The sequence below is a fragment of the Acanthaster planci genome, linkage group LG08 (assembly GCF_054643075.1).
Source record: "Acanthaster planci isolate LZ-2023a linkage group LG08, COTS_SCS, whole genome shotgun sequence".
NCBI lineage: Eukaryota > Metazoa > Echinodermata > Asteroidea > Valvatida > Acanthasteridae > Acanthaster > Acanthaster planci.
Window position 1 is genome coordinate 9,326,147 of NC_141784.1, and position 59,726 is coordinate 9,385,872.

Here is a 59,726-nt window from a genome sequence, read left to right on the forward strand (position 1 = left end):
AGTAAGGGGCCCTTGTGGAAAGTGTTAGCACCCATGGAGGCTACTAGCTACCAGCTGGAGTCTTTCCCCGTAGAAGTGTGTTATCAGCCATGGCTTCAGGACACATTGATAAAACCTGCATCCAATACAGTCCACCATGTTTCATTCATTTGTGCATTAGGTTCCTTTGAGGCGACAAATTACACCAAATCTAAAGAAGGGTGCCTGAGAACAAACCTGACGCAGTTTCAGCTCGGTGAATTTTGCATAATTATTCTCAGGCTGCGAAAAACGATAGTTTGATTACAGATCAAAAGTTGCTGGGTCATGTTTTGAATTGCGCCTGAATTCAGCGTCTGGGACTTACGTTCAATTGAATGCAGCTCTGCGATGTCACGCGCTGGACCGACAAAGCATATATGCTGCATGCCTGTGAACATAATTGTGTCAACGCCCGCCAGCGCTTCTCATGGCCAATTTTCCAAAATGAGTCTTTAGACGCATCATCCGAAAACAACCACTTCAAAATTATAATGCTTTCTTCAAAATGACAGTTTACCAGAAAAGAATAATTTTACAGGGCGTTTAGGCCAATCATTATTAGACCAAACATGCTTTTCAGCAATAATTTTCTCAGTTACTGTTTTGATCTATTTAAATTATAGACTGTAGCTTTTACCTGCGCCTTGAAAACATTCAATTTTAAATCTAGATCCCTTTTCTCAGAAAATGCAGTGTTTACTGAGCTGAAACTTCATCACGTTAGTTGTTTGGAACCCATCTTTAGATTTTGAGCACTTATGTTGCTACAAAGGAGGATATTGCACAAATGACAAATAGTGGACTTTAACCTTTCTATGCGCATCGCACACACACTTTGAATTGTTAATTTGCTGAGTACCGTGTCAAAAAGGTGTCATCAAATTGTAGATAACTTACTGCGTCACAGACATTTTTACCAGCACTCATTGAACGCTGTTTTAGATTTCTGTAAGGCAAAAAAAAATAAATAAATAACTCGGTGTCTGGTCAGACTATTGTTCCAGAATCCATGCGGCGAAGGGAGGGGAAATGGGGTTGGCCTTTTAAGACTGGCATTGGACACGGAAATGAGTGGCATATTTAATCAAAGAGCAAAGGCTAGTAGTAGCACGTCGCGCGTCATGCCGCCATTGTTGTTGATCAGCTGGCTGCAACTTTGTAACCTACCCGTGGTCTACTGTTTGTGTTCGACATCAACATTACGCAGTCGTAATGGATCAAGAACTACCCACCAATTAGTCTGGTTCCTTGAAAAAAAAACTTGCCCTTCTGCCTTGTGGAGCTATGTGAACTTGCGGCCGGGAATCAGTCTACTCGCAAACATTCAGGCAAAGCGAAACTAGAGGGCGCTGTTTTGAACATTTTGAAAAAGAAAATGGGAAAAAAATTGACGCGCACGTTCAAAATCGATGCACGCGCTGACCAGAGACCGACTATTTTTTTGGCCTAATTCACATTGGTAATGAATGACGTTTCAGTAAAAAAAATGCGCTTCGATAATATCCTTTTAACTAGATGCTACTTGGCCCAGTCACTTGTTATAAACTAACTTACTCGGACTTAAGTGGACGATATATCTGGAAAATATTCCTGCGTTGCTCCTTCCCTGCCCATCCCTGAAATTTGAAAACAAAAATGCGCCTCTCCAACAAGGCATAACTCCATTCAAAGAACGCAAGTTGTTTTCTTGATACAAGTCTCCTGTTTGTCTCTACATTCAGAATGGCCTCCATAACGATGAAGAAATGTTCAGTTTAGATGTGGGAGGAAAACCCCGGATAAATGTTTCGGGGAAACCCACAGATCCCAATAGGGACTGAAAACCTAATCCACACGTGGACCAAGCCAGATTGCAACCCGGCACCCAGAGGTGGAAGGCAAGGAAAGAAACACTACGCCAACCCGACTCCTCTTTCAGAATTCCTCTAGGGATGATCACTTTAGATGGATTCATTCCCAAAGCTTATCCCAAAAGCTGCGGTTTATGCATCAAAACTTTTACTGAAAATGCAAGTTGAGTGAATCGGCTTAATTTGAAGTGCGTCTTATAGGTCCATGGGAGAGTTTATTCTTCTGATTTTTGAAGTGACGGTATTTATTACAGTTGTCAGTGGTGTCGTATTGAATGATCTGCATCCGTCTGCCTGCTCAGGTGAGATAATTCCCCCAGGGCCTTGAAACGGATTGATCGACACGCTTGAATGAGGCTGAAGTTCGCGTCACGGCGATCACGCACCAGACAGAATCATATCAGCTGGGCCGCGCTCATAACAGAGAACAGCTTCCTCTCTTTGAAAATGACGTAATAGCCAGCATCAATCAAATCGCAGAATCTGGTGTGTCGAGGGTTGCTTTCTACTGTAACTTCACATCTCCGAGGACAGTGCTAGCTCCCTGCACGATTGTTGCGCTTATGTAAAGGTGGCATCCAGTGACTGGAACTGGTTGAATGACAACAGTTTCCATCTTCACTTTTCAGCTAGGGTCTAACCCAGTTTAAAATCAGGTTCATGGACAGAATCAGTCACTGGCTCCTCTCTGCCAGGCTATTACGAGTGCAATATCCCTCAGGCTGAAAGCTCCTCCTACAAACTGTAAATCATACTATTTAAAACTCCCTTTGACCCATGTCAGAAGATTTATCTTTCTATTAAATTGGTTTTCACCTTCAACGGACAATTATTGGTATTATTCATCGTATTTGTTTCCTTGACATATTTAAACAAAAAAGCTGGGTTCGTTTAATCATCACGATTCATGTTTTTATTACATTTTTTTCACTTAACAATCCATAGTTCAAAACTGAAGTTGCAGCAACAGAGAACACTTTAAGAGTAAATAAAGGCGCTTATTTTACAAATCCTAATTTGCTCTGATATGCAAATGTGAATGGAAATCAATAGCAAAACCACCCATGCAGCCACGAATAATAACAGAGTTACTAAATTCAAAACCGAACAGCTGAGGATTTCTTCACTTAACTTAAACAAACAATCTGTCGCAATTCACAACAATGATGACTGACGAAATTGATACGGTTGAAAACTGGAAATAGCCACGGAGATCGGATATTTACAAGTTTTATCTTCCATGGATTAGAGGTGTGCGTATACAGAAGGGAAACAGATATACCCTTTGACGTGAAAGACAGACACCCGGAACCCCGTGGATAAAATTGAACCCCTAACAGAAAAGCGGTAAAAGGATCAGCCAACAATCCTCCAACAATTTCTAAGCTATTCTTTGGAATGAGATCAAGCATACACATTAACATATCAGCTAAATGAACACTGTGAGTCACAACAAACTCGGACAAGATATTTATCAATCAATATTACAGTCCATACCCAACTGCAAAATGACGCCAGAAGGCTGTCTGATGGAGATAGAGTTTTTTCAATACAAACACACACCTACACCCATATTAAGTTTTGCTGAGGAAATACCTAAGATGCAACAACCTATTATTTCAGTTTCGTTTTCAACTCCCTGTGTTACAGCTTTGCCCATGACGTTTATAACTGCCAAAAGGAATCCAACGGGTAAATGACTCGATCTGAGTCACTGCAAGCAACTGACTCGGCTTGACTCAACACTAGACCCTCCTCAGAAATATCGACTTGACCGAAAGCTAAAAAGACCTCGATTCTCAAAATAAAAGTATCGTACCGATCCATCATGTTCGTGTCACGTTGTCTGGGTACACAGTGCCTCGTATACCTTATGGCTCTGTGTCATGTGAAGCTACTTCGGAAAAATATTCAAACAGAAAAAAACAAAGGCTGATATCTAATTAATTAATCAGAAATAGATTTGTACAATGTAATTAGAATTTGACGTAGTCAGCGAGCAGCGCAAAAAGGTCCAAATCTGAGGCCGAATCTAAGATCTAAGATCAGTTTTACTTCCTGTTATCTGCGAGCCAGCTTGGCTGTAAAATTCCCTGTCATGGTTTTTGCAACTACACTTCTCTATTCCAGACGTTTCTGCTGTAGGATATAAGCTACGTATACACCATAGCAATGCCCCTGCCCTTCTTTCCAGGTTGACGGGTTTAGGGACCATCGTAGTGTGAAATTTAAACCCCATGAAATTCAAAATCATTGGTGGTATTGCGTATGCCTCGTTGGACAAAAATTAAAATAATCGAATGCAGATAAATTAGAGTGTTTGAGACCATGTGTAGTAAATGAGACAGATTTCAACGGTGTCCACAGTTCCTGCGACACCGCCCCCTGCCGACCTCGACAACGCGGTGATTAAGGTGCAGCAGCCACCGCGGACCCTGCAGCTTTGCACTTCACGACGACAACGCCAATGACCACGCCCCCGAGGATCACAAAGGCTGCTGCGCCGACAGCGATACCTGCAATTGCTCCCGGGGACAGGATGGTGGGCTCCACAGGTTGTGGTGTTGCTAAAAGACGAGAAAAAAACCGAACGTGCCTTGTCACTTGTGAACCCTGAAATGTGTTTTGAACAGGGGAACATTTGTATCATTGGTCTCTTCGTTTGGATGTCATCCCTACGTAGTTTCAAATTCAGACAGCACAAGTTGTACACGCAGTTTCAGAGAATGTTTGACTTGATCGTGAAATCCCCCAGGTGGGGCAGGTGCCATGAACCCCAAAGAATGGTTTTGGGTTTTTTTCTGTTGATTAGAACAAGAGAAAGAAAACTGTATTGTTGTTTTTAGGCGGATTTCTAATTTCCGTACCTCCACAAAGCGTGTAAAGAGCCCCATAAATTAGCTCTTCACCTTAACCAAAAATTGACTCCGAAAAAGTGGTTCCCGATTCAACGTAGGGAAATTCTGAGTCAAAGCAGCATACGAAAAACTCCGTGAAAAAAACACACCTGTTATTATCATTATTATTATTATTCACATCATCTTGTTATAGGAAAAACATCAACTGGTTTTGTTTTCCACTTACCAGTTGCTGTCTGCTCGGGCTCTGGAGACAAAGGGAAAGACAATTCAAGACAATAAAACAGATGCTGAAAATATAACAACTATTCAGTACAATGCTGAGAGAAACAATCACCTCAGGACAGGTCTATTCCTGTCGGAGATGTGTAGGGAAGCCGCCGGACACCTCATTTATTGTGGCGCAAATATGTGCTGGAAATTGGAGGGGATGGGGAAAGGTGATTGCCTGACCATGGAAATTTGAAAGGGGGGGATTGCGACACCATATGCGCTATATTGGGGGCGATGTTTATGATATTAAATTCATACATTAAATTCATGTAAAAACTTACATGAGAACGGCATATTTATAGTCCTTTAATTGTTTTCCCCTTTTTTATTGATATTGCAAGGGGAGTAAAATCAAATCCTTCACAATCCACCTTAGTTGTTTTTTTTTTCATCACTAAAAAAGTGAGGGATAACTCAATAGCCCATCCCCCCCACCTCAAAGGTGGGGGATATATGCCCCCATCGACGCTGATTATTTTATTGGAATCACCACTCACCTGTGACTGTTGTAGATAAATCTGTTGCATTGGCTGTCGATACATCTGTTACAGTAGCTGTCGATAAATCTGTTCCATTGGCTGTCAGTGAATCTGTTGCACTGGCCGTCGATGAAATTACCGTCGTCACATCTTCAGTGGATGTTGTACCACTGGGGGAATCGGTTGTTGATGCGCTACCTCCCGTTGCAGTATCTGAAACTGGGGTGGTGACATATTTCGACGTGACAGTGGTGGGGGTGTGGTCGGTTGGTTCACTGACGGTCGTGGTACCACTGGCTGTGGAATCTCCACCCGTAGTAGTTGTGGTAATTCCGTCCGAGCTGGATGCTGTATCTGTTGTAGTACCGACTGAGTCTGTAGTCATGTCAGTCGGAGCTGATGTCGCAGTAACTTCCGTCGCTTCTGTTGAACTAGCCACAGTTGTTGTCTGTGCAAAGATTTCTCAACACGAAATAAAGTCATTTGTTTTTAATTTTCAGTAAGTTTAAACTTTGGGGAATTGTTACAATGAAAACTTACTGTCTTGGTTGTTGGCCAATGATGTTTTCTGAACGCCTGGTAGCGGCGTAGCCAGGGTTCTCATATAGCACTGGGGCTAGTGGGGAACAGAATTTTCAGGGGGGTGCAGGTCGCAATATTTTCTTAATACAACTATGATTTTCTTTGTTTTTCACATTTCCAGCGGGGCCATGATTTTCTCATGGGAGAGGGGCATGAGCCCTAATTGATGCCTCACTGGGCTACATCACTGACATTGGTGCCCAAGTCTTTGCAGAAGGTGTGTGCATTTGTTAACCATGGGGGAGGAAGTCCGAAGGGAACAAGGGATGCTTCCCCCGTCTTCAGTGGTCAGTCTGTATTTGTCCCAGGTGGTAAGTGTCTGTGGTTATTCTGTTTGACAGTGTTAAACAGTGGGAATGAAAATATGAAATATCCTTTCCTCATTTGGGTTGTAACAAACTGAGCACAACTGTGTTCGTGAGAGTGCTCTTCCATGGTATACAGTACATGTCATTGTGTACACGTGCATATTTATCCTCGGTTACTTTGATCGGTAAAAACTACGAACAACTTGACCACAAGAATTAGGCTAAAGCTTGCCCATGTCAACTTTGTGGGAGGACAGTCAAGCTATAAACAGATATTCAGATGAAGTCCTGTTAAAAAAATATTCATTTTTAATTCCAGAGGGAAAAGGTCCTTTCCAGGAGATACCGTTCTCCTTTCAATATGTCCCCTCACCTGGCACGAGAAATGCTACAGCAGCGATAAGTAGGAGGGCGCCCTTTCCCATTGTGAAGCCAGTCTCAGACCCTTGCCTGCCTTCTTGTAGAAAGACCTGGGAAACAGAGGTAACATGGCTAAAGTGATTTCTGAACAAACATGCAAATTCTCAGAAAAAAAGTTTTAATCAAGATTTGGGCCATATCGATAAATTGGGAGAATTAATGTATAAATTATGCGATGTGCACCTAAGGGCGCTACGACCGAAATGCGCGTTACCGTTGACACTGAGTTGCGATTACTTGCCTGTTGGGAATGCGATAGGGTGCACAGTTTAAACGCTGACGGAGCAGTGGAGCACGATATGACCTAATACACACTGGCCCGACAGTACATGTGGGAGCCTACCTCTGAGCAATAGTTGCAAGGGTTGAGGCAGATCCCCCCCCCAAAAAAAAGGAAAATAAAATACCAAAGAAAACACAAAATGAAAAAAGATATGAAAGTGAATGAAACTGCGTGAGTGATGAACTGGATGACCATAGCGATTGATGGATGGAACATCCAAGCCGTGGACTAGCTCACGCAGTTGATATGTCATCGAAACAGCCGTCATATCAAAGGTGTGAGCCTCTCCACAAGTTGAGTGCCTGAAGCTGCGTTCTGGACGGGATGGGTGGTCGGTCATTCGGGCTTCATGGTAAACCGTACTGTTAGTAGAGCGACTCCTCTTTGGTTGTTGTCAAGAGATTTGTCTCCACTGCCGCACCTATTGGTAAAGGGGTTCTGTATCCGCCATTTTGCATCTTGCCACGATATCTCGCTTCGCAGAACTCGTATGTTGTATCCTGCCTCGCGGATCTCGAATTATGCAATTTACAACTCAAATTAAATGTAATACACCAAACATAAATTGTTTATCAGAATTATTCTTTAAATATTTCGTCAATTGGAATTATATGTAAGTGATTGTTTGCCAGTTTGCAATACACAAATAGTCGGAAATCAGGAGGAAAACTGAATTACATAATAGACAAATAAACAGATATAATTCTTTTAAGCCACTTATGTTTACACTTGGTGCCTCACAGCTTTCAAATAAACCGATTTGATACAGTGTTTTACATTTAAAACGAGATTCGCGCTGCGAGATACGAGATGGCAGACAGAGAACACCATAACTGAAACCTCCAGGTTGGTGTCATTCGAGCGTTTCACAGGCAGTCAGGTGGGTAATGCACTTTCAGTTCATATTCCAGCTGTAAAGCGATGGACTTTTTTCACCTGATCATAAAGGGAGTCACGTCCATGCTGTACACAGTCTCCCATTGTCTGCAAACTACATGTAGTATTTTTAATGTTTATACGGCAAACGAAAAACTTATAATGTTGTTCGGCTTCTGCAATGAAAGTTTGGGATTTCATGGGTATTATTAGAGCAGATTTTACAATGACGCCGACATCTCTCCCGGAAGTAATGCAGTTTGAATCATGTCTTAAAATGCACTGCTTTAACATAGAGAAAAGTGCAAATTGTTACTCCGTCCTCAGCAATTTTGGGGCTTGTCGACAACTTCTTTTTTTTTCCATCTTGTTAGGTGAGAGTTGTTTCTAAACGGCAAGATCGAATCCCCGAAACATGTGCTCTTGACGTCATACTCCAGCACCCCTGACCAAGATGAAAATTGCCACTAAACTTCTGCCCAAGGTTTGGAGAATGGACAAAATGAACGTTGTTATTGCCCCGGTCCTATAGGTGCGGCTTCGTTGGGCTGGGGGGGTTCATCAATCGAAGGGCGCTATGCTTTATTATCAAGAGAATTAATACGATTTCACTAGACCATTGCGTATGATGAGGAAGCACTTCTACTTCAAACCAACGGTGCTACTTTTCCACGCAGAGTAGACGAGTATGTCTTTGAAATGACCTTTATGGAGATTTAAGTGATGATAAACTTATAACAACTCCCTCACAACGAATCTACAAATACATCAAAATCTTTAGCAATACGTCTGCCAAGAGATCGATAGGAGTTAAAATTTCCTTTTGGCAAACAAGTTTTTACCGGTTGCAATGTCAACTCCAAAACCATTCACGTCTAGGGGAATTGATCTGGGAGCAGAATAAAAACTTTTCTAAAGCTTCTGAGTATCTGCACTCTCAGAAAGAGCTCTCTGGTCGACCTTTAACGAGAAGGTCGTCACGGCTAGCATGTCAATCGCTCGCCAAAATTATGATAGTTTTCAAGGGACCCCAATAGGACAACATTCACGACTTGGCCCCCAATTAGTGCGTTTGGGCGTCCATGTTCGCACTGAAATTCCACTTCTCAGTCTTCGGTTGGAAAGTAATTATTCACATCAATATTTGAGTTAAAGAAATCACGTCTTGATGGTACTGTTATCGGTGCCTTTTTCCCAACCAGTAGAGGTACATGTATATACTGGGCTATATTCCCAATGATAATCAATATGTTCAGGCCCAACATGTGGTGCGTATGTGTACAGTATATGTTCGTATACGTCTGACACAGATCCCCAAAAGAAGAAGAATCAAATTTGCCGAGAAAAAAACTCATGACGAAACTTTTTTTGCGGCCTAGGGCAAGTAGTGAATTCTTTGTAAGCCACTGACGTCGTTGTTCATGGTTTTGACTTAATGGTGCCTTTTCGTTTTGTGCACGGAAGCAGTGCTAAAGATTTTCAGTGTCCCCTCAAAACTACCACGGACAATACAGCTGAGAACGGAGCTAAACTCAACACATTATGTTCCTGGAATGGTCTTGGATCATTAGCAAAATGTTGCACAAAAATATCACGAATGTTTGTATTAGTAAAATGCTGTATGCAGTTGACGCTAGGTGTGTGTGATTGTTCCTTTATTTCACAAGTGGTCCATTATGTTTGTCAGAACCGTTATTCATTGCCATGTGCTGACAAATACATAAATGAAGTTTGGTTTACTGCAGGTGCAATTCAATTCAAACAGTGGTGCGTGTGTTAAGCGCGAACTAATTGAAATCAAAAGCTAATGTTATGACCAAACATTATCACCAAGCACCGGTTTCTACGTCAACATGAAAACAACCAACCAACAACCAAACAGTTTTATCTTGCAGTAGAATTAGTGTGAACTGTTCTCTCCTTCCCGCTTGTTTGAAACTGGTGAGCAGGTTAATGCTCCACAACAGCGAGTTAGTGGAGTGCGCAATAAAATTTAACGCCATCCATGCTCTCTTTGTGGTCGTCCTTCGAAATTCCTTTCACTGGATAATTGTTCCTCCTGGGCTTGACCTATCTTCTAGTTTGTAAAAAAAAAGAAATTGAAAGATGGAAGCAATAAACAAATACTTAAAAGAGATTTTTTTGTACAAACATGTAATGTACTACGACAAGCTGAGTGATTGTTAACACGGCTACTTTTTCTGAGCAAACATGAAAGAAGAGTAGTCTCCATTTTTGGAGGGAAGCCTAATCCCCAACAACATATATTTCTTAACCTTAAGTTACTCGGTATTTGGATTAGAATATTTCCTTTTCTCAATTTAGTTTATCAGCTGACATTTTACTCATATGAAGAATAAGCGCAAGCTTATCTAATTTCAGTATTAAACAAGATTTTGAAATAGACAAACCACTTCCATTTCTATATTTATATAACGGGTTTTGCCTTTACCAAACGTATATATTATTATAAAGTCATCAGCTTACTCGGGTGGGTAAGGGCAAAACCCGTTATATAAATTAACATCTCCCCAACGCAAAAATACATCTTGAAGACATTTTCATTTCCTTATTTTATTGTTATTTTCCTTCCGGGACTACTATCCCCTCATCCGCGTCCTTTAGACAACCAGGTCGATAAAAATCAAGGCAAGTATAATACCTCCCTTCTGACAAAAATGTTGGAGAAAGACCAGTGATTGTCTGAAGTTTAATTTCCCTTCCATTTGGGTTTACTGTGTTAACAGTAAAACAAAGATACGGTAGCCGATTGTGTCCGCACCAGATTGCGCCCATGACATTAAAGAGCTCATTTCCCAATAGGCTTTGCCTCGGAGATGCACTTTTTTTTTTACAACTGTAGGTTTCTCCTTCACGCTTTCCAGCTGCGGTCCGAGAGTTCCAAAAACTTACAAGCCTGCTCGGGTGGGATTCGAACCCCAGGTTTTCTGCTTTCTTGCTGCAGACGTCTTCAGAGTGACCAGTGACTCTCCGCCTTTTATATGAACCTTGTCCCTGCATCACATCATTGGCTTGTGTACTGTATCAACCCGCAAACTGGCCAATCATCCATGGAAAACAAATATCAACGTTTTCTCAAACTGCAACATAGCAACTTTGCTGCAGTTTTGTGAAAAGTTAGGGAACTTATAAACTGATGTAATCGGGACATTATTACATCATACAAAGAAATCAGCAGCCATAACTTTACACCGTTGCCGTGGCAACTAATGTAGTGGCCCTGGTAAGTTAAATGTTTGTCCGAGTGCAAAGATAAGATCACTATGGTCCCCAAATCCCTGACAAAGTGTGCTACAGAAATCAAATTTTTGCATAAAAGAAAAGAAACCAACAAACATATACGTCATGAGACTTCACGGTAGGACCTAAACGTCACACGATTTTGAAAATGAAGGTCATTATCATAATTAGAATGACTTCACAATTAAGGAATATGACTATGCGTGAAAGTTATAAAGATCGAGATTATAAAGGTGGTGAGAGTGATCATCAAAAACTAATGAGTAACGAAAACTTTTGTTCGGCCCGCCGCGGCGGCTTTAAACAGTCTGAAAACTTGGTATCGAACTTTGTTTTCAAGAATGGGGTAAATCGTATTTCGTTTACATTTTTCCTATGTACAGCGACGCAGTTTCCATCACGTCACGCCCAGTTTGCCGGCTCTGATGTTCAGCTCACTGGCTCTGATGTCCAGTTCATCACATTTTGACACCCATTTCGTTAAATTAGGATGTTCTTGAAAAACGTTTAAGTTTTAAATGCAGTGTGCCACTTTTCCTTGGGGGTAACTACAGGGAAATAATCATTCTTGCGGAACAGTTTATCTGGTTAGGCTAAAACTTTATTGACACAGAGATGTCTGAAAATATACGTGTATAAGCTTTATAGCAGCACCAAAATGACGCTAGGCCTATTTTTTTTTTACCCAATGTCAAAATCAGAGCTATTCAGTCTCATTTTATTGTCGGGTAATTAGTATTCACATCGTGACATTTTAACTCATTAATTTCTTCTAAATTAAGGAAAATATCAGAATATATTGACAATTAATTTTGCAACCTGTGACAAAACATGAGGTGAGAAACGTTTATTTATGAGGGCCGTTTTCCGATTTATTTCGATCGACGAAAGTTGCTTAATTTGGGGGGGGGCAAATGTACATGCGGTTGATTTCCTGGTGTAAAAGTCAACCAAATATTGCAAATCCAGAATTTCTTTTCAAAGCATTACCCCAGAATGCAAATGTTGAAGTAAATTGGTCAAGGCAATACTTGCCAAAAGTGAATGTCTTTTGACGAAGAACTTAGGCTTGACGCAACTTCGGCGAGTGGTCAAACAGGAAAGTTTTTCCTGTTTATTTCCTCCATTGTGACCCCTCCCTTCATTTGTATATGTGCCGAAAGTCCAGCATAAAAAAAATTCGCAAAAGCTCAAATTGAGTATGATGATATTGGTGAGGGTTGCCACAGGCAGGACGTTAAAATTACGAGATGGTGACAGCTGGTATGAAGGCTAATTAAGATCATCAAGGATGAGTTTCTAAGCTGAACCATTTGGAATATTTTGGGAAATGAGTGTTCAAGTAGAAAGATCGGAGAAAATTTGTGAACGGACATTTCGAGAAGAGCTCTTTAAACTCTCTTCATCGAACAGATTTCCCGAACTAAAATTCTTGAATGAAAAGAAATTATATAAAGTTAAATAAAAAAAAGAGGCGGAAAGGAGGATAATATACAAGATTAAAAAACTTTTGGGAAGAGATATATGATGACGATAATGAAAGCAACGTCAACTGAAGTATTGAGCTCCAGGTCGTACTTACTATAGAAACTATCGGTGCACTCCTGCAAGGGGGAAATTCTCTTCTAGCAATGCTTTTAGATTCTTCAGAATCGAATGCTGCTCCTGGAAGGCTTTAGGTCTTGCCACTCCGACGTTATCACTTCTGTCGCAGGAAAAATGCTTCCACAACAAAGGCTTTGCTCTGATCCACATACCACCTCAAGTGAAAGATCTAGAGCGTATTCAGTGTATTTGTTTAGTTTTCCTTGACGACACTGTTTATCGAAAAACGGGGCATGAACTTTTGAAAGGAAGTCATATTTTGTATATAACCTAATCCAGTCTGCATAATCAAGACAAACTTTCCCCTCCTACCGCGATATTACCGCCAATTGCCATCCAATCCAGTGTGTCCATTCATATTTGACAAGTTAGCTCCGTTCTGGTTGCTGTTATGCCATGCATATTCAATTAGAGTGCAAAATACGCCATTAACACTATTCACACCTGTTTGAAAGCGGTGATCCAATGACATAATAGGTCGGCTCCTGCAGTCGATGCAAATGAATGCGAGTGCTTTTACTACAACCCGGAAGCAAGCAGGAAAAATTATGTGTGTTGTATTGATCAGTCGCGGTTTCGGCGGTACACAGCCCCGGTTGGCATATTTGGCTTGGCTGATGTTATACCATGAACAAAATTATAGTCCTATTCAGTAAGCGCATGTGAACGGAAAAAATCAGCGATTCAAGACTTCAAAGAGAGGGATGGGGAAATTTAATATTTTGGACTAAGTAATGATAATACAAAGAATGTTTTCTAAATGTACAAGAATGAGTGCAGTTGTGAAATTTCGGATTATTCGTTTCATACGTAATATGAAGCAATGGAATTTACATATAGATTGACAAATAATTTTGTAAGAAGTGGAAACGATTTTGAGAAGAAATCTTTAGTCATTTCATTGGCAATGCTCCCTTTAAAATAAACGTCTGTGGTGACCAAGAGCCAAACTACGTTAAAGATATGAAGCTTTTGTGTAAGAAAAACCCCGAACTATAAATTATAAGTCCCCAAATTCGGGATTTATAGAAATATTTCTATGATCCCTCATGATTATGGCATATCTTATTGTAAGAACACTGTGGGATCACAAAATATTAATGAGCTCGCGCACAGAAATACAACGATTTGGTGGAATGCACCCTATTAAGCACGGGGGCAGTCGGTAAGGGCGCCTGGGCGAGCCGCCATCTTGCCCGGATGGCCACCATCCTGCCGAGATCGGCCTCCCAAACCGCGCCCGTGCCACGTCTGCCCATTGGCGGCCCGGTGGCCGTATCGAATGGTCTTTGTCATTCCGCTCGTGACTTCGTCACAAAAGCGGACGCGCCACGATTGGCAGGCTCTCATTGGGCGATCGCTGAAGTTGCGCGTTAACTTCCGGTTCCATGTAAACGGTGATTACTGCGTGTAACTCAGAAAAATATGAAAGGGCTGCATGGCACTGTGATCAGAATATTTTCAAAAATATAATTTGTAATCAGTGCTCTGAATTATGTAATTGCCGAACTTTCGGTAACTGGGTAAATTCGTCAGGGCAGGCAGATTCAGTTCTGAATGAAAGTAGACAAATCCACGTTTATTCCCCCGGATGCCGCGTTCCAAGTTCGAAATTGACGCGCTGCTCTAGTTCCTTGCGCTGTACATCAGATGGCGCTTTCCGCAGGATGCAGACGCTTACGTCACAGAGAGTATGAGGCGGCACGCAAAAGTGCTGCGCAACAGTGAGACCGGGATATAGACGAAAATATAATATATAATCAGAGATGTGAACTGTAATTGCCAAGATTGCGGTAACTGGGTACTTTCGTCAGGGCAAGCAGATTCAGTTCAGCAGATTCAGACCGGGTGTTTGTTGGCGTACACTGCGCAAGTGTTCCACGAAACGGTCACCACGGCAACGCTTGGTCTCTCCGAAGTACAGTTTGCCACAGCAACAACACGTAATGCAATAAACCACATTACTAGTAATGCATGATCCCCGCGTATTCTGTAGCTGCCGCAGGGGCCGATGACCGACGGGCTGTTAACTATGTAGGGGGCAGATGTTACATCTGCGGCGCCGACAAGGGGAATTGCTGCCTGCGTGTGTTGACGGCGAGGCAGAATCTAACTGGGAACGTACATCCCCGACAGAACGATCGCGCCTAAACACGCAAATCGGGGGTTTGGTGAATCTGGAAGCTATATAGTCGCGTCATCCCCGAGTGTACGAAAAATGTTTAAGAACATTACGCACTGGGATGTTTCGAGGGTGGTATGCGAGTACTAGGGGGACACGATCACGTTGCTTGGCCCCGGTGGGTTTCAGGGCCGTTTCGCGCAGGATTGAAGATATATACGGCGTTGAAAGCACCGTCTGTGATAGCCGGAGGGCAACCGCGCTGATGAAAGAAACCTAGCATTTCCTTCCTAAGCGCAGAGAACTCAGCATCGTTGCTACAGATCCTACGCAGTCGAAGAAACTGAGAGTAAGGGATGGAGTTCTTGCACTTGAGGGGGTGAGACGATGGTACGTATTGCAGGTAGCTGTGGGAATATGTGGGTTTGTAATGCACGGTTGTGCCAAGTTTCCGCGCACAGATCTGGACGTGCACGTCGAGGAAGATAACAGAGTGCTGTGACGTATAGCGCAGTGCTGGGTGAAAAGCTAAAGCATCCGCAAACGCTAAGAAATTCTCAACGTCATCACGCGTACCGGTGATAGTACCAACTATATCATCGATGTGTCGTCGGTACATTAACGGCTGCACGCCCTAATACTGGGTCAGCATCTGCTCCTCGATGTGGCCAACAAGCAGACAGGCATAACTTGGTCCCATCCGTGTGCCCATAGCCACCCCACTGGTCTGAATGTAGTGCTCACCGTTGAACGTGAGCACCAATTCAGCCAGACAGAGCAGAGTGCTGGTGGGAGGATCCTGAGTCTTGTGGAGATCTAGATAGCGTTTGAGCGCAGCCAAACCACCCGCGTGGGGAATGGATGTGTCAAGCGATTCCACATTCATGGTAAAAAGAAAGTTGGATGAACTGGGAATTCAAATTCATCGAACAGACGTAGAGCGTGGTTAGTATCCCTGTCATAGCTGAGGAGCGTTTTGACAATGGGGGGTAAAATGGTGTCAAGGAAGTTGGATATCAATTCAGTGGGACAAACACAATGGGGTGGCCTGGATTTCCGGATTTGTGAATTTTGGGTAGCAAGTAGAAGATTGCCGTGCGTGGGTTGGTAACAACTAGTTTGGCTGCGTCGGGGGAGGTCACCAGAGTCAATGAAACTTCGGACAGTGCTAGCAACAATATCTTGATGCTTCAGCGACATACAAGTCCTTACGCCAGACCACCGTAGCGCCACCCTTGTCTGCTCTCATGATGACAATGGTATCATCGTTCGTGCTTTGCGTTCAGCCGATGAAATGTTGATTTGAAAATTCAAATTTTCGAGTTTACAATACCCTTTTTTTAACGTTTGGAAATGTAACCTACACAGACATTTTTCACCCAATTTCCTCCCAATGTCACTTATGATTAACAAGAAACATATCACAAAATGAAATCTGAAGCCTGACTCTATTTCTCTGGTATAAATTCAGCACACTTTTACACGATGCAGAAGAACAGTTTGCTGGCAGGCGTCGCCATTTCTACGAGCAACAGAAAGTGACCACGACTTTGCCAAATTTCAGCGCATGCGCACAAACTCAGTGGAAGGGGTGAACATACGTGCACTGCCACAGTGCCTGAGTACATGCCCCGCTTGGTCAGTACTAGATAATAATAATACGACAATCAACACGCAAATTTATTTTAACCCCGATTTTCACTGAGAGCTGGGTATGATTCTGGGAGGATTCTGAAGTAACGTCCAATGGATATTTTGAAAAGGGCCCACAAATTATGCCCTATTCTTCTGATCCCAGGCCTGAGTAACTGGTATCATTCCCCGATACAAGTATCGGCCAGCCACAATTTCACTTTCACCCTATGAAAATAAGAGTAATGAATATTATTACACCCTAGACGATGAACGTCAAGGTGAGCATTTATTGTAAATTATAATACAGGCAAAAATACAGGGTAATATGGAAGGGTTGTGTAGCACCGTGATCAGAATAGTGATAAGAACATAGTATAAAATCAGTGCTCTGAAACATGTATTTGCCAAAAACATGTTTCAGAGCGCTGATTTTATATTATCTTCTAGTAAAAATACAGGGTCATTGCTTGAAACGAGTATCGACGATTGATAAGGAAGACTTCAAGCTTGCAGTCGGAAACTGTTTCTAAAGTTCGGTGCCCTCTCTGCTAAAATTCTCCCCCACGTTATTGTTTAATGATACAGTTTCTAAACTGGATGCTACTTGGTCCACTTGTGATAACCTAACTTACTCACACTTAATGAGAGAATATTTTATCTGGAAAATATTCCTGCATTGCTCCTTAATTCCTTTACATCCTTAACTGAAATTTGAAAATAAAAACGCGCCAGTCCAACAAGACCTAACTCTGTTCAAAGAACGTAGGTTCGAATCCATGTCGTAGAGCTTTCCTGATTCAGGTCTCCTGTTTGTCTCTACTTTCAGGAAAGCCTCTAGGGTGGGGCAAGCGCATAGGCCTAAAATAGACGACATGGACCAAATCACGATTTGCATGCCCCTACAATCCTCTGTTATTGTTACCAGTGAACTTCATATTATTACTTCTTATTATTTATATCTATTCATCCAACAGCGCATTCAGCGCCAATTACAGGATGTTAATAAGTGAAGAAGACAATGAAGAAATGTTTAGTTATAGAGGTGGGAGGAAAACCCCGGATAGATGTTTCGGGGAAACCCACGGATTCAGGTAGCGACTGAAAACGCAATGCTCACCTAGACCAAGCGGGACTCAAACCCAGGCCCCCAGAGGTGGAATGCAAGGAAAGAAACACTATGCCATTGAACCTAATTACCCTTTAAACCGCGGCTGCACATTTACTGGGCTGCATCCGTCTGCCTGCTCAGATGAAATTATTCTCCCAGGCCCTGAAGCGGGTCAACCGACAAGCTTGAACAAGGCTAAGTTCGCGTCACGGTGACATGATCACGCACGAGACGGAATTCACATCCGCTGGGCCGCGCTCTTATAGCACCCTTTGAAAACAGTTAAACGAAAGTTGAAAACGAGGTCAACTGAGACAGAAAGGTGCCTTTTGAAGGTTAACCTGAAAACAAATTAATTGTAGCTGTTATTGAAATAAAAAGTTGCAAATTCAGATTATAGATTGAAAAAAATCCATGGATTCGACCTTGAAAATTGCCTTGGGAGTTTTGCGCTCAGAAAAAAAATAGGTGAGGGAAAAATCTAAAGGTTATGTAGTGTTGACCAAGCATTCAGGCCCACGGAGTCCTGAAATTCGCAAGGAATCGCAGTTACCGGCTTCCATATAGGACTCTTCTGGGATCTCGGGGTTCCCGGCCCACCGCACTTCCTCCCTGCCCATCCATTTAACCCCAAAAAGGGTTCTAGCGACCATGCAAGGGAGAAAACGAGTGTTCCGGACCATTATGTCCGCAGGGCCCATTATGTCCCTAAACTTTTTCAGGCCCATTATGTCCGCCCCATTGTGTCCGCAGGCCCATTATGTCCGCCCCATTGTGTCCGCAGGCCCATTATGTCCGCCCCACGTTGTTAACTCTTCATTTTTGAATGTGGAGAGCACAAATGAAGTAATAAAATGAAGTTTTATGATAAATTTCCACCCGAGTGTCTACTCTGATGAATGATTTGAAATACATGATTCAAGACATAGAATTGTACATCGCCAGATTCTGAACATTACTGAAAGGGAGGCTTGGAACGCAAGGTACGGAACTATAAAACAGTCTGGTGCCATCCTAATCGACAGTTTGCAATATATATAACAGATTTGGGGAATAAGATCAAAAATGGCCTCCACGTGAGTAGGGTCTATTATGCAATCGTACCAATGCATGTGATGTTTTGAGGGTGAGTTCGGCGCATTTGATGCTCATTTCAAGTTAGTGTAAATTCGAATCGACCAGTGCCGAAAACGGTTCGCACACTCTAACCTCCCCACACACATCAGCGGGCATACGTAAAACCAGACAATCCTGGACAAACATGTCGGGACAATTGGCAATAGCCATTGTACGCTCTCCAGCCCCCCCCCTCTTTGATCCACTCCCCCGCTCAATCTTGTCATGTCCAGCAGGAGCGCAGGCCGTGCGCATAGACCCAACGTTGTGTCTACCGTGCCGTTTGGCGTGTGTTGTCTGGCGTTGTTTGTGGAAAACAGAAATGACAGCCGAATGTTAAGTATACACAAACTTTATTTCGGGCAAATTGTACTAGCACAAGCAAGATAGTTATCCATTTTGTTTTGTGCGTGTACAGTAACAACTGTGTACGATGCGGGAGTGCATCGTACACATTGATCTGCATTACAAAGACTGGATAGGACACCGCGCATTGTTTGTGCGCAAAATGTGCGGCTGAACAGTGGCGGCGCGCTGCGTTTCAGGAAGGTAATGTGATGCTGTATGCTGTTCGTTTACCGGTACCTAGTCAAAATGGAGAGAACAATTTTCTTATGGGAGGGTGCTATGCCCCAGGCCTCTCCCTCGAATACCGGACAAAAATTCAAGAACATCATTTTCCGGAATTAACTGACCACTTTCTTCGTATTGAATAACCCACTCGCAATCCATACTACTGTTTTTGTGTATGTGTGTGTTTGTTTTTGGTCTTTATTCACTTTTCACACCTGCTGCCTACGCGGTCTTGCTTGGGAATTCTCACTTTGGGTAGGTTCAATCAAAATCTATTCATGATTTTGGTTCACTGCTTCTGCAGACTTGACAAACACAAATCGTGGCTTTCTTGGACAATTTTCCTGTGAAATCTGTGGAAAATAAAAGACAAATGAATCATCATGTTTTGAAACCACATTTGCCAATAAGTATATCAGAACTGCGACAGAGTGAAGTCTCATACACTGAGCCCGATAGGCTCGATACACTGTCATACATTTCTTACTATAACAGGCTTTACGTCTAGCATTATAAAGTACAGGGCATGTTGAAACTTTTTAAATTGAAAGTGCGGCTCACATGTCAAAAGCAGTTCCTTCTCCCAAAGTTGATTTACCGTCAATCTCCGGCAATTCGCTGCTAGTGTGCACACGTCAACCTTTACTCTTTCCAAATTTACCCTTTTCAGGTGCGGAATTCAGTTTTCCTTCGAAATCTGACGACTGAAGTACAATAACCTCGAGCAGGTTTTGAAAGACTCCGTTTGAAGTTACGCGCAAGAAAAGTCGCAACAATCGTTATTTACCCATTTAAACAGAAAAGAGGCTGGGCTTTTATAACCACTAATCTTTATTACTGTTAATTTCACTTTGCAATCCGTAGTTCAAAAGTGAAGTTGCAGCAACAGAGAACACTTTAAGAGTAAATAATGGCATAAAACTTACCAAATTAATTCACAAATCTTAATTTGCTCTGACATACAAATATTGAATGGAAAATCAACAACAGAATCACACAATACAGCCATCCAGATGAACAATAACAGAGCTACTAAATTCAAATCCGAACGCCTGAGGATTTCTTCACTCAACTGAAACTTTCACAGAGTCACTACAATGATGCCTGACGAAATAGATCGATATAAACCGAGTGAAACTGTAAATAGCCATGTACGGAGATGAGATATTTACAAGTGTTATCTTCCACTGATTAGTGGTGCGCGTTACAGAAGGAAACCAGGTATACCCTTTGACGTAAAAGACGGACACCGGGGAACCCTCATGGGAAACAATGATCAGTCAACAATCCTTGCACATCCTTATAATTTCACTTGTCACTGAATGTACGTGCCCTTTTATCAGTTCATGAGCCCCTCTTATCATACGAGCTCTATTGCCCACCTTCTCACTGTTTCACGCACATCTGGTAATTGAGTGAATGGACTGGTCCTACAAGTATATCAAGAAGTTTCCAACGCTCGTTCTTTGAAGTCCATACTATGCACACAAATAAAGGCAAGAGTTCACGCTGATGTACGCTTCAACTGTCTCTTCCCACAACTGTAATTCTATGGAACTTCAACTTGTCAAAACTCCACAGGCCTACGTACGGTATGATAAACATTTACAAAAGGTCCTTGTACAAAGGGTTACAAAGCTCCTAGTCTTACAGAGGCTTCCAAATTCTTTCCTTCAATTCCTTTCAAGAGAGAAAGATGCAGAGGTTGAAAAAACACGGTCCATTCCACTCAACTAATGAAAAAAAAAGAATGATGGCATGTGTTGACATCCCATCATTACAGCTAAAACGCCTGTGAACAATAGAGGGCGCTATCGTGCTTTGACGGAGTTGATTTTGGCACTAACACTGAATATTGATGAAACTAATTCAAACAGAAATTAATAAAGGCCAATATTTGAATAATTAGAAATAGCTTTGTACAATGAAATTAGAATTTGACGTTGTCAGCAATTCAAGCAGCGGAAAAAAGTCCAGGCCCGCGGCTGATCAAATGTAAGACCAAAGTTTCACTTCCTGTTTACGTTTCCCTGTAGTACTTTTTTTTGTAACTACATTTCTCTATTCCAGAATTTTTCTGCTATAGGATATAAACTAAGTATACAGGACACCTTGACCCAGGCCGCTGACAGACCAGTGTGGAGAAAAACTTCCGTATCGTCTGCCCTCAATTCCCCCGACAACGTAAGGGTCATGGCAATGAATGAATACTATAACCCGACAGGTTATATGGATCGACACAAGAGGATGACTTGGGACAAAGTTGTACTGTAGTTGATGTGGTTTATTCGGCTGGGTCGATGTGCGGCTCTCTGCCCAATTGCCAGAGCTCATAGGGAGTTTATACATTTGCTGGAAATTCCATTTTTCATCCATCATTCAAGTTTCCTTGCCTTATTAGGTATTAGCTACTAGTCTTTGAATATTAATACAGCGTGCATGAATATGTTTGGTTCATTTGGATTTGAGGGTAGGGTGGTCAAATTAATGAACACTGACTTTTCCTTATAAGACCGGTGGGCTGCCTCATGACCCATCCGGTCCAGCCCTGCTTTCCTCCTCATGGGCCTTGTGGTTCAACTAGTCATTCCTTAAGTGAGGCTCATTACTTGGAAAGCGGTTCTACTGTTGAAGGTCAATCCGTGCATGGAACGTAAGTAGCAATACAACATGTGCTATTGTAACATGGTGATAATTCCCTAGTGACGACCCTGCCCTTCTTTCCTTGTTGGCGGGTTTAGGGAACATCGTAGTTTGAAATTTAAACGCTGTGAAATTCGAAATCGTTGGTTGTATATATTGCGTGCACCTCGTTGGACAAAAATTAAATAATTGAGTGCAGACAAGGTAGAGTGTTTGAGACCATGTGTATAGTACATGAGACAGATTTCAACGGTGATCACATTTCCTGCGACACCCCTCCCCCTGCCGGCCTTGACACCTCAGTGATTAAGGAGCAGCATCCACCGCGGACCCTTCAGATTTACACTTCGCGACGACGACGCCAATGACCACGCCTCCGAGGATCACAAAGGCTGCCGCTCCAATCGCGATGCCTGCAATTGCTCCCGGAGACAAGGTGGTGGGCTCCCCGAGTTGTGATGTTGCTAGAAGAAGAAAAAAGAACCCGAATGCGCCTACAGCCACTTGTTAACCCTGAAATGTGTTCTGCACTAGCTGTATCGTAGGTCTCTTCTTTTTGATACCATCCCTACGTAGTTTCAAATTCACACTGCACGAGCTGAACAAGCAGTTTTGGAGAATGTTTGACTTGATCATGAATCCTTCTGCGGGGGGGTTAAGGAACGGGTACCATGAACCCCAAAGAAGGGTTCTTGGCTTGTTTTCTGTTTGTATATAATAAGAGAAAGACAATATTGTACTGTGGTTGATTGTAGGTGGGATTTCTAATTTCTGTACCTCCCCAAAGCATGTAAGGAGCCCCATAATTTAGCCTGTCGTCTTAGGATAACCAAAAAATGACTTCCCGTTAAGGTTGTTCCCGATTCACTGTAGGGAAATTCAAGCCGATCTTTACTTTCTCATCCCGTACGCGACTGCGTGGTGAACCGTGTGTTCGAATGACCAACTAATTACATACACTACCAAAAGTCACCCTAACTTTTGTTAAGGCGTCTTACTGAGGAATAACTGGACTCTCGTGATACAGACTCTCAGTGATCGTGACAAACAATAATTCCAGAGAAACTTTATGAAATTATGAGAGAGGAAGGGCAGAGGCCAATCCAGCAATCTCCCCAGGACAGGGCTGTTCCTGTCAGAGACGTTTTCCTGTCAAAACATTCTTCATAATCCACTTTAGTTCTTATCCTCATCACCAAAAAGTGTGTGTGTGGGCGGGGGGATCCAACAGCCCAACTACCCCCACCCACCTCAAAAAGTGGGGGTTATACCCCCGTTCCCCAGGAATTACCCCAATGCTTATTTTATTGGAATCACCACTCACCCGTGACTGTTACATCTGTTGCATTGGCCGTCGATAAGATGATCGTCGTCACATTTTCAGGGGATGTTGTACCACCGGGGGAATCAGTTGTTGGTGCGCTATCTACCGTTGCAATGTCTGAAACTAAGGTGGTGGCATCATTCGGCGCACCACTGGATGCTGTATTGGTTGTTGTGCCGACTGAGTCTGTAATGGTGTCAGTCGGAGCTAAAGTCGTCGGCGCAGTATCTATTTTACCATCCGTCGTTACTGTTGAGCTAGCCACAGTTGTTGTCTGTGCAATGATTTCTAAACACAGAACAAAGTCATCTGTCATTAATCTACAATAAGTTTAAGTTTGGGGGAATTGTTACATTGAAGTCCAACATGTTTGTTGGCTAATGGTGTTTTGTGCAAGTCTGGTATAGCAGCGTAACCAGGGTTCTCATAGCACGGGGTGAGTGGGGAGCTGGATTTTCAGGGGGCTGCAGGTCGCAATATCTTCTTTGGTATGTACTATTATTGTTTTTGTTTCAAATTTCCAGCGAGGCTGATGGGTGCCATGATTTTTCATGGGGGAGGGGTATGAGCTCCGGAGGCCTCGCCCGGCTACATCGCTGACAATGGTCCCCAACTGTTTGCAGACGGCGTTATGTGCAATTTTTCAACCATGGAGGAGGAAGTCCTGTGGGAACAAGAGACGTTTTTCTGTCCTTAGTGGTCAGTCTGTGTTGTCCTCGGTGGTCAGTGTCCGTGGTTATTCTGTTGGACTGTCTTAAATTATAGTAATAAAAACATGTAATATCCCTGTCTCATTTGTGGTGTAACAAACTGAACACGACTGTGCGTGTATGTATACCCTATAGATAGTACATCCTTGGTTGGTTACTTTGATCGGTTCCAAAATACAAATAACTTAAAACAATTAGACTGAAAACTTGAAGTCTTCGATGCACATGTAAAATTTGTGGGAGGACAGTCAAGCTATAAACAGATATGCAGACGAAGTCCTGACTTTTTAAGAATTATCATTCTTTAAATTCTAAAGGGAAAAGGTCCTACCCAGGAGATTGCAATCTCCTTTCAATATGTCCCCTTACCTGGCACGAGAAATAGTACAACAGCGATAAGTAGGAGGGCGCCCTTTCCCATTGTGAAGCCAGTCGCAGACTCTTGCCCGCCTTCTTGTTGAAAGACCTTGGAAACAGAGGTAACATGACTATGGTGATTCCGAACAAACATGCAAATCCCCACAAAAAGTTTTAAATCAAGATTTGGGCCCCAGTCTATAACTTGGGAGAAGAGTTCGTCCGAAGGAAAATTTGGATACAAAACGATGTATAAATTATGCGATGTGCACGTAAGGGTGAGAGCATGCCATTTTTTTTTTTATTTTTTTTTTTGGCAACGAGGGCGCTACGACTGAAATGCGCGTTACCCGTTGACAATGAGTATTCCCCTAGTGGGAATGCCATGGGGTGCACAGTTTGAACGCTGACGGGGCGGCGGAGCAGAATGTAATCTGTTAACACACAGTACATGTGTGAGCGCACCGCCGAGCAATAGTATGGCGAGTCGTAAGGGTTGAGGCTAGTTCCCCCATAAAAAAGAAAGGCAATGAAAAACAAAAAGACAAGAAAAAGACAAAATGGAAAAAGAGATGAAAGGGGGTGAAAATTACCAATTTGGTTTCAACTACCCCCGTCATTTCTTCACCAGTTTACTGCTAATCCTAGTGATACCCTCGGTTCTGGCTTCCTTGGAGTGTAACTGGCATAATATGCCTTAATATGCCTGTATTTATAGTAGCAAATACATTTTTTGTTTATACACCAGCTTATGAACTCAACAACAGGCCACTGTACGAATTGCCAAAATTACAGCTCTTGTTTCCTGTGAGTACACATTTAGGATGAAACATTTCGTCTCGGGTATCCGGGACTGCGTGAGTGACGATCTGGATGACCACACAGCGACTGATGGATGAAACATCGAAGCCGCCATACCAAAGATGTGAGCCTGTCCACAAGTTGAGTGCCTGAAGCTGCGTCTTGGACGGGATGGATGGTCGGTCGTTCAGGCTTCCTGGTGAACTGCACTTTTAGTAGAGCGACTTCTATTTGACTGTTGTCAAGACTTTTGTCTCCCCTATTGCACCTATTGGTAGGGGGCTCTATATCCGTCATTTCGCTTCTTGCCACGATGTCTCACATTACGCATTTTACAACTCAAATTAAATTGAATACACCAAATATGAATTATTTTTAAAAATTATTCTTTAAATATTTCGTCTAGGGGAATTATATGTAGGTAGGTGTTTGTCAGTTTGCATTCTGTAGGCCTAAATAATCAGAAATTAGGAGGAAAACTGAATTATTATTATTATTATATGAACAAATAACCAGAAGTAATTCACTTATATTCACACTTGGTGTCACAAAGCTGTCAAATAAACCACTTTGATACGGTGTTTCACATTTAATGCAAGATCCGCCGTGCGAGATATGAGATGGCAGACGCAGAACACCATACCGTGAACTTCCAATTTTAGTGTCATTGACGTGTCTCACAGGCAGCCAGGTGGGTATTCCACTTTCCGTTCATATTCCAGCTGTAAAGCAATGGTTTGTTTTCACTTTAGCATTAACTGAGGCACGTCCATGCTGTATCGTATCAGTCTTTGTTTCAGCTTAATCTGTTTGATAATTTTGTTAACATAGTCTCCCATTGTCCGCAAAACTACATTTAGTATTTTTTATGTTTAAGGTGAACGAAAAACGGACAATTATTTTTTGGCTCCAGCATTGAAAGTTTCATTGGTATCATTTGAGCACATTTTACAGAGTTACAAAATGACGCCGAAAATCTCTCCCGGAAATAATACAATTTGACCCGGCCATGTAATGAAATTGCACTGCGATTGCGTTGAGAAAAGTGCAAGTTGTTACTCCTCTCTCAACTTTTTTTTATAGCGGAGAGAGTTGCTTCTAAATGACAAGATCGAATCCCAGAAATCTATGCTCTTTACGTCATACTCCAGCAAGCTGTAGAGGTCTAATGCCAGGGTTTATGCGAATACCAGAGTTGTAGACTGAAGTCACTTGACTTGGACTCAACTCGGACTCGAGTTGCTATTTTTGTGACTCGCGACTTGACTTGTGACAATCAGTTGTTAACTTCTGACTTTACTTGTACTTGCACATTTTGACTTGTTACCAACACAAGTCAGAAAACTACCATTGAACCCATTACAGTTTTATACTAGGCCTATCAACTTACGCATTGCGTTCATACAATAATCATTGTAAGACTTCGTTCAGATCGCGAATTTTACTTCGGTTTTGTCGGCCCAAGGCTACGTCTGAATCACTTAGCTGTTGTGTTGTAGTCTTGCACATTTGTTCGGAAGTGCTTACGTTTTTTATTGTTTCACCAAACTTCAAGCTTCGCTTATATTTAATATTCCATATCAGTTTATGACGTCACTCAACTTAGAATTAAAAACAAAAATAGCAAATGCCTTCAAGACATGCCAATAGGTTATTTCTGCCCATAATTAGATATTTGTTGAGCATTCATCTTCTAAATTTCCATTTTTGTATTGGGAGAAATGTGCCAGATTCGCGGTAGACTTGAATCAAGTGGGACTTATGTTGCTCGTCCTCAGTCAACCATCTTTCAGCCTGTACGCACTTGACGGTCGTCGCGCTCGGCCCGGCAGCTTGCATAACCCTTATGAGGCGCCCTCATTTGATAGCCTTTATTGTACAGCGTGTGTCTGACGTCACCAGTCAGTGGTCGAGTTCGGGCGGCCTGTTCTTGACACAGGTTTCTTGTTCTCGCTCTCGAACAGCAGGAACACGAGTCAAGAACACTGTTCTCGGAACAGGATCACACATCACCTCCTCGTCAGGGTTTTACAGGAACACACGGAAAACTCGTGAGATTTTGATTTTTAAACAGCTACAAAAAGTAGAGAGATGGCTTCCAAATCCATAGACCATATAGACAATGGGAAGTTTTGCAAAATTAACATTAATTATTTTCCGGAACACAGAAATGAATGTTCCTGTTTATATAGAAAAGAATTCTGCCTATCCAAACCTTAACTCTCGAATAACGTACATGGACCCCGCCATGTTGCATGTTGCTTGTAATAACCGGTTGTTTGTTTCAGGCGCTCGAGCGGCCGACCCACGAACAACAAATCCAGCTGTTCGTGAACATAGGCGAACAAGCCGACCGAACTCAGCCAGTAAGTCCGACTTGACAGATAAGCCAATTGGACCCTCCGTCGGTGATATGTAGTTATTCATAACTGCATGTGAACGACATGACCTTGCAAAATGTATACGGAATTTCCACCAATCAAAGTAGCCAGACCTGTAGACTCGTTCATTATAATGCAGGTATGAACGACGTAAAACAAGTCCGGCACTGTGATTGGTTGCTACCACTTTTGGTAGATAAGCCCATTCGCTGTGTACAAACGGGTCGGCAGATTCGTGAAGTTGGGATTTCTGGACTGAAGTCATAGTAATAAGAGGGCGCGAAATGGCGTGCGGTCTCGATATGTATCCAAAACATAACCATAGACGTCACAGAGATCCCGACTTGAGTCAAGTCTAGATTCGCGGTACTAAAGCGAGCGGAGACATCACACATCGTGACTGTACCGTGTGCCACACGGCAAATATTGAAAATGGCTCAAATGTTTTGGTTATAAACCTATCTGCGCTCATCACAAGCTCTCGGGTACTGCCCCTGACAATTGAAGGATGCTTGTGAGTGCCGAACTCAAAGTGTCATTAGAAAAGGTCGAACATGATGTTGGCTGATGTGTCAGTTGGAAAACGTCGTTCGTGAACGTGAAGCAGACAGCTTGAAGGTTATTTGCATAGCTTTATTCTCGATCATCTCTCAAGTGATATGAATTATGCATATCTTATCATTCCTTTTAAAGCCTGTTGCCGACCCTGGTCAAACAAATATCCAATTTCCATCCGGTGTGGTTCGTGTCGCTGATTGTGAAATAACTATGGACAGTCTTGGAACCAAGACCAGGCTGTGGCTTGAAATCACACATCGTGCGACAGTGCGACTAGACGTGTATTTGGATAAAAAGACTTGAGACTTGCTTGTGCTTGGACCAACTTGATTTGTGACTTGACTTGACCTGTGATCAAATGACTTGTGACTTGACTTGTGGCTGGACAAATTAATTGTGACTTGATTTGGACTTGCAAAAGTTGAATTGTTACCACCTCTGGCGAATACCCCTGACCGACCAGAATGAGAATTGCCACTAAACCTCTGCCAAGGCTTGGGGAGTGGACAAAATGAGCATACGTGGGTATAGGTGGGTCCTATAGGTGGGTTATCGGAGGGGGGGGAGTCAAAGGTGCTTTTACACTCAAGAGAACTGATACGATTTCACTAGACCATCGGATGTGATGAGGAAGCGCCTCTGCTACTTTTCAACACAGCGTGCACGAGTACACGTCAAGTGTCTTTGAAAAGTCGGGCCTTTGTGAAGATGTAGTTAATGGTAAACCCATAACCGTGGCCCTCCCCCAAAATGAATCTTTATGAAAACTCTTCAGCAATACGTCTGTCAGGAGATCAATAGAAGCTGAAATTTCCTTTTGGCAAACAAATTTTTACCGGTTGCTTAGTCAACCTTAAGAACCATTTCTCGTCTGGGGAATCGATCAGGGAAAATAATAAAAACTTTTCTAAAGCTTCTGAGTGTCTGTGATCCCTTCAAGAGCTCCCTGGTCGACCCTCATAGAGAAGGTCACCACGGCTAGCATGTCAATTGCTCACAATAACACTACTCATCCAAGGGCGAGTAGTGGCATGTTTACTACACTGATCTCAATATTTATGGTTTTGACTGAAGGTGGTGCCTTTTCGTTCTGTACATGGAAGCAGTTCTAAAGATCCCCAGTGTCCCTTCAAAGTTACCATGGACAATACAGCTGAGAACGGAACTAAACTAACACATTATGATCCTGGAATGGTCTTGGAACTCAATGAATACGCACAAAAATACCATGAATGTTTGTGTTAGTCCGAATACCGTATGCGGTTGACGTTTGGGGCGTGCTGTTATTCCTTTATCTCACAAGTTGTACATTAACTTAGAATATTATTTATTTCCATGTACTGACAGACGCATAGAGGAAGTTTGGTTTACTGCGGGTTCAATTCAATTCAAACAATGGAGTGGTGCGTGTTTCAAACGCGAACTAATTGAAATCAAAGGGTGATGTTATCGCCCAAACATTGTCACCAAGGACTGGTTTCCATGTCAACATGACAACAAACTAACAACGCAGGGTTCACCAAGAAACAGTTACGCAGAGCCATAGAATAACGGTGCATTCCCTCCTGTCCTTCCTGCTACCTTCGCGTGAGGTAGGTTAATGATTCAGAACAGTGAGTTAGTGGAGTACACAATAAAATTGGCGCCATGTTCTCAATATTCTCGAAATTCGTTTCACTTTGTAACTTTTCCTCCCCGCCTTTACGTATTTTTATTTCATTTTATTTTTTTAACAAAACATTTGAAAAAAATGTAGGAAGCAAGTATCAACTGCATTGTGAGAGTTGCGAAAAATCACAAGCTTGCTCGAGTGGGATTCGAACCTCAGACCTCTTACTTTCTTGTTGCAGACGTCTTCAGAATGACGAGATATATTTTGACCCATTATGAACCTTATCTGCATTACACTATTGGTTTGGTGTATCAGAAAAGCAAAGATGGACGCTTTTCTCAATCTGCAACACAGCAGCTTTACTGAAGCAAAGGGAAGAGTAGGGGAAATCCTTAACATGATGTAATCAGGACATTATCACATCAATACAAATTCCGTTTGCTGGTGTCCACAATAAACAAGCAATCAGCAACCATAATATTACTGAGTTGCTGTAACAACTATTGTACTGGCCGTGGTCAGTTGCCATTAAGTCTTAATCTTAACTGCAAAGAAAGTTAAGCTTGCTTTGAATATAGGTTACGAGCGTCCCAAAAATTCCAAACAAAGTGTGCACCAGAAGTCAAATCGTTGCCCAAGAAAAAGCAAGGAATACCCAACCTATTACCTTACTGTGGGACAATTTTCAAAATGCAGGTCAATATCATAATGAGAATAACTTCACCATTATAGAATGCGACAACGTGTGAAAGTTGTAGGTCGAGATTATAAAGAATTAATGACAGTGATCATTGAAACAACTAGTCAGAAACGAAAGCAGCAGCTGTGGCTTCAAATGGTTTTAGACATGGACTCAACACCAACTCTCACTGGATGGAGGGAGCCGGGCGCTTACCGGCTGAAAACTTGGTATCACACTTTGTTCACAAGAACCGGGATAAACTGTATTCTGTTTGCGTGTTTCCGGATACATAGCCGCCCATTTTCCTCTACGTCATGTCCACTTTACTGGCTGTTTACACACGTATCGTTAAATTTGGATGTTCTAGCAAAACATCGAATTTTTGAAAGCAGTGTACCATGCAGCGTTCCACTCTTCTCCCTGAGAGAAACTACAGGCCTGCTCGATTCAAAACAGCAGTGTGAAAAAATCTCTACTGCAAAACGGTTTATCTGGTTAGGTTTAAACTTTGTCGACATCAAAACATAGATGTCTGAAAATATATACATTCATGTACTAAGCTTATGGTCAATTTCATGGTAGCACCAAGTGACGGTATTTTTTTAATTCAATATCAAAATCAGAGCTATTCGGTCTCGTTTTATTGTCGTGTAATTAGTATTCACATCGTAACATTTTATCTCGTTTATTTCTTCTAAATTGCGGAAAATCTCAGAATATATTAATAATTAAGTTTGCTACCTGTGACAAAACAAGAGGTGAGAAACGTTTTCCGATTATTTCGATCTACGAAAGTGGCTTAATTTGGGGGGCAAATGTACAGATGGTTGACTTCATGGTATAAAAGTAAATCAAATATTGCAAATGCAGAATCTTTTGTCACGGCATTACCATCGCCTCAGAATGCAGCTGTTGGAATAAACTGGTCAAGGCAAAATTTGCGAAAAGTAAATGTCTTTTGACGAAGAAGTGAGGCTTAATGCAACTTGAGCGTATAGTCAAATAGGAAAGTGCTGATTTTTCCTTTCTCCGTTCTGTCGCCTTACTTCATGTGCCCAAAGTTCAGCATGCATAACTTACTTGTGAGTTTTTTCAAAAGCTGAACCTCGATATGATGGCATTGGTGAGGGCGACAACAGGGATGACGTTAATAATTATGAAGATTGTGACGGCTGAGATAGAGGCCAATTATGATCGGTAAGGACGAGGATATCAGCTGAACCATGGGGACGTTTTCGGAAATGAGTGTTCAAAGAGAAAGATCGGGGGAAATGTTGAACGGACATTTCGAGACCTTTTTGAACTGTCTTCACAAAACGCTTTCCCGAACTAAAACTAAAACTAAAAGTAAATTTATAGAAAATGTGAATAAAATTAAAACGAGGGGAAAAGGAAAATAACAATAATAAGGTGAATATTTACAAATAGGTCATTTGGGAGACAGTTTGTGGTAACTTTTTCAGCATTGGGGAGACACTGGCTTTTAGGGAGACATTTCAGTGTCTCCCTATTTTCAAACTACCAGAAGGAGGCCGAATTTTATCGTCCAAATTTTGAGAGATGATAGATTAGGGTCTAAAATGAAAACATACAAAGTTTCCTTGCACGTTCTTGTGGGAATGTCTTCCTAATGGCCAATAAGTGGTAATTAAAAAAATGTATGAGAAAAGAGATAAGATGACGATAATTAAAACAACGTCAACAGCAGTATTTAGCTCCAGGTCACACTTACCAGAAACGGACACTTCCAGCAATGCTTTAAGATTCTCAAGGATCGACTGCCGCTCCAGGAAGGCTTTAGGTCTTACCACTCCTCCGACGTTATCATCAAGATTCACCAAAATCCTCCAAGGGATCCTCCAGCTAAGTCGTGTTTGACGTTAGTTTCGTTTTTGCAACCCAAAAATAATGCGGGTTGTAATCATCCCATAAACTGTTGCAGACTCTGAATTCTGTCTCAGGCAAAAAATGCTTCTGTGATACGCAAAGGCTCAAGTGAAAGATCTAGAGCGTGTTCAGTGTGTTGATTTTGTTTTCCTTGACATTGTTGATTAAATATGAAACAGGGCATGAACTTTGGATTGGAAATCATATTTTGTATATAACCTAATACGGTCTGCACAATCAAGACAAATAACCCCTCCTACCAATATATCACCGCTAACAGCCATCCAATCCGGTGCGTCCATCCATATTTGACCAGTTAGCTTCGTTATGATTGCTGCTGTGCCATGCATATTCATTAACAGTGCCAACTACATTTTAAACAACCATTTACTGCTGTTTGAGAGCGCTGATCCAATGCAATAACAAAATCCCGCTTAGATTAGCTTCTAATCGAAGTGAGGTTTTTAGTGATCTGTTAAAAGACTTTCAAGTCATAATTTATGTGCGCACGAGATTAAGCACTTGCCGATTAATTGGGATTTTCTGAGGGAAAAAAAATTGAACAAAGCTAGAAATCCTGAGAGACGATTATCAGAATTGCTCCCTTTACATTTTCAATGGCCCTTGCTGCCAAGGCCTTTTGTGCTCATACTGACATAATTATGAATTTATCTGAGAAAAGGTCTATTCTGCTCCTGCTGACGATAATGGAAACAATGCAAATGAATGCGAATGTTTTTATTATAACCAGGAAGCAAGCAGAAAAATTCCTGTGAGTTGTTTTGATCAGTCGTAGTCTCGGTGGTACAAAGCCGGCTAGCATATTTTGGTTTGGTTGATGTCATGCCAAGAACAAATAGTCAAATTTAGTGACAACATGTGAACAAAAAAAATCAGTTCTGCCAGACTACTTGAAGGGATTTGGGACATTTAATAATGTTGGACTATAATGATAATACGAAAAATATTTTCTAAATGTACAACTTTCAGCATAGTCGTGAATTTTATGTTTTGGATTATTTGTCTGATACGTAATATTAAGGAACAGAATTAACATGAACTGTAGACTGTTTTTTTAAGACGTGAAAACATCTTCAAAAACAAATTTTCTCTCACTTCGTTGGCAACGTTTCACTTAAAATAAAGGTTTGCTGTAATCAAAGACCAAAGTACGTTATAGATATAAAGCTGTGAAAAAAACTTTTAAAATACAGACTAATTTGACGACCAGAGATAGAAGCCAATATAATTTTTATGTGGTTTCTGTTTTCAAAAAACAAATCTACGTATTGTGCGTTGCAAGAAGTATCTGCAAAAGTACGACAGGACAACCCACCCGAATTGAAGCCCAAACTCTCCGACAAAGAAGACGCACTCTTGGAAAGTTTAACTCAGATGATGGTGAAGGGGCTGTCAGTGGGCAATAAACCAGAACTGATAACGCCTCCCTTTTTTGTACCGTAGGGTGCGCCCCAGTAACTAAGTTTCCATAGGCACTAGTGATTAATCCCTATATTTCAAAATTCATTTAGAAATACTCACAACTCTCACTCAGGTTACACACAGAAATTGTGATCAGCATCTTTCTCTCATTTTCTGTTCAATTTTGGTGGGTTGACCAATGAATTTTTGAGAAATTCTCACCAAAAGCGTTCCGCCCCTAAAAAAAAAACGATATTTCCCTCAGTGGGAAAAGTAGTCATTTTGAAAAAGCATCCTTCTGCAAAACTCCTAAATAGTGCCACTTTCGGACCCGATTGCCTCCAAATTGCTCAGAATTGGAAGCCTTGTGTCCAGGCCAGATTTTAGTTATTTTACCATAATTATTTCTTCAATTCCACAATTTCAAGGCTCTCGGGACTCTCTGATATTATAGAATATCTTGAGTCCATAAAACTTTTATAGATGAGCTTGGCGGACACATTTGTAGCCTATTTACGGGGGTGCACCCACGAGAACATCCTTGACCGTTGCGCGCACGCGTTTGGCAAATGGCGACACCCAACAGTCGAAGAGGCATTATTATAATACGAACCAGCTGTCCATGAGCGTTGTGCCACTGACTGCAGTAACGGCATTTAATTCTGGTTGTCGAATTACACGTGGTCGCAGACCAGGAAATATACTCAAAAGTGCCTGCGCCAGCCAAATCATTGTTTGCATGTGGTGTACGGAAAGAAAGGTGACAGTTACGAACAGGAATACTAGCTTGTTTCAGTGTGAGGTTAAATGAAATCAGCATTATAACATGGTGTATTCTGCAATGGAGTGTCTGTGTGATTTTTCAAACTTTCGAAGTGCTGCACGACCTCTTTAGATGGCAGTTTCCACATAAATGTAAGTTATCAGAGTACCAAATCAAAACAGAAAACAAAATACAATTCATGAACTAAACTTCTGAAGTCTGGTACAAGTACCTTTCCTACCTACCTACTTTATTCCCTTTCTTTGTTCCGTACCCTTCGGGTTGTGCTGTTCTTTACGCCATGATTTGCCTGTTTGGGACCATGGCAGCTTTTCTATGGGTTTCTTTGTTTCCTTTGAGTCCAAATCAAAGGAATGTGTGGGCGTGCTTGAACAAATACCAGTGTAGATTTTACATTATTGAAGATAAAATATTGAAGATGTTGTTTTTTGTTGAAATAAGATTACGCAAACGTTTGCATCCATGGTATACTCCTAAATGGTTGAAGAAAATTGTCTTGAGAAATTCCCTGATATACTTTGATTCATTGAGAAAAGAAACTAGCTTGGTTACTTTCCTACGAGAATTGACATTTTCAGGACCACATTTTGGCAGACTATTATCTGATAGTAGTAAATAAAATTGTGTAAATAGTTCATATCAAAGAGTGCAACCTGCATTTCATTCTTGTGTTTTGTACACCACAGTTTGGAGACTGTGACAGTACGTCCTGGTCGTTATAAGTTATTCCTTTTTAATGGTTAAGCAACAGTTATCTGTTCATGTATCACAAGGAAAAAGATCTTCCCTCTACAATTTCTTCAAGAATTTTCTTTTTAAGAGCAAACTCTTCCAGGAAAATCCAAACATCACCAAACACGGGCAGTTCTAATTCAGAGAAGTACAAAACTTGAAAAGAGTATTACATAGTTTTATTGACTGACTAAAGTGTATTTTGTTAGTTTTCAAAAACTATTTACATGGTGACTGCAAACACACTCTTTTAATAAAAAATGATATAATTTGCGTAACATTTTTTCATTTATAAATAATATCATATACAGAAAATTTGCATCAATTAGAAAGATCTCTGTAAGAATACTGGACACTTCAAGCACACATAAAACTGTTTCAATATGCTCGTCTTTTCCGACTAAATTTGCATAATGTAATTCTAATTAATGTAATTTTAGTTTCCATCTTTTGTGTATTTCAAACTTGTGAAAACGTAATGACGTCTCATCTCCAAACTTTTGCTTTTGTTGACCCGCAGTCAGGCTGCGTTCATTAATTAAACAGGCCGTTTCTCTTAATACCTACTTCATTAATACACAGTCACTCTTTGAATCACTCTGCATACAGTAACGATGTAAAAGGAAAGCTCTGAATACTGGCGTCCTTTAGTACACCAAATTTGAATTTTATTTGGAACTTTATCTATGAGAAAAGCATGGGGGTCTGCTTATCCTATTTACGACGTCTTGATAAGAACCCCTGAAATTCTTCGTGTCCTTCAGACACGGTTGGTCGGACGAGTCTCCGACCCCATAGACACGCAAGAGAAGGCAAATCTAAAATCTGTGATAAGGGCTAAAGATTATAACACACGTTTTTTATGCCATATATTTTAAAAAACACATATCTGATTTACAACGCATGTGATTCCGATAAGATGTCATTTGAGGGCAAAAGGCCAAAATGAACACACAAGCAACGATCACATACAACACACTGAAAAAAGTAATTATGTTAATGAGCTAGCAGGACGTCATTTTGCCAAGACAGTTATGTTGTCCAGTCGGCATGCATAAAGATGTGGTAATCCATTGGTCCATCTTGGCAGCATGACGTCAGATTTTTTAGCATACAGTATTCTACAAAAGTATAACCGAGTCCGAATCAATACGGTTGCGGCCAAGAATAACACGCTGCTATAGGCATCTATCATAGGGCAGCCATTTTGCTTTCCTTCTTTCAGCAATGTAACCAAACTGAGGCTGGAAGGAAAAACAGTCTATTCCCTTTTATCAATATGTGAAGTTGCATCACTGTAATCAGTGAGTCTACAGGAAACAGGACAAAGAAAGGCGCATATCAGAATAAAGGTGTATGGCGAAGTGGCTGTGGCCGCAGTGGCTCCACATGGCGCACGTGTTATTACTAGACGCAGCCGTAATTCAGTCGGTCAGCATCGATCTAGCGGCTCATGACACGGACGCCACAGAGGGCGACTTCTCCGATTTCTTGTCGGCGCTTGGCTGCAACTCGGCGTCCTCCACCGACATAACCTTGGAGTTGCCGTTGACTTTGACGACGACGCAGGCGATAAGGGCTATCACTAAGACTAAAGCGGCCACGCCACCCACTGCAATGCCGGCAATGGCACCGACTGACAGTCCTTCATCAATGGATAATGCAATGACACAAAAAAAAATCACAAAATCAGCCATAGCAACAAGACCCGATTTACAAAACTAACTCAGGAGGCCATTTACCAATGATGCATTGGTACAAAAGCCCCCATTTATTTACTGACGTTAAAGGCACGTTTCCATGATTTTGTACGTTTAAGGGTGCGTTGCGTACAGATCCGCTATTTGTACGTTTCACTTTCTCGGACATAAAAAGTTAACATTGACATAACACACGTGCATGTAGCCCAGGTTATGGCGTTTCGTCATTGGCCGTTCGTATGATTACTGCACTGTCGCGTAATCCACTGTAAGCGAGCGATCTATCCACTGCGGCCAAGCAAGTGCACAAACACCGTTTTCGCCGGTGTTTTTCGTCAAAGCTAACAGCGACCTCATGATATGCGTATCACGCTGGCCGCATAAGGTCGCTGTTTGTCATGATTTCCCCGCTGCACACATCCCGACTCTGTCCACGCACCGTACGTGCCTACGGTGTGTGCACTGTCTGGGCCAGGCCGCAGCGTTTTGTTCGCTTTACAGTGTATTATTAGGCGACTGTTCCGTCACCATACGGACGGCCAATGACGCACGCCTTGCACTAGCACTGAGCAAGGCTAACGTTCTTTGCGTTTGGCTGTCAAAATCGCACCAGGAGCGATTTTACACACACGTAACACTTGGCGTGAGTGTTTAAGCGCATATGGAAAGGCGCCTTAAAATGCAGGCGAGAAAGCTTTGGAAAATAGCCCCTATTCATCCCTCTGCTATCGTTGTTTTGGAGGACACTTATGCAAGACCTGTTTGGCTGTTTTACATCACGTATACAGATGCATTTTGTGTTCGTATTTTGTTGAGTGGATGCGAGTACTTAGATTATTGTGAATTGATCACCTTGGCTCAAAACAACAGGAGTCTGAATATATTTTTCCTATTATTCAAAAAAATAACCAGAACGGTGTTATGCGCCATGCAGGGCAGCCTATAGATTAATCAATATAACGTCAGTAAGATCTCGAAAAAACAAATCTCTGTGTGATTAAGTATTCTTTATCAGAAAAGTAAATAAAGCAGTGACGTGTCTGAACTTACCAGCTATTTTGGAAACCGCTGTGAAAACAAAGAGAAAAACAAAGAGAAATTTTCAACGTTAATTGGCAACATTTTCCAACAAGAGGGACTACTGAGGACTATTTCTATGAGAACTATTCCTATGATCATGAATACAACGTGTCACCGAAAGGCGCCAGGAATACTAGCATGTACCTAATAATTTAATTGTGCTCCAATAAGAGGAAACCTGGTCAACTTTAAGATGTTTAAATTTCAAGAGTATGTATACTTTCTACAGTAAAAATAAACGTCGGAAACCTCTTGCAAGCATTCACAAACAAAGCCTGATTAACATACGACGATAAAAAGTTTGATAGGCTGCTCGTTGAAAACGGTTGTCGTATTGCCTCTGTTATATAAGCCATAGGATTGTTTTCATGTAGCAAGTTCAGTTTAGCGCAGTTTATTGTCTGCACTAACCCATCCCAGCCATTTTACAGTCCGGGGAAGATGTGGGTAATAAGATTTAAAAGGTCTCCCATCCCGGTTTGGTTTTAAGCTCACTCAATACATCCACGGCAGATTCTACAATCACGGAACTGCAAACTCTTTTGAGTTTGGCATAACCTGGAAAACTTATTTTCTTCAAAGACCACTGACTTACCATTGACGATGAAAGAATTTTTATCAACCTGAAGGTCCTTGACGAGGCTGTCATTTGAAGTCTGGAAACCCTTAATTATCGCATCTTTCAATGTGTCAGCGGTAATCCCCAAGACGTCATCAAAGGCCATGCGGTAATCCGCGATGATACTTCCGCTCCTGAACTCTCTCACTTGACAGTTTCTGTAGGCATCTTCCACGATAGAAGATTTCAGGGTCAGTCGAAGCTGAGGAGTTAGAATGACAGTGGCCGCTTGACTAAATTAGGTAAATGATAAAGTTCATCAGGTTTAGGTGGCTTGGGGTTCGAACACATAATCCTTATCCTTCCTCCTATTGGCGTAGGCCTATCCAGCGGGGGGAGTTGCTCCAGGAGGCAAACATGGTGTCATTTTTTTTTCGGAAGAACTAAAAATTTAAAGACAAAAGAAACGGCTTTGCGCATCTTCCTATTTTTGCAATGAGATAAAATCATTCGAGGGGAAAACATGGCCCTGTGTGGCTGCGCTGATAGGGCAGACCTTGCTGGCACGCATTATTGCTATTCCCAAATGACCCTGGACGTGCTTCATGTTTTTTTTTTGGCATGCGCCGTTGAAATGCTGTAGTTTCTCATTCATGTAATCGCTCACTGGAGTAACAAGCCGTCATAAAAAGTTTCGGCTGCTCTCCGGCACCCATGGAAGTAACTAGCTGCCGGCTGGAGTCTCTCCCCGTAGAAGTGTGTTATCAGCCATGGCTTTAGGACACACTGATGAAACCCGCATCCGAGACAGTCCACACAAAAAAACAAAATGACACAAAATCTAAAAAGGGGGGCCTAAGAACTATCCTGATGAAGTTGCAGCTCAGTGAATTCTGTATATTCTTAGGGTGAGAAATAACAATATTACAGAATTTTGATTTCATATCAAAAGTTTCTGAGTCATGTTCTGAATTCAGCGTCTGGGACTAGCGTTCAGTCGAATGCAGCTACGCGATGTCACGCACTGAACCGACAAACCGTATACTGTACCGCACGCCCCTAGATTAGCCCAGGTTGCACGACGTCTACATAGGATTGCGACTCATGTCCAAGGTATAAAAGTTCTCCTACAATGCGAAATTTTTTCGACGGTGTTTTCTCACATTTTTACCTGGCGAACACAGCTCAAATGTCGTTCACAGAGTACTTTGTATCCCGAATTCCATAAATGCTGTGTTAAACTTACTAAATACACCCGCGGACAACGTATTTTGCAAGAGATTTAGCGAAATCCACGCTTTCTGTTCTTCCAGTTGCGCATGCACCAAAATGGCCTCCAAGCTCGGTCCGCATTGTCAGTTATGTTGTCTAGGTCTAGGTCTTCTGGTCTCATCTGCGACTTCCTCACGCTTGCGCCCTTCCGCGCATGCGTAGGGTGCATTTCGTGCATGTGCAAGTACTCGTACTAGACGAACGCAGACCGCGACGGAAAGCGTGGACTTCGCTAAATCTCCTGCAAAATACGTTGTCCGCGGACGTATTTAGTGGTGGGGGCGTATTTAGTACAAGGCACCTGTGAACGACATTTGAGCTGTATGTGCCAGGCAGAAATATGAGAAAGAAAACTACAAAAAAATTGCATTGTAGGAGGACTTTTATACCCTGAACGTCAGTCGCAATGTAAACGGAGACAACGTCTAACCTGGGCTAGGCCCTAGATGTACATTGTATTGTGTCAACGCCCGCCAGCACTTCTCATGGCAATTTCCAAAAGGGAGTCTTTAGACGCGTCGTTGGAAAAGACCCACTTCAAAAATATTAGGGTTTCTTCAAATTGACAGCTTGCCAGAAAAGAATAATTTTACAGGGCGTTTAGTCCCATCATTTTTAAACCAAGTTTGCTATTCAACAATAATTTCGTCGGTTACAGGTACTGTTTGGATTACTGCAAATCATGGACTGTAGCTTTTACCTGTGCCTTGAAAAACCTTCGATTCGAAATCTAGATCTCTTTTCTCGGAAAATACAGCATTCGTCAATTTCGTCAGGTTATTTTTTGGGGGGGACTCATCTTTAAATTTTAAGCACTTGTGTTGCTACAAAGGAGGATGTTGTACAACTTTACCTTTATATGCGCATCGCACACACGCTTAATTTACAGAGCAAATTGTAGATAACTTACTGCGTCGCAGACTCTTTTACTTGTGGTTTTGAACTCCGTGGTTTGGGAGTCTCCTAATGCTGCTGTGAACGTGGCATCTGCGCCGTCAATTTTGATGATTTTGAATTCACCGTCAAACTCCTTGAGGGCTGACAATGTAAAAACAAAAATGTCCTTGAATAACCTCTACACAGGATTTCTTTGGAAAGTCAGAATATTGTCTATAGACATCAACAGACGGTCATTTTTATGCCACAAGTTTGTCGTATCTACCAAACTGGATGCTGCGAAGTGACTAATACCGATAAAGCTTGGCTTGGACAAACAGGTGCTAGAAATACACTAAGAAGTAAGCTGTAACATTTGCAACGTTCTGATTTCGCACACAGAGGACTAAGTCTTACAATCTAGATAGATAGGGCTGTAAAACTGTGTAACGAACATGGCTAGCGGCGGTGATTCCTAATTTGAGATGTACGTTCCCACTTAAAGGTCAGTTCTTTCCACGCTCTGCGAAAGGTCTAAAATTGTGCACAAACGTCCGAACCCGGAATTTTGCGTTCATACTGAGAAAAGAGGTCAATAGGAAAAGTACTATATATAACTGCTTGTTTCTTTTGATTTACACGAAAGGAACTTACAAGGTTTTTCGGTTGGAATCTTTTCTGTAGGGTTTGATTTCGTTGTTCTGCCTCCATTTCCTGTCGGCTCTGTTGCCCCTGCCGGCTTTGTCTCCCCTGCCGGCTCTGTTGCCCCTGCCGGCTTTGTCTCCCCTGCCGGCTCTGTTACTGGCTTTGTTTGCCCTTCTCCTTCTGTCGACTTTGATTCTTCCGTGGTTTCTGCCGCACCTGTTGGCCCAGGTGTCTCGGTCATCCCTGCTGTCTCTGCAGCATCTGTTTCTGCTATCGGTGCTACAGTCGTCTCCGCATTGCTACGTGTTCCTGTGTCAAAAATAAAGCATATCCGTGTAACAGGGATGAGATTTCTCAGCTTTTTAGCTGATTTAAGCTTTTTTGTTTTGGATTTCAGCTTTTTTCGTCATTGGTTGTGTACAAAGGTATAGGAGATTTTCACATTTCAGCTTCTTTGTGCCTTTTTTCAGCTGTTTTCAGCTATTTTTAATCATTGGTCAATTTCACCCCTGGTGTACACGGGTACATCGACACAAGTGCATTTATATGTATCAGCATGTTGAATTGACGGTTCTCTGATTTTTTAATGTTTGCTTGACATTTTAGGACCTTTTTCTCTTTTTTATTTAAATACAAATCTCCCTAATTCCCGAGCAACACAGATTTGTGTTTCAGGGAGAAAATCGCAATGTAATGCTGGTTTGTGCGCAAGAATATTCTGAAACTTTGATATTTTGCGATGTTATGCTTGGGTTATTCGTTGTGGTGTAAGCACAGGCATGCAATTAACCAACTAGCAGCCCTCTCTCTGAAATCTTTCAAAGAAAAGAATTTCAGAATTCATAATTTGAACAGAGAAAAGGTACGAACTGAAACGTGGTTTCCTTCGATGTCGGCAAAGCAATGGCGCCCTCTGTTGTCCAGATGACCAGTACGGACATCTTTAAACACTTAAAAATTGTACTTTCAATAAACATAAACCCCGCAAGGATATCAAGTAGATTCTGTACACTGTAAAAAGAGTATGAAGTTGCACAAGAAAGTTCGTCTAAAGACAATTTGCCTGCCCCTGCTTCTCAAAAATAAAGGAAGATTTGATCTGGAGGCAAAGTGCATTTCCTTGTCAGTGCTTCTCCCAAGTCTGGAACCAAATTTTGTCTGGTTTTGCCCAAGGCTATTTTTACTGAGCTCATTACATCTAGTGATGTATTCTCTTTTGATAAAAAATAACTAAGTCAATTTTATCATTAAACCGATGGGTAAGAATGTATGTTTTCACAAAAAGAAACAAGGAAACATACCGAATGGAAAGAAACACTAGAATGGTGAAATAACTTAAGGTCACTAGAAGAAAATACTTCAAATAAAACCTTACCCATCAGGCACAGTGCCACAATGGAGGCACAAAGAATAATGGTTTTTGTATCCATGGTGAAGATGTGATCGCCAAATTGTGTCCCTGTTGAACAACAGAATAAGAGATAAGACATTTCAAGGCAAGGGTCGTACCTGTCTAACGATCAAAGGAGGATCCAGGGTGGGGGACAAAGCGGCCTTTCCCTGAAGAGGAGGGAGGTAGCAAGATTGTTTGATTTTTCCAATACAGTTGCAGAACGGCAATTTCAAGGAGAGTTCTCCGTCCCCTCTTTCCGAAAGCGTATAAAAACCCAACCTTTGCCTAAACCCTCAGAAGAGCGAATTTCACTTACAAAGTTTCATGGTTGCCACCGCCCCTTTACAATGGTTTGGAATATGCCTTTGCATGCTCAGATTAAAACCGTTAAAACAGAGGACTTTATTAAGATTATTAATAGGGGCGTATTAGTGAGATGCACTGCTAACAATACTACCGTTACATCTTCCGTAATGGTAGTCTTGTTCCAGCACGCCATTGATTGATAGCCAGTCACTAATGTCGCAGAAATCGTACATCACTGAGGGCATAATTGTTTTGTGTAAATTTAACCATTAGTGTGGGTTCCCATAGGTGGAAACTAGTAGTCGTGCGCAGCCTGAGATAAGTCCGGGGAGAAAATAAAGAAAAATTGAAACCCGTTACATGAAATTCTACAGACGCCATATTGGGAAGAAGCGTGCAGGTCTAATACGTCAGTTCAGTATTTCAAAAAGGGTCAAAAGGGCCAGGTGATAGGGCAAACCTGGCATGCATGCATGAGTGCATCGCTGTTGGAATACCACACTGGCTCGAATCGTTAGAGGGTGCACTATTCACGGTCCGTTATCAAGCACTTGTCTCTTTTGACCGACACTACAATAGCGCTAGCGGCCGTTCAAAAATACATTTTTTGTTTAAAATTATAAGTAATTCAGTGGCTTGCGATGAGGTCAATGGAGGTCATATCACCCGGAGAGAAAACAGTAGAAACAGATGAGCACCCAAGCAGCCAGTGGCGTAACTAGGGAAGGGAGTGGAAGGCATGGACCATCTCCATCTCGAGGCCTGTGCCGGGTGCCCCCCCCCCGCTAAGAAATCAGAGAAGAAAACAGTCTGGTGATGGTTCACTTCGGTCAAATATTTTAACAGTGACTGAACCCATGCATGATTGCGTACCCCCTCCAGTAAACGGAACTCCGAGTGCCCACCTGCCGTGTACCCCAGTTTAATACTCAATGCAGGTAACTACATTATAAATGGGCATCGAAATTAAATTCTGCAGAGAGGGATAAAAAAAGCCGTTAAACACGAATTAATCAGCAACTCGCTCTTTTTCCAACCTCCCACGTCAAGAATATTGCTCGTGATTTTCCTCCAAGTTTCTCTCGAAATTGTGGCTTCATTAATTCCCTGCTGGTACATATGTGAGAGCATCCCCTCTGACCCACTGGAAGATGACGTGTCTGGTAAGTTTTATCTTAAACCTGTACCCTATGAAATGTTTACATTCTTGTATGTGCACTTGATAGATAACAGTACTTATAGAGATGGTTGGGAAATTACTTGTGTGTTTAGATTGAAACTCATAATTTTATCTGCTTGTGTTGATAGAGCCTGAAAGTTGACCCCTGACGGCGCGCTTTCGGAACCCTTGGATAGGAAAAATAACGTGCAAGGATTTAGAATTTGTAATATTTTTTCGTTCTGTTACTTCTTCAAAAAAATCCAGCACGGAAAACGGGCTACCGTAGTATACCAATTAAACTGAGAAATCACCTGACCTAAAAGAGAAATATCCTACCGAAAATTGAACCATCACTTCCGATGGGAAGCACACATCCGATGGGAAAATACATGAAGAACATTGCAATGAGGCAGTCTCGTACGCAGATGGTTTGGAATTTTATGGTAGTCCGTCGTTAAAAGCAAAAATAAAAAAAGATCAAAATATTTTTCACAGTGTTACAATTTATAAGTGATAAACTTAAAGCAATATTTTACTTAAATTTCGAAAGTTTCTAATCTTTTATCTAACCTTTGCTGACAACAACAACTGCGTAACGTCAACTCAACGGATTTTGAAACCCATCGACTGCAAGTAGGTAAATCTTGTTTTCACGTTAGCACGGGCAGTGCTTACAAACAAACAAACGTGCATGAACATGGAGAACCAGGTACGATATCTCCGGATGTGAAAAGGTCGTAAATTCGTCGTAAATTTTTACCCATCTCCAGGTGACTTTTCCTACATATTTCTTGAGGAAGACAAAGGAACAATTCCAAGTGTTTCATGGGGTGGTTTCATTTACGAATTATTTGTCCAAAAATTATCGAACGTGTAGGACGGCCCAATGTAAAATCCACATAGGCGCAGCCCGCGAGGGTTCCCGAAGCACGCAGAGTGACCGTTTACTTTCAGGCTCTACTGAGAGAAGGGCTTCGCCGAAAATAGCTGCTTTACAGTATCGATTTCCTTTTTCAAAAGTCAAATATAAGAAAACCTAACTTTACTTTATAATTTATAAATGTGTTAAAAGGTTATCGTTTTTCTTCTCTTGTTCTTGATTTTTTTCAATGCAAGTTCGGCTGTGGACCTTGAGAGTTTGATTAAAACACAAAATAAAATAAAACATGCTTCAAATAAAATATAGCCCATAAGCATTAGTTTACAATGAATAGAAGCCGTCGGCGGGCAAATATTTGAGTTTTCGGAAATTTCACAAAGGCCTGCAGGGGGTTTGGCATAACAGGTACTACTACTGTGTACATAGTAACATATCGGATGGGAGTAATATTTACGTACTTCATTTAATCGTCGCTAGGGGCAAGGTTCAGGCCGTTTGTAGCCCGATTATGGAGAGAATCGAATCTACCACTTTATCTTGATAAGGGTATTCTTGAAGTTGTTTATCATAATGGTTGCTACGTAAACACTTCCAAACATAGCGACGATCACACTCTGCACGTGAGAATTTATTTTATGTTTCAGATGAGCAGGGTTTTCCAGTCATAGAAACCATCGCATAAACGTATTTTATAGACAGCCAAATATTTTAGGTCGAATTTAAGAAATACCCCTAACCATACACTAAGTTAACATTATTCATTTCGATTAAATTGACTTATAGTACAATTTTACAACACTTTCACATAGAATTAATGACCTGAAATTTGTCTTGGTACATTAGAAGCTACAAACATGGCCGAAGCAGAAATTTTTGTTGTAAAATCTAATTTTGGCACCAAGGTAATACTGAAACGGCACGGACGCGTTGACGTATGTGAGTGATTGCAACCGGAGAGTGAGTGCTCTGCAGTAATTTGGGACGGGTCTTACAATTGTAATCCCAGATCCCCTTATCCCAGTTGCCATTTTCCGAGAAGATATACATGGAACAACCGGGATATTATGCCAGCACTGGAAGGTTTCGCACCAGTTGTATAACAAAAACTAGGTTGAGGTTGGGTAGTTCAACTCCTTTATCTTTAAGGGACATCTGTTTAAGACTTTCTGATTTCAACGATACTTTTGTACTAATTTTCGACATGCTTTGTACACTACCAAGGTCATAGTGGTCGTGTCCGTAAGCAAGCGTGAGAATGAGTGGTCGTGACGGGAGCACGCGCCGAAGTCATTCTGATATTGCTCTCTTCTCTTCAGAGATCATCGCCAGATACATTTCCAAGAAATGCGCGTAGATATCCTAATTCCGGTCGTGCTTGAGAGATGAATGTTAACGTCCACGAAGTGTTTTTTAACCGTTGTTAGTAATGTTTTAATAACAGAAATCAAACTTCAAGCGCCATAAACTCAGTTAAAATTAGAATCGTGACCAGCTTTCGATTTCCACAGGTCCCAACTGCAAGAGACAGAACGAGGAAGGAAAGATGCACGGAACTGGACGGACGTGGTGTACAGTCTCATTCTTCAAGAACAAAGTACCATTGGTTATGTTGTAGTTCCTCCAGCCACCTTAGCAACAGCTTGATACAGCTTGTGCTGGGATTGTTCTTGAAATTGATTAAATTAAGCAAGGTTGATTTTAAAATGCAAGCACAAATCCCGAAGAGTTACGTGATACATGAGCAAACAAGAAGTCGGCGCATGGCCTGGCTGATAAGACAGACCTCGCCCTAGCGCACGTGCACATTTTGCTGTTCCCAAACTGACCTCTGATAAGCGTCATATTTGGAAACATTTTCTCTTGGAATACCGAACTGACTTCCTGCAAATTCATTTGTTGGAAGCTATATATTTTTATTTCTTTGCCTTTTTAAATACATGCTGTATTTTTTTAGTTCGAGGACGGAACCAAAGTTACGGCGGACTTGCTTTGCTGTCCAAAAATTTGGAAAGGCTCACACCTTGAAGCTGCCCTTATGAAGGAAGGCTTGGGATTGTAATTCCGTGTATTATTATGAACTAAACTTTAATGTCTGACATAATCCAAATATGTAGCAACCTTACAATCGCTTATTACGGACTAAAAGCTGTTGCAGTGTATTTTGTTTTTAAACGAAGCCTTCAGGAGTAACTCTATTGCAATCATTTTGACACTAATTTATGACAATCAAACATTCTATTCCAGAGCAAAACCCGATTTTCCAAGACAGGTCTGCCCAAACATGTATGTTTTCAACACGCAGGTGACCTTTAAATTCAAACAACCGTAACAAACAAAACTGTACGCCGATTTGAGTTGAACTTATCAGTTGTACAGGATGAAGTTTAAAAAAACATCGACTATGGGACAGGTAAGTTCTTGTTGACCGGCAGGGAGTAATTAAGTGCACAAAAAGCGTATCCAGCTCTCAGGTTAATGTGGAGATGATCCTTAAGAGTCGTATAACATGCAATTGATGTCTGTTTCTTATGTTCTTTTTATCGAAATTTGGTGGCTTCAGATCCATTTACAAGTACACATACTCGGAAGTACTCGGATGCGTGCACGGCCATCTTAGTACTCGGCAGTACTTGGTACTCAGGGAAAATACTCGACTGCAAGATTTAGAAGCAGTCACGAGGTGTGATATTTTTCATCAAACGCAATCACGACAAACAACTTTCACTTCTTTCAACACATCTCTCTGTGTAGTTTTCACTGCCGTCCGTATGCATCTTGGCCAGGTTACCGGTCTCGCCGGCACAAGATAAATGAAGTCAGTCGCTCAGCAAGATACAGTCTCCGATGTAGGTAACATCAAATTGGCCGCACCAGCATCTTAGACAATGAGTGATCACCATTCAAACTTTGTGTTATGCTATGACCAATCGTACTACGATGCTAAAATGTTGCGGTATACTTTTCTTTTAATACAATATTATTCCAAGTGGACGAAAAAAAGTTTGCATAAAATTAGTGTCAAAATGACCGTTAGACATCACCAACAACACTCTTCAGGACTCAGCACGACGGGGGCGAATTTGACCTCTATTCTTGGATGGTTAAATTGGACACTAATTCTCCAAAACATTTGTGGAAAATTTTTCAGTGTTTCAGCAACAACAAAAATGTACATAAAAATGAGGCCTAAATACTCACAGGAAATGGAAGGGGTGGGTTGCTCCACTGGAAAGGTCGTCCCGCCGGCTTGAACGCTGGAAAAGCAATAAATGTGTGACAGACGGAAAATCGCGGTTTATGCTCTCGTCAGCATGCTATGTTTGGCCAAATGCTCAGCAGTCACCATAGTGAACCATAGCAACTACACCCCAAGAGGTAAAATAATACAACATCTGGTGAAGTGCAACCTCATTTCATTGTCTCCCCCTATTGTCCAGTCCATAAAAATCACTTCATTATAGCTTCAAAACCCCCGTCAAAAAATTAATGATGTAATTGGTTGACAAGTACTCCTCTTGGACAGCTGACCGCCAGCGTTGCTTCTGATTGGTCTGTTCGTTTAGTGTGGAGGCACCGATCACACACCCATTTGGGTCACAATGGCTGTTGATCGTCCTCGTTGGCAATCTCTCCAGTTGACAGCAGCGCCAATCATTTTTATATATAACCTGTCTCCAACGTTGAACTTGTAACAGTGAGCAAAGAGAAATTTGTTTCCTAATTCTGTTGTGGTAGACCATCATCGTTGAAATAAAACGGCCAATATTCTGCACAGAAAGCACGGCATTTTCAACGCGATCCGTTTCTTACTAGATCAGACGTTTGACCCCCAAGGCAGGAAAAGTGGTTAGCTCAACGTAACTTCAGTATGGGGAGCAAAAAGAAAGCATGTAACCAGCCAGTATCAGAGAAAGCGCACGAATGTTGCCAAAATGTACAGGTCTATTCCAGGCCCCTTTAATAGCAAAACATAAGTATGGGAGTGTGATTAATTAAAAAACCAATTTTAAGAAGAGTAACTCTGCATTGTAAACGCCATACAATTCATCGATGAGGCGTACACATCAGCAGTGCTCCTAAAAACAATCTTACCACAGCTTGTAATAATTCCATACAACATTTTGACACATTTGGCCCATGCCCTTCAATCTTGAGAGTATTTGACCTAACCCTTAAAGCAGGTAAATGTTTTTATACGGCATGGGTATCTTATCTAATTCCATGCTGTCAATCATACTCAGTCTAACTACGAATCGGGGAAAGACTGAAAATAGGATGATCCCTTTGTTAAAAACTAAAGAAAGAAGCCATTCATAACTTCATATTCGTTTGTCTTATTCAGCGGTGTTGCAGTAGAGCCGTTTTTCGAAATCCTCATGTTTACACATATACGAGGGGGTAACTACGTTTATTGGATGATCCTCGCCAAATCTGCGGTGACCGAATTGCTCGAAAGAGTAGGAATGTGAATGTTGTTTGCACCCACAATGTCCGTTTTCAAAATGGATGCTATACTGCCACTTGTAATTTAAATACAAATCAAATCAAAGGGGTGAGTTTGCTCTTTTGACATCTAAACGAAAACATTTTAAAACACCGACAATAACGTCATGGATATTCTCTTTGAAGGATCCAGTGGCATACTTGCCAAAGGAATTCGAAAGCTAGTTGCTCGGGCTTAATTTCAGCATACCTGACACACTCGCAACAAAGGGGACTCGGCAATAACACTGGATCAGAATATTTCAATCAGACCTTGCGGCATGCAATGTATTGATAACTCCCGGTCCAGTGTCATCGAAGAAAAGAGTTCTGTATAATCAATGATGTAATTCTGGCAGCGCCAAACAGGTTGAAAATCTATTATACAACAATCGTCACTACAAAATCTACCTAAAAAACAGACACGTTTATGTCAGAAATGGGTAAGTATGCCATGCAAAATACCGTAGGATACTTAAATATACCTCACATTTTACTGCCTTTGGGGTTTGTGGAATAATTTTCTAATGTTGGTGCTATGCCAGAAAAATAACATATCAGCGTTATATTTATATTTACAAAATATGTTTGGCTTAAGCAAAGTCTTCATATGCAAATAAGATATAAACTTGTAGAACATACCATACTCAAAATCAAAACTTTATACATAGCTACATGCAATTTCAACTCTTTTACTTCAGCGAAAGATACACAAATAATGCGCACTGACTGTCCACCAAAAGTGCATTCGTGACCTTTAAAACTTCGTGAAGTCAGTTCAGCACGGTCCAAAGGTAGCTCTTTACAAAAGACTCATTTCAAGTTTTAGTGTATGCCTCCCCAAACGGTCCGGAAAGGTTTCAGGTGGTGCTGATTTCTACGTTGAAAAAGTTAGTGCTTTGCTTCCAGCACAGACAATAAATAAATAAACTCTGTCTCCTCGGTGATTCCCGCCAACAGCTGCTCATGTGACTCTAGATATCGGGCCAAAATCGACGAGACAAAGATTTTTGGTGAGTAGCCAAAACAAAAATCCCTCACCTCGGCTTTTCTTGTACATGTACATATTTACCAAATAATTTTGCATAGTCTCAATAACACGTCAACTGCAACTTGAAACTTAATGACATGTTTAAATCGATGGTAAAAGGCCAAACTATCCTTGCACAATGACTTTAGTGCCGATTTATGACAGTATTTTACGAACCCCAGGTTAGCGTCCCTGCACCTCCATCGGTTATCAATGTGACGACACCTAGGCAGACGAGTTGGAGTTCTGGTCCGCCTGCTTGCTCTGGCGGGAAGTGGGCCTCAGCTCCTCTTCATCGAGAGACCCGACTTTGGCGGACTCCCTCTTTGATTTCACGGCAAACACGACGACGATTACGACCACTACCGCAACGGCGGCGACACTGCCCACGACGATGCCCGCGATGGCTCCAGGAGATAGACCTTCTGGATCGGGATTTGGTGCAACTGTGTGATAAACAGTGCATGGAAAACCTGCCTTGCTTACAGTCTATCATGACTAGCCAGACGACTTCTTTTAAATCTTATCTTATCCAAGCGAGACTGGTTGGTTTTCAGCATTAAAAGCGCTCCTGTAGCATTATTTTACGGCCTTTCTGAGGGTTGAGGTTACATTTTGGTGCTTTTTTACAAGCAAGCAAGCAAGGCAAATGGACGAAAAATCTTTCTCTCGTTTTTCCTAAACAATTTTTGGAGGGGGGGATTGCCCAAGCCCCCTGGATCTGACCTTGATTCTTTACAACATTTAGGATTACACTTGTAACTCCTGCTCACACGAGGCAAACAAAGTTCATCGCTCCTATTCCCGTTTGCTTTCGCGCAACTCATGAAACCCACCTAAACTACACAGATGCATCTGCTAGAGTGTTCCTTGCAGGTGGACTACAAAACGTTGCAAAACTAATCTCTCTTTTTGCAACTTTTTTTTTTAAGTTACGCGCTACCACACTGAACACCTCAGCAGCATGTAATCCAAAATTAAAAAGAAAAGAGAGTCTTCAACTTACCTGTGGTCTTGGAGACTTCTGAAAACAAAACAAACAAAAATACAATTGAACAGTAACACAAGAAGCAAATGATGACCGCTAAATGTCAGGCAAAGCTAAACTGAAATCGCGTTTAGACCTTGCGCAATATACTTAAACCAAAATGACACTTTTTTTACACGTGCATTCCTACGGAGGCTCGATGGATCGCGTCTTACCTCACTACGTAAGCTGCACATGTTAATTAACAAAGCGTGACATCATTATGTTATGGGTCTATTGCTTCCCTTGATTTCACCTATAGGGGCTTGATGTGGTATAGCCATCTTGCGGGGCAATCTTTTGCTGCACAAAGAAGCCTTGTTTGTGCATAACCCTTTGGAAAAAAGAACCCTTCTCCAAGACGGGTACCACGCAAAGTCCCCATACTCCAGGACGGGTACCACGAAAAGCCCCCATACTCCAAAACGGGTACCACGAAAAGCCCCCATACAAGTTGATCTTTTCCTACACTTACACTTTCAAGCTGCTTTGTGACAACAAAGTCCACTTGAGCTCAGTAAGCAACGTGTTAGAATAAAAGGCAGCACAACTGATACGCACTCCAAAATGGGTACACGCCCATATTGGTGACCTCCGGGCTGCACTCTGTATTTTGCGAATGGCTCATTTGTCGATTTTTAATGGATTTGATTTTCATATTTTTTATTGATTGCCTTATTAATTCACTGACGGATCGATTGCAGAGAAGGCTGAAACAGTTTTGCATCAATAAAAGTCTTTGCCATTACCTTTTAGTGTGATAGATGATGTATCAACCTTAAACAAATTTATCCTTGGGTCTGTAGAGTTGGTGAAGGCTCCTTGTAAAACCTCTATTAAATCCTTGGAGATGTCTCCCGTTCCAACAGGAAATCCAAGCTCAAATGTTGCTACGATGCTCCCTGATGCAAACTTGGTGACTTTACAATTTTCCAAATTTTTTCCTGTGTTGGAGTCTTTGACGGCAGTTTCAACCTGGCGAAAAAAACATAGCAAGCAAATGTCCTGTAATGAAAAACTGTCGAAAACATGCCGCTGGTCGTTCGTAGTCACCGCACAGTATCATTAATGCAACACAGTTTCCAATTCATCACCATCAAGTATCAAAGTAGCACTGCTCAGTATTAATTTGACACCACAAAATGTCAATCATACACCACATTTATAGGCAAGTCCCAGGCGTTTGGCTGTGTATGCAAAATTGTTGCGGTTATTAACATCATGGTCGCTCTTTTCGCGGGCTCCAGAAGATGTGTCCTTATAAAACCACAACTCTGAGAAAATTTTAACATTACCTGGAAACAGAATGTCCCGTCAAGAGTTTGTGAACAATTGTAATAGGCTCAATACTTACGGCAGTGCACACATCCTCGCTCAACTCCTTGTAGTCCTGAGAGTTTGAGTTTCCGTAATCGCCAGCGTTGAAGTCCGCTTTTGTCCCATTAATTTCTTCGATTTTCATTTCCCCCTCAAAATCCTTGCGGGCTGAAAGAATAATTGGCAAATGTTTCCTCAGGTCCCATAGTGAGAAAGCGATGAAGGCAGGGAAAATTTTTGCTGGGTTGAAATACATTCTTTACCTTGAACAAATCAAACACACACCCACACAAACAGCCAACAATCAAAGCAATAAACACTGAGGCAGAAGTTTTTATACTCACGGGTTTCAGTCGTAACTTTCGCAGTGGGTCGTGGTGTTGTTTCTCCTGGGATGCTCCCTTCTGTATACGTTTACGGTAAGACAGGGTTAACGTAAAATAGAATTATTACCCGCAATATTTGTCTTTCTGTCCATTGCACTTTTAAGGTCTACTTTTGTAATTTTTTTCTCTTTGCCTAAACTTCAAGCTGCCTTGTGGCATTTTCCAACACAACTGACTTTATGAGGTAAAATCTGACTCCCCTCAAGAAAGGTCTGACGAGCAATTTCTCTTTCCGATTGGGAATACGTTCATGTTAATCATGCTGATTACACACTTCTATTAACTTCTTTACAATATCCATCCTTGTTATCTGTGTGGATTTATTTCGATAGGTTACCTGAAAACTTAATGGATGACGTATCAACCTCGAGGATATTTATTCTTGGGTCTGTGGAAGTGGTGAAAGCATCCTTTAAAATCTGGGTGAGCTCCGCAGAGATGTCTCCAGTTTCCCCAAGAAATCCTAGCCGGAATGTGGCCACGATACTTCCTTTTGTAAACTTGGTCACTGAACAGTTCACCAAACTCCCCCCTTTGATAGAGTCGTTGACAGCAGCTTCAACCTGGCGGGGAAATTACAGCAAAGAGATACACCTCAAGGCAAAAACTGGAGTGTAGAATTGACACCATAAGGAGTTTTTTCTACACCGGTACGTGTCAGTGCCGCAACACAGTTATTACAGTGCACGGTGTGAATCCGAAAAGGTAGACTCTTAGAAACCATTAAAATAACATAGGACCAAGTTTGAAAATCTGGTTGTATAACCCGTGGTGGAGGGTGTAGTTCTGCTTTGATTGATGACAGTTCACATAATTTTTACGCTTCGATGAAGAGCGAAAGGTTGAATTTTGGAAAATGAAAGTCTATTACGCACGGGTGTGTGAGGGTTAAAATGAGATTTGTCAGATTGAATAAAAAATTTAAAAAAGGTGTTTTCCTTGCACAAATAAAATTTGAAAAAAAATAATAAACCCTTTACATTTCTCGATGAATTTGATCCATCACATACACCCGTGCGCAAGAGACTTTAATTAAAATTCAAAGTTCAAACTTCCCATGCTCATTGAAGCGTAAAATGTGAACCACGAAATTAGCATCAATCCAAGCAGAACTACCCCTTCAACAACGGGTACAACCAGATTTTTGAAACTTGCCCTCCGTCATTTTCATGGTAGTTTTTCTGAGAGTCTATACACCCTGTAGTGACAAAGTCATGAAAGCATTCAGTGTGACTTGAATTCAGCAACCCTAATATTAGTCCAATTGATTATGCTGGCAGAAGTAATGACATCACTCTTTACCAAGACTCAAGGGAAGCGTTCTCAGGGAGTGAGAACTCCTTGTCAGAAAACTTAAATTTTGGCTGAACGGGAAGCAAATTATGAAAACAAGTTTTATGGATGACGGTTCCGTGTCACTGCTTTCTAGGAATAGCCAACTTACAGCGTTGCAGAGTTTTCCACTCAAATCCATGTATTCCATCGAGTTCGGGTCTTCATAATTACCAGCGCTGAAGTCCGCCTCTGTTCCATTAATTGTTAGGATCCTTATTTCACCCTCAAACTCCTTGCGAGCTGAAATAATCAATTTCAGGTGAGTTTTCTCAGATGTTTTCCCCAAGAGAGAAACGATATTACGTTAGAGAGTAATAGGTGAGTCGGGTGTGGAAAAAATCAACCCAATGGATACAGTTTTACTTTGTTACCGGCTGTAACAGGAAAATGAGAGCGGTCTATCATGCACTCACGCGGGGGTTTAGTTGTAGTCGCTGGTGTGGTCGGGACCCCGGTAGGTCGCGTTGAGGATGCGTCTGATGTAGCCCTTCCTCCTGTAGTTTGCACTGCATCTGACGTAGCCTTTCTCTCTGTAGATGAAGTTGAGGGAGCGTCTGATATGACCCCTCCCGTTGTAGCTTGAGTTGATACGCCGTCTGTTGAGCCTATCCCGGGAGACGTTACTGGTGTGGTCATCAGTTCGGTACCTGCATCGGTGGTCCCTTCTGTAAAACTCATCATTGATGTTGCGGTAGTATCATCTGATGTCAACGTCACTGTGCTTGCTGTCTGCGCATGGGTAGGGATTCCTAAATAATTAATTAATATGTGAAAATGTCAATGAAAAGATAGGCTGTTTGAATCCAAACCATTTTTATAATCGGAAACCCCAAGAAGATAATTCACATAAAGCATAAGGAACAAAAGGACTATATTCAGTGGGAAACACAAAGACTTTGCCGAAGAGATGCTTTGATTGCTCTGTTAATATTTGCAGTGAATGAAAATTGGAGTTCAACAAGCTGCTCATTTGCACCATGATAAATGAACATATATCGGCAATCACGTATCTGCCTAAGGTTGCAAATGGGGAGATCAGCACAAGGATATTAGACCCAGGAGCAATTTTCATTTGTAGAACAGCACTAAGATCATCCTGATTATCCTATTTAACTAAGTCTCTGCCACGGAAAGATTGTTTATGATCGGATTCCGTATCAGAGTTGTGACGAGTCATTAATATTTGTGACTCGAGTCGAATTGATTCATTAATTAAGCAAAACAAAAGTTGATCAGAGTCGTGTATTTTTCCCGAGTCAGTTTGAGTCTAAATATTTGGGCTCAATGTGATATATGACACAACTTTGACTAGAGTCGGTCTCCAGTGAAGTCATTGATTCGAATCATTGTACTAACTATAACTTACCCATGACACACACCACGATAAGAAATACACAAACCGGAGACTTGAAGGTGTCCATTGCAAGATGTTGAGACGATAAAGCTAGAAAGGGAAGGGAAAGCCGACCTTTTCGTGGTAAGTGAAACAAATTTAGTACTTTGTGTTTGTTAACTTTTAGAAACTTTACGATCGTGTACTGTTTATCATTATTCAATGTTTTCATTAGTGGTCTTACAAAATGGAGACAGCAGACGTACCAGACTTTATTAGGAACTCAACATTCTTCAACTTCTTTATCGTAATTGTGGACTGTTGACCTTCTCCCCCAAAAAGAAAATAATAGCACTGCCAGCTTTTTTCAATTCTGTTTTTTTGGGGGGGGGGTTTCGTTGCCAACGCCAGTGGATGGGTTACACTGAACTTTTTCAGAGTCGCAAGTACCTGTTTTTTACGTTTGTGAAACCGTGTTGAAGACTTCCTGAGGTAACCTTTTAACCTACAGTTCCTTCGTCCAACAAATTTTATTTTTGTGTCTTTGAATACAGGAAACATCAACGATTGCTGGGAATTAAAAACAAACGAACGACGATCCTGGTGCAACATTAGAGTAAACCGTTTCTCCTTCCTTTTTTATCACAAAAACCTGGACGCTGAACATTTTCACTTGTCTTTTCAATATTTCCTAGACCGACCTTTTATCTTACCATAGTCTTCAAAGACCCATTTACAGTCGAAAACTTTGTATTTTGCAGCTGTTACCACCGGGCTTCGCCCTTGCTCAGTATTCCGTCATTCAGTAAGTCTATGGTCAGAGCAAACTATTTTAGAAATTCGTTGCTACAACAAAACCTTATTGTAGATACTTGTCACGACAACGCAACCTACACGTGCATACAATTGAAGAGCCGTTATCCTCTGCATATCATTTATCATCCTTTACACATTTGATCCCATTATTGAATAGGTTCTAAAGTCCTTCGTTTCCAAATTAGGCTCGGGAGCAGTGCAAACCCCTTTTGTGACCCAGAGTTCCATCGTTTTGATCACGAATTACCACTCCTTTTCGTGATTACGAGTTTGTCTGTCGCTGGAGTCGCCGGGCAACGATAGAAAACTTGGCAAATATCACACTAAATGCGCACGTAGTCATCAATTGAGTGTTGAAAAAAGTCATGCTAAGCACTCGAACTGTCTTTTCTCTACATATCCCTGGCGGTATTCTTGCAACCTTTTCTTTATTCCAATTATCCTTTTTCAAGGAGGTATTTCTAGGTATAATGCTACGTTTTCTTCGGTGCGAAGACGCGGTTTTAAATTTCAGGTTCAATAAAGTTTTAAGGAAATAAACTACAGAGAAAAACTGACTATCATTATTAATGATTATTGACTATTATTGATTATCAGTAGTTTGCATTTATCCTATTAGTCGGCGATTTGCTTTGAAGCCTCTGCTGATCCCACAAACGAACACGTGCTCACTCTGCTCCATATTATTTCGTTCTAAAGGTTCGCAGGTGAATTTCAATCTATTTTTGAAATCATCCCCTTGTTTTCGAAAGAAACCTGTTGAACAACAGGAGACTACTTGTACCTGAAGACTAATAGGCGTCCATATACAACGGGTAAAATGCTTGGTTTTCAAACCATGCGCTAAATTTTGTCATCATTAGAAGTTTCAGGATACGTTAGGATCAGCGATCGAAGGAAATGCCATAGCCCACATTTACATGTACTTACTGCACAGTATGTATGCTACATGTATGTTTGTAAGAAGCAGTCTCGTTGATAGAATTTGGTGAAGCCACAAGTTAAAAGTGAACAAACTGTTTTGTACATTAATAGCTCCTATCAGAGCAAGCTGAATTATTTCCATTTGTTAAAAACGTTATCACTGTACATGAATTGGCTTTTGTTTAAAATCTAGCTCCTTGATCAATTGGGTAATGACTCAGGCTTGATTAAACCCCAAGATACCACGGATATTTCGTTACTGGTTTTTGTTTCACAGCATAGTGACCAGAATTTCTAATCCGAATAAAATGAAGGGGAAACAGTCGATTAGGCCAGTGCAATTTTTTAATCCAGAGGCTGAGCTGGATTTGTAGTTACAAATGTGCACCAATTATTCTTAAAAATACTTTAGGCACTGAGGTGTTCTCGTATTTGAAATGTTATTTAGAATGTCAAAGAAATGGGCAAAATCTAAATCAGTTGAAAACAAATGAAAATATGAAAATTTTTGGCCATTGCCAATTGTTTTCAATTTTGACTAAAACAACTTTTTTTAATTATTTGAATTTAAGCAGGCAAACCAGGAAGCCGTTCAAAATGATTGGGACCGTGTACTCCTAACCAGCATTACAACTCACTCGGAAACTTTTCAGAGAATGACAGAGACGAGTTTAGACAGGTTTTTAAGAGGAAATTGTAATCGCCATTCATTATGATGTCTTTTCTAAAAAAGAGTTATTTTTACCAAGAGTTGACAATTAATTCATAATTTATGATTTGTGACCAATTTATGATTGCAGGACTGCAAATCTTTCCCTCGAAGGTACAGTTTTTGTATTACAAAGACATTACCAGGAAAACTCACTGTACTCCGATTCAGTCAGAAATTCAATAAATTACAAACGTTGCTAACCATAAAATAATTTATCGATAAATAAAGTAAGGCCAGGCGTCGACTTACGGTTTCTGGAGTTGGTCTAGCCAAGTGCCTCTGAAAGCTCTAACTGTCCTCTTGAAATCAGTCCTGATATCCGAAACCAACCAAAGACCACAAGGTTTGCTGTTGTGACGAGAAGTGTTGGTCGCTTATAACGTTTCAATGATTGACGTTGCTATTAGCGCAAAATTATTTGCTCTTGCTATAAATTACCTTCCTATTGGCTATCTACGTTTCAAGTGGTTGGTGAGTCCGCACGTGACAAGGAGCAATGCTTTCCATTGGACGTTATCCTGCGTGCTGTAGAGTTGCACTGGAACTGCGCGCTAAAGGGAATTTACATTGGAATAACTTTTCACTTCAAAGGTTTTCTGCGATAAGCCTCGAAAATAAGATATTTTTTCTTCTTTTCGAATTTATGTTTGAGTAGCTGAAAAGTGTATATATTTCCACGACGGAAGACCTACTCCCCGGGCACTCCAACTACCATCGTATATTACTTGTTTTTTCTATGTTAAACGCTATAGTTTAACAATTGTGTGTATCGGGTCAGGGTTACAGAGCCATAACACACTTCTTTCGCCATCGTTACACGTCATGGCTCTCGCAGATCGGACAGGACGGACGCACTGTTCGTGTTATCACACTTTGACCGCCTAAGATCAAATAGGCCGTGTTTCGGAGCCTTACAAGAGCCCTGCGATGCATCAAGTATATATTTTCAAAAGTGAAGTACTTTTTTCGAAGTTTGATTTCGCACTTTTTCCGACTCCGTTTTTATGAGATCTATTTTTCCAAAGTTTGTTTGTTCGAGACACACGTTCTCTAGTTTCTTCTGCAATTTATGACTTTATGACTAAAATTTTCTTGTACAGCTTTAAACGAAAGCTATCATTATCATAAAAAGACAAGGACATTTTCAGGAGAACTCATTTCACTCTGATTCAGCCAGAAGTTCACAAAAACACAAATATCGTTTGCGATAAATTAGTTTATAGATTGA

General features: G+C 41.4%; 4 protein-coding genes across 10 annotated transcripts; all 4 read right to left on the reverse strand.

Annotated features, from left to right (window-relative positions):
* Positions 1 to 2,757: 2,757 nt before the first annotated feature.
* On the reverse strand, positions 2,758 to 13,217 carry LOC110979423 (uncharacterized). Of its 3 annotated transcripts, none has more exons than XM_087140196.1 (5): positions 12,803 to 13,217; positions 6,745 to 6,841; positions 5,500 to 5,943; positions 4,956 to 4,976; positions 2,758 to 4,438 (listed from the first exon to the last, which is right to left on the reverse strand). In XM_087140196.1, the coding sequence occupies exons 2-5, from the start codon at positions 6,794 to 6,796 to the stop codon at positions 4,281 to 4,283; spliced, it is 675 nt and encodes a 224-aa protein (XP_086996322.1). In that variant the 5' UTR covers positions 6,797 to 6,841; positions 12,803 to 13,217; the 3' UTR covers positions 2,758 to 4,280. The 3 variants fall into 3 exon arrangements, with proteins under 3 accessions (XP_086996322.1, XP_022090889.2, XP_086996323.1); XM_022235197.2 differs by having other exon boundaries at positions 12,794 to 13,215; XM_087140197.1 differs by lacking the exon at positions 12,803 to 13,217 and having other exon boundaries at positions 5,500 to 5,929.
* Positions 13,218 to 20,183: 6,966 nt separating this feature from the next.
* LOC110979309 (uncharacterized) lies at positions 20,184 to 32,474 on the reverse strand. 2 transcript variants are annotated; one of them, XM_087140199.1, is made up of 4 exons: positions 32,171 to 32,474; positions 24,417 to 24,500; positions 23,338 to 23,625; positions 20,184 to 22,477 (listed from the first exon to the last, which is right to left on the reverse strand). In XM_087140199.1, the coding sequence occupies exons 2-4, from the start codon at positions 24,466 to 24,468 to the stop codon at positions 22,320 to 22,322; spliced, it is 498 nt and encodes a 165-aa protein (XP_086996325.1). In that variant the 5' UTR covers positions 24,469 to 24,500; positions 32,171 to 32,474; the 3' UTR covers positions 20,184 to 22,319. The 2 variants fall into 2 exon arrangements, with proteins under 2 accessions (XP_086996325.1, XP_022090692.2); XM_022235000.2 differs by having other exon boundaries at positions 24,417 to 24,513; positions 32,171 to 32,473.
* A 2,764-nt stretch (positions 32,475 to 35,238) lies between these two features.
* On the reverse strand, positions 35,239 to 48,563 carry LOC110979432 (uncharacterized). Of its 3 annotated transcripts, none has more exons than XM_022235211.2 (8): positions 48,335 to 48,563; positions 43,246 to 43,407; positions 42,771 to 42,854; positions 41,405 to 41,704; positions 40,785 to 40,912; positions 38,639 to 38,864; positions 38,014 to 38,031; positions 35,239 to 36,908 (listed from the first exon to the last, which is right to left on the reverse strand). In XM_022235211.2, the coding sequence occupies exons 2-8, from the start codon at positions 43,337 to 43,339 to the stop codon at positions 36,715 to 36,717; spliced, it is 1,044 nt and encodes a 347-aa protein (XP_022090903.2). In that variant the 5' UTR covers positions 43,340 to 43,407; positions 48,335 to 48,563; the 3' UTR covers positions 35,239 to 36,714. The 3 variants fall into 3 exon arrangements, with proteins under 3 accessions (XP_022090903.2, XP_086996206.1, XP_022090904.2); XM_087140080.1 differs by having other exon boundaries at positions 43,246 to 43,329; positions 48,335 to 48,562; XM_022235212.2 differs by lacking the exon at positions 43,246 to 43,407 and having other exon boundaries at positions 48,335 to 48,557.
* A 508-nt stretch (positions 48,564 to 49,071) lies between these two features.
* LOC110979306 (uncharacterized) lies at positions 49,072 to 58,886 on the reverse strand. 2 transcript variants are annotated; one of them, XM_022234988.2, is made up of 10 exons: positions 58,748 to 58,886; positions 56,080 to 56,157; positions 55,127 to 55,462; positions 54,823 to 54,953; positions 53,716 to 53,941; positions 53,337 to 53,396; positions 53,030 to 53,160; positions 52,425 to 52,650; positions 51,655 to 51,672; positions 49,072 to 51,094 (listed from the first exon to the last, which is right to left on the reverse strand). In XM_022234988.2, exons 2-10 carry the CDS (start codon positions 56,132 to 56,134, stop codon positions 50,874 to 50,876), a joined length of 1,404 nt encoding a protein of 467 aa, XP_022090680.2. In that variant the 5' UTR covers positions 56,135 to 56,157; positions 58,748 to 58,886; the 3' UTR covers positions 49,072 to 50,873. The 2 variants fall into 2 exon arrangements, with proteins under 2 accessions (XP_022090680.2, XP_086996205.1); XM_087140079.1 differs by lacking the exon at positions 58,748 to 58,886 and adding an exon at positions 56,760 to 58,508.
* Between the last annotated feature and the right edge of the window lie 840 nt (positions 58,887 to 59,726).

Excerpts from the sequence above, each read along its gene's own strand:
- LOC110979423 (XM_087140196.1), bottom strand. The coding sequence starts at position 6,796 with ATGGGAAAGGGCGCCCTCCTACTTATCGCTGCTGTAGCATTTCTCGTG. Across the intron at positions 5,944-6,744 it reads TGTAGCATTTCTCGTGCCAG|AAATCTTTGCACAGACAACA; the intron begins GTGAGGGGACAT and ends TTTCGTGTTGAG. Across the intron at positions 4,977-5,499 it reads TTTATCTACAACAGTCACAG|AGCCCGAGCAGACAGCAACT; the intron begins GTGAGTGGTGAT and ends CTTTGTCTCCAG.
- LOC110979309 (XM_087140199.1), bottom strand. The coding sequence starts at position 24,468 with ATGGGAAAGGGCGCCCTCCTACTTATCGCTGTTGTACTATTTCTCGTG. Across the intron at positions 23,626-24,416 it reads TGTACTATTTCTCGTGCCAG|AAATCATTGCACAGACAACA; the intron begins GTAAGGGGACAT and ends TTCTGTGTTTAG. Across the intron at positions 22,478-23,337 it reads AACAGATGTAACAGTCACGG|CAACATCACAACTCGGGGAG; the intron begins GTGAGTGGTGAT and ends TTCTTCTTCTAG.
- LOC110979432 (XM_022235211.2), bottom strand. The coding sequence starts at position 43,339 with ATGCCCTCAGTGATGTACGATTTCTGCGACATTAGTGACTGGCTATCA. Across the intron at positions 41,705-42,770 it reads TGTGGCACTGTGCCTGATGG|GAACACGTAGCAATGCGGAG; the intron begins GTAAGGTTTTAT and ends TTTTTGACACAG. Across the intron at positions 40,913-41,404 it reads GATTCCAACCGAAAAACCTT|CCCTCAAGGAGTTTGACGGT; the intron begins GTAAGTTCCTTT and ends TTACATTGTCAG.
- LOC110979306 (XM_022234988.2), bottom strand. The coding sequence starts at position 56,134 with ATGGACACCTTCAAGTCTCCGGTTTGTGTATTTCTTATCGTGGTGTGT. Across the intron at positions 53,397-53,715 it reads GTCATCCATTAAGTTTTCAG|AAGGGAGCATCCCAGGAGAA; the intron begins GTAACCTATCGA and ends AAACGTATACAG. Across the intron at positions 53,161-53,336 it reads GAAAGTTACGACTGAAACCC|CCCGCAAGGATTTTGAGGGG; the intron begins GTGAGTATAAAA and ends TTATTCTTTCAG.